Raw genomic sequence first — 72,089 nt, forward strand, 5'->3', positions numbered from 1 at the left:
CAGCTGAAGGAGAGAGGCTGTAGCTGGGACCAGCAACTTGGGAGCGGTGGTCTGGCTTCTGGTGGTCAAGCAGACAGTTTGCTCAGAGCAAGGCAGAGAGTGAAGGTACCATGGCTGGGGAAGTCTAGACTTCTCACTACGCAGTGAAAGTCACAGACAGCTCCTGTCCATGGACAGAGTTCCTGCTTGTTGCCCCGCGGCTTAGCAGCAAACCCTTGGATTGCTCATGAGCAGATCTTGCTTGCAGGCACAAGATTGCTAGGGAGTATCATGGCTGGGGAGTCTTGACTTCTCACTTTGCAGCAGAAGTCATAAACAGTCCCTTCTCCCATGGAAAGAGTTCCTGCCTCTAGCCCCGCGGCTTGGGCAGCAAACTCCTGGATTACTCATGAGCAAGTCTTGCTTGTAGGCAGAAGATTGCTAGCCCTCTGTCCAGTAAGCCTCATTCTTTATAGTTGTATTTTCCTTTGATCCCCATAGAGTCTATTTGAAATCTCCTCACCCTTTCCTGGGTCCCCAAAAAGGTGATGCTGTTACCTTCCGGATAATGTCTTTTAATTAGTCAGGATATTAGCCCAGTTCAGGGAGATCTTAATCTCATCTTCTGTTAGCTGCTATCTTGAGGAGGGGACATTGCCCAAAGCAAATCTGCATCTCTGAGCTGCAAATGGGCCCCTTCTCTTGTCCCCAGATTTGGGCCTGGTCCCAAAAGGTGTTAAAGTGTTAGTAAAGCAAGAATTAAAGTCTATAGGTATTTTCTTTTGTGTGCATTTACCTATGTTGAATTTCTATAGAGAGCAATTGAGTATAGCAGAGCAATCATTGACAAGGATTAACAGACTTCTTGCAACAGGAAAGGGGAGATCAGCCTCTGGCCTCTTCCACAGACATTATCTGATAGTGAGTCACATTTTAGCATTTGGATTGTTGTGGCCTGGCTTTTGTGCTTCCTTGAGTACCCATTTCACAATACAATGCTGTATTGCCTCTTCCTTCACAAAGCAGTTGAGATCTGGGTTTCAGTTCACCCTGAGTCCAGGCATTTAATTGAACTCTTAATATAAAATGAAATCAGACACAGGCCTGAATTCCATATACTTCTGGGCCGGTACCTCTGGGTCTAATATGTTGGGGTGCCCCCAACACCATACAGAACAGGCAGATCAAACTCATCTCCCGAGTTTTGACCCATCACAATAAGTCTCCATCTTATCTGGATTCAGTCTCAGTTTGTTATCCCTCATCCAGCCCATCACCACTAGATTGGCATTTAGGGAGGATATGCCTTCTCCCTATGTGGTTGACATGGAGAAATAGATTTGGGTGTCATCAGGATACTGATAGCACCCTGCACCAAATCTCCTGATGATATCTCCCAGCGGTTTCATGTGGATATTGACAATATGGAGCCCCGAGGGACACCATATGAAAGTTCAGACTTTGAAGAACAGTCTCCATGGTACACCATATGGAACCTGCCTGAAAGGTAGGAGGAGAACCACCGCAAAGCAGTGCACCCCACTTCCAATCCCCTCAGACGTTCCAGAAGGATACTATGGTCGATAGTATCAAAAGCTGTAGAGAGATCCAAAAGGACCAACAGAGTCACACTTCCTCTGTCAATTCCCAATTGGAAATCATCCATCAGGCCAACCAAGGCAGTCTCCACCCCATAGCCTGCCCGAAAGCCAGTCTGAAATGGGTTTAGATAATTGGTTTCCTCCAAGACTGTCTGGAGCTGAGAAGCTACCACCCTCTCAATTACCATTCCCAACCACAGAAGGTTGGAGACAGGCCTGTATTTACCCAACTTTGAGGGATCCAAGGCAGGCTTCTTTAGATGTGGTCTAATGATTGCCTCCTTAAGACAAGGAGGCATCCTTCCCTCCCTCAGAGAAGCATTTATGACCTCTACCGGGCCTCCTATAACAACCCCCCTGCTAGATATTATAAGCCATGTCGGACACAGGTCAAGAGAACAGGTAGTAGGCTGCACCACTCCAAGCAGCTTGTCCACATCCTCAGCAGTCACAAACTAGAACTGATCCAACCTAACCACACAAGAGGAGTTGCTGGACACCTCCACATCAGACACTGAAGTAATTGTGGAGACTGAGTCTAAGTTGGCCCGAATAAGAGAGATTTCCCCCAAAAGAATTCATTAAACATGTCACAGCGGGTAATCGATGGTTCCAGATTCTGATTCAAAGGAGAAGGGGCACATACTAGTCCTCTCACAACCCTGAACAACTCTGCTGGATGTGAACTTGCGGATGCAATATGGGCAGAAAAGAATATCTTCTTTGCCACATGCATCGCCTGAGCATAGATCTTCAAATGTACTCTATGTTGCAATCTGTCAGATTCGAGTAGAATTTTTCTCCACTTGCACTGCAGTTATCTACTTTGCCGCTTCAGCCCCCATAGTTCTCCCATATACCAAGGGGCCAATTTTGCAGCGGGTCGGAGAGGACACTTAGGAGCAATCATGGCTATGGTGAGTTTGCTGTTCCAGTTCTCCACCAGAGCATCAATAGGATCGCTGGCAGAGCCAGCACTAAATCCCTGCAAGGCTTCTTGGAATCCTATTGGATCCAATAACCTTCTCGGGAGGAGCATCCTAATAGGACCTTCAGCCCTGTGAAGGTGGGAAATGATTGTGATTCTAACCTTAACCAGATGGTGGTCTGCCCATGACAATGGGGAAATCTCAGGAGTTCCCACCCATGGAACACCACCCTGATCAGAGTGAAAGACCAAATCAAGCGTGTGACCGGCAATATGAGTTGGGATAGCCCCATAGTTGTCATGGTCACTATGAACTCCTGCGCCACCCTGGACAAATTGGTCCCAAAATGAACTTTGAAGTCCCCCAGCAACACAAGCATGTGGGACTGCAACACCAAGCCTGAGACCAAGTCTGTCCGCTCAGTAAGGGACTTTGCTGAGCAGCAGGGTGATCGGTACACTAACAGAAGTCCCAATCTATCCCTAGTCCCCAAACTTAGGTACACACATTCAATATGGTTTGAAACCTCAACAGGGATCCTGGTAAGGGAGATGTTGTTCTTATACACCACAGCCACTCCACCTCCCCACCCGTAGTCCCTCGCCTGCTCCTCAACAAAATACCCAGGAGGAAGAAGTTGGGACCAAACCGGGCCACCAATCTTCCCCAACCAGGTCTCCGTATTACAAACCAGGTTGGGTCCTGAATCCAGAATCAGATCATGAATGGTTTCTGATTTGTTCTGGCATTAAAAAGGAGCAAGGTGAGATTACGAGAGTGGTTGGCACGGCTCCCCAAGGTCAAAGAGCTGACAGGGCACTCAGAAGGGGGAACAGCTATTAGATTTCTGATCTCCCTTCCACTGTAATGACCTGCTGACCTGCCAATGTTACTTCTTTTGTTCCCCGCCACCACTGGAATTGCCGCCCCATAATCATTGGATACGACCCCTGTTTCCCCATCTCCAGCCAAATCCAGACACATTATAAAAACAATCTCACCCAGGTCTCAACTAAAAACAGAAGCCAAACTATTAAATGCCCCCGCCACATGCGGGTACTTGGGCTAGGAAGTGTGGACCTCACTGGCCCCCGAAGTGGCTCCCTCAAAGGGGCAACCCCCTTTGGTGTCACCCCTTTGGTGGTGGGCTCGCCGCCACTGGCAGCACCCTATATAGCTCTGAGAAGTCAGCTCTAGGCAGATGAAATACAGGAAAATGCCAAGTTACTTGCCTCCCCCTGTGCCCCTGGGGGGCAGATAACAAACAGGGGGACAGAAACTTGCAGGAGACAGAAGGGGAGAGACAACATCTGCTCCTAGGCAGACCCCAGGGTGAAGGACTGGGTGCCTGCCTGTTTGCTTCTCTTTCTGCCCCCCATTTGTTATCCCCCCCCCGGACTGGCTGCTGTGCTGAGGTAAGGCTTTGCAGGATTGTGCCCCAGGGTGTGTGTGTGTTGACAGCTGTTTAGCAAAGTCTTTGGCCTCTTTGACTGTTACATCCAAGAATATCCAGGAATAGCTTCTTTAAGAATAACCAAGAGTAGCTTCTTTCAGAGTTGGCAGCCCTACTCTTTGCCCATGTAGCAGGGTCTTTGTTCTCTTTGCCCATTACATCTATCACTGACCCTTTATATGCTTCACACATGTTTGATGTTCTATCATAGTAACAACATTAAAAAAAAAAAAAAAGTTCCGCATATATGAGGGCGATCCAAAGGGTGGTATCTATGGATATGCCCAAACCATGGTTCAAAGCGTGGTACAAGGACTTTTTAGGAAATTTCACTCAGAACTATAAGAAAAAGGAGAGCAGGTGCTTACCTTTACTCCACCTCTCCATTCAGCTTGCTGCTTCTGGCATAGCATGCGTGCCAATGATAATACCCAGCGTGGCACCAGCATGCATATGGTGACCATGCATGCATGGGTGCTATCTGCATGGTCAGCATGGTGTAACTGACCATCTAAATGGCACTGAAGGGGGCGGGTTATGGGACATGCACTTCAAAGTTCAGGCACATCCCTAGTTGTATTCTAAGGTTTGTTTTTTTCCTGGAGGAATGAGTTCTCTAGAGCAACAACTCCTTTTTTTTTCCTTTCTTTTTTTTTAGAGAGAGAGAGAAAGCAAACCTTAGGATACAGATCAATATATTCTTGCACGTTCATATTCCTGAATCTCCCATGGTGACTCCCTTATTAGTTTGGCTGAAAATTCATTAAGAACAACCCCCAAATCTGGAGGTGCGCTCCCCCCCCAAAGGCAGAAATCCAAAACCAACCCACACATTTGTATAACTGAAATTCCCTTTCCTTCCCCCCATGTGAAATCTGGTGGGACTCAATAGAAGAATGTTGTTCTATTTATTTATAAATTTACATATAAATTATATATATACACACACACACACGTATACTGCCCAAAACACAATATATGTATTATATAATACTAGCTGAACCCGAGTGCCGCCGCCGCGGCCGGGCTGAGTGCCAACGCTGCAGCCAGGCCGAGTGCCGCCGCCACCACCACCGTGCTGCCGGGCCGGGCCGGGCCACCCCCGCCGCCTCACATCTGCGGCCGGGCTGGGGCCCGCCACCACCGCCTGGCCCACCGCCACCTGTCCCGCGCCACAGCTTGGCCCGCCGCCTTGCCTCTACAGCTGCCCAGCCAGGCCATGGCCGCCGCCGCCGCTATTCTCCTGGGTGCGCCTTACCCAATCAAGTGCCCCCGCAGCCCAGCCAATCAGCTGGGCTGCTGGGACACACGTTCTAAAGGCACACCCAGGAGAATTATATATGTAGATATGCAGGGGGGTGGGATGTTTAATCTAATTCAAAGTTCTGGGGTTTCAATCCCCCTCCCCCCAAAAATGGGAATGATATGTGCCAGGCTTTGTCATCCTAACTTGCAGATAGCACTGTCCTCCTCTTCTTATGTTAGAGAAGCATCTATCCATATTATAAATAGTTTAAGTAGTAAGTCAGACCTGTGTCATTGTTCTGTATACAGAAAAAGTCAATACATCAAACAAATAGCAAACTGTGTAAAGTATGTGATTTATCTGGTATCATTTAGGGTATACCTAGACGGGAAATATATACAGCTTTTATCCATTACAGCAAGACTTAAATTGGTTTAAGTCTGTAGTGTAGAAATGTTCATACAGCCAGAGCTTTCAGAATACCATCCACCAGCTACAGACCTATTGATATCTTTCCTACTTTTCTTTGTTTGGAAATGGATTTATCTCTGTTTCCAAAGGCTAATTTTCAATTCTGTTAAAAGTGATTGTATTTTATTAATCACACTAGTATTTTTAAGCCCGTTATGATAACGGGCGCTAGCTTTCTATCCCGTCTTTTCTGTCTCTCTCTCTCTCTTTCTGTCTCTTTTTTCCCCCCTTGTCCCCTCTCTCTCTCTTTTTTTTTTTTTTTTTTTGTTGTTGTCTCTGTTTTTGTTCTTCCTTATTTTGCTTTTACTTTTTTGGGGTGTGTGTGTGTGGATGAATAACGGCCAAAATGGCCCATGAGAAGGTGGCCGCCCCCGCCTATCGCCCTCCTGCGCCCTTGCTGCCGGAGCCCACCTTACCCGCTCCAGCCCGAAGGAAAAGAGAGGAACTCGGGAACAGAGCTACTCTCTGTGTTAAGCTGCTGCCTATACTGTCGCAATGGACGCAATAGGCGTCCTTTGTGTCCATAGCGGCAGTTTGAGCAGTGACTTAGCACAGAGAGGAGCTCTGCTCATGAGCTCCTCTCTTTTCCCTCGGGCTGGAGCGGGTAAGGTGGTCTTCGGCAGCTGGGTGGGCGGGAGGGCGATAGGCGGGGGCGGCGACCTTCTCATGGGCCATTTTGGCCCTTAATCTTTTTTTGGGGGGAGCGGGGAAGGTGATTTTGGGCAGCTGGGAGGGCGGGTGAGCAGGCGGGGGCCTCGTTGGCGGCTTCGCCGCCACCTCGCCCAGCTTCATTTTGGGCAGCTGGGAGGGCGGGTGAGCAGGCGGGGGCGACGGCTGTGAGCGGGCGGGGGCCTCGTTGGCGGCTTTGCCGCCACCTCGCCCAGCTTCCCTGTCCCCCGTCTCGGTCTTCCCCCGCCGCCATTGCCCTCGCCTTTTTCAGGGCGGCCGCTTCTGGTTGCCTCGGCCTCCTCTCGCCGTGCTGCAGCTCATGGCCGAGGTGGCGGCTCTGCCGCCGCCTCCGCCACTTTCCTCCGCCGCCACACACCGGCTAATGGCCGCCCTTGGCTGTGGGACACTGGTGTCTGCGGTCCTGTGTCCCTTGGGCTCTTCTGGGCCTGCGATTTGCGCAGGCCCAGAACATCCCAGGGAGGCAGGGACGCAGATCCCCAACATTCCAAAGCCACGGCCACTCACTTAGCCTTTTATTATATAGGATGTTTTCAAACTGTGAGGCTATACACACGATCCGTGCGTAGAGCATGGGAGGGTTCTGTGGGAAGACTGGGCTTAGCCTGCTCTCCTTGCAGATGAGCAGCTGTTCATTGCTGGGCGGCCGGATCGGCCGTCCACATGACTACCAGCTCCATCACAGAGCTGGTACAGGCTGCAGGGATCGGGGGGCATCTGCCCCCCCGAAGTCCCAGGATGCCCCACATGAGTGTGTGGGGCATCCTGGGGAGACCCCCCAACACTGGGTGGCTCATTTTAGCCTCCCAGCAGAGGTCTCCTCACAAGTTGCCATGGTGCAGAGACACACCATGGTGCAGAGCCGCTCGCTATTGGGAAAACGGGTTAGTAGAGCGCTTGCTCAACTAACCCTGTTTAAGGCGAGAGCTTCTTTGGTAGGCTAGCCGCCAGAGAACCACCAGGCTCGCCCGCGAGCCTGGTGGTTTTCACGATGAGAGAAAGGCTGGGCTCCTTTAGCCCAGTTTTCTCCCATTATTAAAATAGCTTCCTTGTGTTCTATTTCACACGTGGGAAAATCTGAATTAATCCCCAGTATATAGCGAACCAAACAATAAAAATGAGAGCCTCTCCATGAGGAAGATGTGCAACATGGTCATGATCCTATGCACATTTATTCAGAAGTAAGCCCTACTGTGTTCAGTAAAATGTACTCTCGTGTATGATTCCTGCCTAAAATTAAGCCATTTAGGGTACATGAAATAAGTGCATGGGTTGAATAGAGACAGTTATATCTGCTGCCACTGCCTTATATCAAACCAGACCATCACTTCCTCTAGCTTAATATTGTCTACACTGACTGTCAATGGCTCTCCAGATTTCAGATAGGAGTCTTTCCTAGGTCTACCTTGAGATGCCAGGAATTAGACCTGGGGCCTTGTGTATGCAAAGCATATGTTCTACCCCATACCCTGTACCTCTACTTTTGTTTCCTTTGTGATTGCTTTAGATTGTGGGTGTGAAAAACAGGGTCCTGTCTTCCCACTCCTATTAATGCCATGCACAGCAATGTTTATTAAGGCCGCATTTATTACGATCACGGTGATCCTGGTTAAAGAGTTAATTAGGATTGCTGAGCCCTGCAGAGCTGATGGTGCGAACCCAAAATTTCTGGGCAATCCTGGTCAAACCACTGTGATTAAACCACATTTAACCAGGATTGCACAGAAATTCTGGGTTCTCACCATCATCTCCGTGGCTCAGCAGTCCTAGTTAACTCTTTAACCAGGATTGCCATGGTTATGTGAAAACAGCCTACATAAATTAATAAACAAGACTAGAAACAATACATACAGTTGCTCAAAATAATATAATGCCTTCTATAAGATTGACAGAATTATTGGGAGAATATGTAGAATCACTCTACATGGGAAGGTTTTACCAATTCTTACTAGTATAAATGCAGAATTTATTAGGGACATGTTAAAACCAATAAGCAGGGTGTAAACTAAGTTAGTCATTCTTGGAATTTTAGTCAATCAATCAATCTTTATTATAGTCATAGACCAGCATAAAGTATAAGAGGTGATTACATAAGGTAAAGGAGAGGTCTGTCTCCAGTTACCACTCAGAACCGCGCCGTCTCTGTAGCTGCTCCTGGCCTATGGAATGCACTCCTGGCAGATATCTACAGTTTAGGCTCACTGTCAGCCTTTAAGAGAACCCTAAAGACTTACTTGTTTGCCCTGGCCTTCCAAGGTTTTATAATTGTTTTTTAGTATTTTAATTGCCTTTAAATGGTTTTGAATTGTTTTTATATTGTTTTAAGCAGTGTGTTTTTAAATGGTGTTCTTTTAATGTCTTTTTACATTTGTTGTTCCTTTTGGATGGGGCGGGCTATAAATGCAATAATAATAATAATAATAATAATAATAATAATAATAATAGAAAAAATCACAAAATGCAAAGATCTACAAATTGAAATTGAAAGGCTGTGGCAGAAAAAGACCAAAATAATCCCAGTGGTAATTAGCACCCTAGGTGCAATTCCAAAACAACTTGAAGAGCACCTCAACACCAAAGGGGCCACAGAAATCACCATCAGCCAATTACAAAAAGAAACTTTACTGGGAACAGCCTATATTCTGCGACACTATCTATAATAACAGCAACAACAATGATAATAAAATTCAGCCATCCCAGGTCCTTGGGAAGGACTCGATGTCTGGATAAAACAAACCAGTCAATGACACCTGTCTGACTGTGTAAACAAGAAATGATAATAATAACAATAGATAGATAGATAAAGGTGCATATGGGTAATAGAGATTAAAGTCCATTAAAAATACACAGGAAGCATAAGGGCATGAAAAGCCTAAAAAGGCGTAAATGTCATATAAAAGCACAAAATGCACAAAAGGACATAAAAACATGGGGGGGGGGGCATAAAAAAGGAATGTAGAAAGGTTAGAAGACACAAGACAAAAATGCATAAAAGCGTAAGTAATAAAACAGTCAGGCTATAAGGCTACATAGAGCTGTAAGAGAAGAGTCTAGGGCACGCAGTATTGAATGAGTGAAGTGTAGAGCCCACTCTGAGTCACTGGTGGTCAGAGTAAGGCTGTTAGGACCTACTGCCTACCATCTGCCAGTGTATGCTGTTTGCTGCCACACAGAACCTGGCAACGCTCTATGTGATAGCAGGCTTGAAATCAGAAAGCAGGAGAGAGACATAGAATTGGCTCGAGTGTCCCGGATACTTGCATAGCAATGGAAGGATGAGGGAGGCACTGGAATTTTAGCCAAGTCTCATTTATTTTAATGATGCTTAGTCATGACTAATGAAGTCTATATCCTGTCCAGTGCATTTGCCCGACTCATCCACTGTTTCGATCTATTTGGGAAATTTATCCATTAATAAAGGTATAAAAATAAAGATATTAAAAATAAAGGTATAAAAATAGGATGCTACCTTTTCCTTTCTTACTCATATTGCTCATGACATTCATGTAGTTCAAGCCTTGGCTGCATTTTTACCCCTTACTTGCTGTTCCAAGAGGTAAAATGTCACTATCTCATATTGATATCTGCTATATTGAGGTCTAATAGTCTACCTCTAAGCATTTGCAAGATGTGCCTGGGTGTCAGTAGCCTCCCTCTAGGATGACATTGTGACAGATGGCAACTACTCTCAGATAAATGCCTTCAAATCCATTTATTGGTGTGTTATGTGGTATAATGCTTGGAATATTAGACTTGGACTGGGAGATGAGGGTTTAGGTCATAGGAACATAGGAAGCTGCTCCCTCGCCCTTTGTAACAGCTGCTTTCTACTGAGCAGATCATTGGCCCATCTAGCTCAGTATTGCCTACATTGCCTGGCAGCAGCTCTCAAAGGTTTCAAGGCTAGGCTTTATCCCAGCCTTACCGGAGGATACCAGGGAGTGGACCTTCTACATGCAAGCCAGATGCTCTACCACCCTAACCCTAACCCCCTAAGGGGATTATCTTACACAGACAGCACTGACATGTAGTCATCCATCCAAATGCAAACCAGGGCAGACCCTGCTTCGCAAAAGGACAATTAATACTTGCTACCACAAGACCAGCTTTCCTCCCCAATTCCTGTTCAAGCCATGAAGCTCCCTGGTAGCCTTGGGCCAGTCACTCTGTCTCTCAGCCTAATCTCACAGTTACGATAATAAAAAGCGGTAATCATTTCTATATTTACTACCCAGAGCTCCTCGGAGAAAGGGACGTATATAAACATGAGAAAAATAAAATTGTGTGGGCTACTTTGCTGCCATTACAACAGAATTAAAAACACACAGAACATCCTCTACAATATTGAGAAACCATCAGAATTATTAAAAGCAACCTGTTGACTTTTAATATTTCTTCAGTAATGTGAGTAGCATTTGCTTCATAAGTGCAGTCTGAAGTTTAGTAAAAGAATCCAAAAAGCAATATATATTACAGTCTACAAGTGTTTCTCTACCACTGGTAAGTCATTAGCACTTTTGTTGTCACAGGGTCACAAAACTGCCAGTAGTCCTGGCCCACCATTTTTGCCTACATTTTTCACTGAAGGACATTTAACTAAAAAATACCTCAGTGATTCATTCTCCTTCAGTGCATAAGAGCACAGTCTTTCCTCATATGGGCTAAATCATGCACAGTACAATAGGACATACTTCATGCTAAGGGCTACATTTCATAAAATAATAACACAGCATCTCTGTAAGACTGGCAGCACTAGTTACAAGAGAGTTCTAGACTCTGCTACCAAAGGCTACCCTTTCATGAGGTAAGGTGAGGCACTCACTTCAGGCAGCAGATTATTGGGGCACCAAAAAAGGTGACAAGGTGCCCCCCACCATCACCATTGACATTTGATGGCTTCAGTGATTCAGGCTCCTTCAGTACAGAAGGGCACAGTTGCTTACGTGTGTGTGTGTGTGTGTGTGTGTGTGTGTGTGTGTGTGTGTGTAGAAGGGAGAATGTTATCATGAATAGTGACTTCACCTGAAACAGATGAAGACTCATTTGAAGCATTTATTTTATTTTATTTATTTTATTTTAACATTTATATACCACCTAACATAAAAAAGAACATCCCAGGGTGCTTTACAAAAATACTAAACTAGAAAAACAAAAACAAAACACCATTCCAACCCAGTCAGCAGCAGAGAAAGTAATACAGCACAACCCACTAAGGGTCAAGGGCCAAAACCCACTAAGGGTCAAAGGCTTGGGTAAACTAAATAGTTTTAACCTGCCTCTGAAAGATAGTAAGGGAAGAAAAAGAGAGAACATCTCAGGGAAGAATGTTCCAAAGTCTGGGACACACAGGGCAGGACACCCTCAGACAACTTTGATGAGTGGGAAGAAACATTTGGGAATAGATGGTTCTTCAGATATCTATGGGCCAAACCATTAATGGCTTTAAGGGTTATAACCAGTACTTTGAACTGGATCCAGAACAAAATTGGAAGACTGTGCAGCTGTTTTAAAGTAATATGTTTCAGCAATCAGTTCCAGAACGAGCAATGGCTGTTGCATTTTTCACCAACTGAAGTTTCCAGATATTTTTCAAGGGCTACCCCACATGAAGTGCATTGCACTAATCTAAATGCTAGTTGACTAAGGCAAAGCTGACTGAAGCCAGATCTCTCTTCTCAAGGAAGAGGTACAGCTGATGCACAAGCCACACCTTTGCAAAGGCAATTTTGACCAGAGCTGCCATCTAGGCCTCCAGGAGCAAACCCAAGTCTAGCAGTATCCCTGAACAGCACACCTTCTCTTTTAGAGGGACTGCAATCCCATCTAGAACAGGTCAGATCCCCACTTCCTGACTAGCTTTCCTGCTGACCTTTAGCACCTCCATCTTGTTTCTATTAAGTCTTGGTTTGTTAGCCCACATCCAATCCATAACCACTTCCAAACCCTGGTTCAGGATGCTCCCCAATCAGATGACAAACAGTCCATTCTGATGATGCTTTCCCCTTCAGATAATGAAAAAGGGGATACACCAAGACCATGGCCACTGTGACATCTTGCATAGATGTCCTCCCAGCACATCCTTTGATCATGCATGGGGAAAGAATTCATGCAAATTGCCACTCTACAAGGCTCTCCACATGAGCCCTCTCTCCCCGTACATAAGCAGTCAGCTCGGTAACATGATTACCGGCTCTGTCACGGAGCTGGTTAGGGTGGCGGGGATCGGCGGCCTCCTGGCCCCCAGAAGTCCTAGAATGCCCCAAGTGAGTGTGTAGGGCATTTTGGGGAGCTCCCCAACACCAGTCGGGGTCTCCTCATGAGTTACTGTGGCGTGGAGCCATACCATAGCGACACACAATCCAATAAATGGGGTTAGTGGAGCCCTCGCTCTGCTATCCTTGTTTAAGGAGAGGGGTATTTAGAGAGGCTTGCTTCCGGGAACCATGTAGCTCCTGTTGCAGCACATGGCCAGGTGGAACCAGGCTAGGGTCCTTTAGCCCGGTTTCACCTGGTTGTAAGAATAGCCTCTACATGTGACCCAAATAACCATTTAAACTAGTATTGGGGTTGCATGTAGAGCTGCCATTCAGATGAACAAACTCCCAATGTGATAAAGGGACATGTTGGAAAGGCATTAGGATGTCTGAAGATTTCACTACAGGCATGCTCTTGGTTCATTCCCCTTTTAATTGCATGAGGAGCAAAATATTGTTGGAACCCGCCCATAGTGAGATAATGCTGGATGTCATCAGCATATTGGTGATATCAGCCTAAATATGTGGACAACCTCCCTCAGGGGTTTCATGTAGTTGTTAAGCATCATCAACATCACATGCCAAGGGGCCAGACTGAAAGGAGTCCAGATAATCTGGATTAATCCAAGACCCTCTGCAGCTGAGTGGCCACCACATACAACAATTTGTATAACTATTAACGGTAGTTTGTACTACTGATTCTGCTGGTACTTGGCAGTCATTTTCCCCAACCTTCCCCTATAGACAAGCTCTGTATATTTCTTTACCACTTATGTCTACTGCTGTGTTTTTTTGTGCCAGAGGGAAACTGGTTTAGGGGATAATGACAATGTCCACATGAAGTAACCTTCCTGGAAGATTTGAAGATTTGAGCTAAAGTTGCTATATTACTTTGAAAACAGAGTTCTTACAATAACAATTTTAGCCCCCACCCCTCGACTTGCCTGAGATGGGGAGATTGACTGAATGGATGCACAGTTATGATTGCTGCTCTCTCTTGCACAGCAAGAGTGAGTGTGTGGATGACCATCTTTTGGTTACAAATATGAATTACGGTACCCTTCTGCCTCTATTCTACAATTCTGTCCTCAGTGCCTCTGAGGAAAATTAGAACCAGTGAAGGACAAGAACATCCTTTGTGACTACTCCAGACTGAAAGGCATGGTGTAAATTTTAAAAATGCCATTTTCAAAGAACTGAAAAAGAATAGGGAAGGATACATTTCTAGTGGTAGGGGGGAGCTTTGAAAAGTGAATCATAAAGCCACCAACTTCAGCTATGGATGTAAGGTATTCAGTGGGCACTGTACGAGAGGATTTGAAGAGGTGGCCATGGCGTGCATAGTGGCCAACCATTATAGAACAGTAATTTCCTAAAATGTCTGAGGACAGAGGATCTAAATTAAGGGGGCGGGGTGGATAAAGGTATTTGTGTGATATTACAGCATGGTCTATTTTCAGAGATAGAGCAACTGGGTTTTTCTCCTCTCCTAGAAAATTATATGATGTTTGCTACACAAAAGTAAAACTGTGGGGGTGGGTGAGGTGCAGTTTGAAATAGAATCAACAAACAAGACTAATAGGGGAGCCAGTACCAAACAGTTAATAGAAACTGAAAGTTGTTTGCCAAATTTAGACGAGGCTATACATTTGTTAGTAAGACAGAGTGATTATAAAGAAATATTTTAGAATGCAGAGCATGAGGGCCTGCGTCTGCTGCTGGAACAAATTATAACGATTCTCAGTTCAAGTTATTACATCTGAATATAAATGTATCATTAGCTCTGTCATTCTGAAGTCAGCAGTCTAAAGTAAGAAGCACTCAATAATGTGGTCACAACAAGAGCAATGTTTGAAAGATTCAGCCCACTGTACCAGGCAGGATCCCATCTGCTGTTTAAGTGCCCTGCCTAGGAAGAAGATAGCAGTTTTCCCTCTAAAGCCCTGACATATTGTAGTGGTTACAAACAAGGCAACTTGTTGAGAGTGCAGTTAGTACTGATTTTCTTACTACTCCTGCAAGTCATATGAAAAGCTGATTAATGCTGAAACGTTACCATCTGCTGTGTCAAAGCTTACAAAATGCAAATATATTCCCATTTCCATGTATATTTGTGCAATACATAGCAACACAGCTTTACAACCTGATTTAGGTCTCTGTGCATAATGGCAATTCAAATAGACAGAGAACTGAATTCACATTTACATTTCGTACACAGCTGCAGAAGCAAAATATTGATCTACAAACATGATCCCAAGCAAATTTGCATGGCACAAGCAAGATGCACATGCCAGACCAACAGGGCAAGATAATATACCGAATCAGTTTGGTTTGCCAAATGCTAAAGAAATACAAATCTGGTCTCCTTTGCAGTTCCTACTTGGAGATGAATATTTTCCAGATCCCAGCTATTGCCAGACCCCAGCTATATCCTGAGCATCAAAGTCGCTACTATATCATCTCCCTTTAAAAAGGGTATTTGCATAATAGTACCAGAACCATGCATATTTATGTAAATAAAATATGATACCTTTTGTATGTAGTACTACACATTCACATTTCATGAAAAAATTGGTTCTATAGATAAATTTCATGGTCTTGTAGCCACATTCTATTAATATGGAAACAATGGATATTTCCAGCAAGAGGCAACATTGGATGGACAATGGCAAGTGAAGTTTGTGGCAGCACCACAAACATGCATGAAACAAGGTGAATCACACTGAGGGCCAAACACAATAGTGAAGTTCTTCTCACAATCATTGAGAAGAGCCTCTAGGGCAGGGTTTCTCAACATGTTGGTCCCCAGATGTTATTGGACTTCAACTCCCATAATCCCCAGCCCCAGTGGTCTTTGGTTGGGAATTATGGGAGCTGAAGTCCAATTACATCTGGGGACCCACAAGTTGAGAAACCCTGCTCTAGGGGGTTTGCGGGAAGACAGTCTGCTTTGGGCACACACAGTGGCTGCCCACACGACTGCTGGCTCCGTCGTGGAGCTGGCCAGGGCTGGGGAGTTCGGGGGCCACACAGTTTTGCTGGAGAGACCCCCGAGCCGGGAGGCTGCTTTTCAGCCTCCCGGTCAGGGGTCTAATTGTGAGTAGCTGCGGCACAGGGTTGCGCCGTGGCAACTCATGAACAAAAAAAAGGGGGGGTTGCAGAGTGCTCGCTCTTAAAACCCGGTTTAAGGGGAGGGCTACTTTGGTGCGTTAACCTCCTGGAGTCTACCAGGCTCGCCTGCAAGCCTGGTGGTTCTCACGGTCAGGAGAAATCGGGCTAGGCGCTCCTATCCTGATTTCTCCTGATCATGGGAATAGCCTCAGTGTTATATTAACTAATGTATTTACCTGAATCTAAGACTAGGTTTTCTCTAAATTCTTTGATGTTAGAAATCAAGGTATAATCTTAAATTCAGAGTCCTCTTTCTTTTGGGTAAGTATAGGAATAGCCTGTATTTAGCTCAGTTTTTTAGGGGCTCATCTTAACTTCAAAGTCATCTTATATTCGGGAAAATATGGTATGTGTTTTAGCCCTAACATGCTTGTTTATTTCTTAAGTAGCAGCAATAAGAAGAAAAAATCTGCACTGAAGCCAGGGGGAAGTAAAGGCTTCAAGTTCATAGGCCTCCTACAGCTTCTGTCTATGGAATACAAAACAAACATGCCAGAGACAAGCATGTATTTATCATAGCGAGGCTATTCTCATGACCAACCAAAACTGGGCTAAGGGAGCCCAGCCCAATTGCTGCTGGTCGTGTGCTGCAACGGGAGCTGTGCATCTCCTGGTGGCAAGCCTGCTTAAATGCCCCCCCCTTAAGTGCACTCTGCTAACTTAATTTTTCTGATTGTGTATCACTGTGGTGCAGCTCCACGCTGCAGCTACTCATGAGTAGCCTCCTGGCTGGGGTGCTACAAAAAGTCTCCCAGTGTTGGGGGGCTCCCCAGTATGCCCCGTGCACTCGTGTGGGTCATTCTGGGTCTTCCAGGTCCCTGCATCCCACCACTCCAACCAGCTCCATGATGGAGGTGGTAATAATTTGGGCGGCCGATCCAGCCACCCAGGGAGGACTTCCTGCTCATGTGCGGGAAGATCGAGTCAAGCCTGCTCTCCCTGCAAACCCCATTCAGGCTCTCCACACTGCTCATGTGGAGAGCCTTAACATGTTGTTTGGCCTGAATTCATACCAAGGTGATCTTAGTTCAGGTTTTCATCCAGATCATGCTATCTTTAACCTTCCTACCAGTAATCATTCCTAAACTGCAAAGAGAATCCTTTTTGAATACACCCAACAAAGCAGAACAGCAAAGGGCCAAATCCACATGGTCCTTATCAGCCGCATCTTTTTTCCTCCATTTTAACCATCCTTGGGTACTTTAGGAAACTTGCATGAAGCAGCAGGATTCTGAAGTGATTTCAAGGACTGTAGCAGAATGCAATGCTTTCTGTAATCAACAGACTCTCTGGGCTTTCATTTTCTATCAGCAGCAGTTATACGGATCTAGGTTATTCATTGCACCACAGATTCCTGTCCAAGAAGGGCATTCTGGGGAGACCCCTGGAGCTGGGAGGTGGCTTTTTGCCTCCCCTCTGGGTCTCTACTTGTGAGTAGGCGGGGCATGAAGCCACGCCGTGGCTACTCACAATTTTAAAAAACTCATTTGGGTGCAGGGATTCTTGAGTGGGTTACCCGCACCAGAACCACCGGGCTTGCAGCCGAGCCCGGTGGTTCTGATGATCGGGAAAAATTGTGCTAGGCTTTACTAGCCAGATTTTCCCCGATCATGGGAATAGCCCCTCTGAATGATAAAATTCTATCTTTACAAGGGAGGAAACATTTTGATTGTATATGAAAGGAAACAGTGAATGCTATAAAACACATTCAGAGGGAGCATATAGAAAGGTGTCAACTGGTTTTTCATAGTTTAATGGCCTTTATAGGCTAACACTGAGGAACGTCCATTTGTTTAAAAAAAAATCCACAACATAACAAACAGAGTGGTGCTTTTCAACCAGTGGTACACTTTCTACTAGTGGTATTTCAGCTAGGGTTGATGGGGTGCTGATCCCTTCTAATCAATGAGGAATTCCATTCTCATTGTATTGAATTGTCATCCCACCAAACCTAATAACCCACCTCTTCAATCCCCACAACATATTTTTCTTCCCCAAAATATCTTTCTTCTCTCCGCACAAATATTTAAGTAAAGAGTTGCTGCTCAAGCTTTCCTTCTGATTTCACCCTAAAAGTTGGATGGTACTGGGATCAAAAATAAATAATTTGGAGTTATGTTTGGCAAGATGTGCTCTCTGCATTAGCTCCATAACATGGCCATCCTAGTATGAAAATGAAATGCCTTGGCCAGAAGACTTGTGGTTACTGACAGTACAAAAGCAGCAATAGGCCAGCCTTATATTAGTCACATTGCAGTTGTGAGATAGGATGTTTGGCAGGCTACTGAGGTGAGAGATAAACAGCCTAATACAGCCTGGAGAGAGAGACCGGAAACTCCAGTAGAGATTACTGGAAATGCAGCTCCTGATGGCATTGACTCTTAAAACCAGCAATTCTAATGACCACTAGGGGCATTGGGGTAGATACAGAGCCGGGTCTCATGATCAGTTTCTGCAGTAGAGTGGGGAAAGCGGGCTAAGTCCGCTCTCCCCACACAATTGCCAGCTCCGTGACGGAGCCAGCGGGGGCTGGGGAACTCGAAGGCCATGCGGCCCCCGGAAGCTACAGTATGCCCTGCACGAGCATCACTGCCTTTAAGAAAGTGCAAAACCATGGATCATGGTTACAAGAAAGAGAAAAACAACTAAATTTCCTGGGGATGTCAATAGATTGACAGGGGTATTCCCCACCCACCCCCTCCTTTTGTCTCCTGTAGTCCCATGTGGATGACCTGTCCCTGCAATGGCAAAAGTTGTGAACCACTGGCTTAGACATCATGTCCCACCAAATTACATGGTGGCCTAAATTACATTAGACTGCTCAACTTGGGCAACAAAACTTAGACACTACTATAACTCATAAAAATCAGAGGAAAAACAAAATAGCTCTTCAAAAGACCCCTGAACAAGTCAAAAGATTCTTTCTAAACCTTTGGAAAGAAACACCTGTGTAATTTCAGAACTTTCCTAACCAGCTTCTCGAAAAGCTTCTCCACACAATTTATACCATGGCTTTTAGCAAGAGCATTGGAATTGCATTGAGCTCCCAAAGATCTTTGGGCATTTCTGTCTCAAAATGCTGTCTTCCAAATCCCTTTGCAAGGTCAGTTTGCATTTCAATCACACTGAATACAACACATACATAACTAAACCATTCATGCTCAACAGCTTTTTGCATATCTTATCTTCTGCTAATCACTCAGTGATTTCTGGAGTGGAGAGAGTCAGCTGGAGTGGAGAGAGTCAGAGAAGTCAATTTCAATTGCAATGCTTTTCCAAAGAACAATGCATTCTGTCCGAAAGACAGTCATTTCGATTTGGAAACAAAAATCTCTGTTTTTTCATTCTTGATTTTGTTTTGATTTCAAAACCTCCGAAATTGCCATTTTTGGGCACAAAACATTTTGTACCCAAATCGTAATGCACAAGCCTAAAATATGTAGGCTTTATCTATCTTGCTGATGGATTTCCTAAATAAACTACTCTATTTAGAAATTTAACTCCATGTCTCCAGAAAATATCAATTAGCAGTGCTCTCCTTACTGGTGCATTTCTGCTGCAGCTGGATTAGAGAAAGAGTCTTTGGTCGGATGAGCGGGGATGAGCGGTTTGGTGGGATGAGCGGGGAGGGAGCCTTGGGTGGCCAAATCATCTGCCCACATGATTGCCAGCTCTGTGACGGAGCCGGCGGGGGCTGGGGGGAGTGGGGGCTGATTGACCTCCACAAGCTCCAGTATGCCCTGCGCGAGCACACAGGGCATGCTGGTGAGACCCCCGGAGCCAGGAGGTGGCTTTTCACCTCCCCTCCAGGGGTCTCCTCATGAGTAGATGTGGCGCGAAGCCACGCCACGGCTACTCACAATTTTCAAAACCAGGTTTGTGAAGCACTCGCTCTGCAAACCTGGTTTTGGGCCAGGGGTTCTTGAGCAGGTTACCCGCTCTAGAACCACCGGGCTTGCAGCTGAGCCCGGTGGTTCTTACAATCTGCAAAAATTGGGCTATGGTCTCCTAGCCCGATTTTTGCAGATCGTGGGAATAGCCTCAAAGAAATTTCCCTTCCAAGCTCTATAATAGAGTCATTGGCCCAGTGAACCCAGAGGAAGCACCCAGAGGCAAACAAAGCCCAGGGAAAGCAAGAGGCACAGTAAGTAAGAAGAGAGCCTGCTTGATTGAAAGTCATTGAGAGCCTGCCTGTGAAGTGGCAGGGAGTTTTTTTTTTGCCATGGAGACTGCAGAACATGGGCAGCCAGGAATCCTGAGACTGGATGGATTTAATTATGAAATATGGTATTTCAAGATGAAGTCCTTTCTCATGGCTCAGGGACTGGAAAGTGTCCTTGAAGAAGAGAGACCTGAAGCAGCTGGAGAACAAGAAGCATGAGATGCTAAAAATAGAAAAGTCAAGAGATTTATCTGCTTGCACATGAGTGACCCAATCATTGTCCACTTGAGAAAGGCCGAGTAGCTAAGGGAGCTTGGGAGACTTTAAAAGGCTTGTATGGTATCAAGACCTCTAACCCTAGCATTGATCTGATTGTAAGACTGTGTAATATGAGAGAAGGTCAGAATTCATCTGAGAATGTTAATCAAATCCTAGACACTGAAAGGAGATGTGCAGAAGAAAGTGTAAGACTCCCAGATGAAGCAATTGTTGTATTTATTTTGAAGAGTCTGCCTGAGAAATATCAAGTACTATGTTATGCTTTGGAGTCAAAAGTGTGGATTGATTTGGAGTTTCTAGACTTCAGGATGTTATGAGACCAGATGCAATCTCTAGTGAGCTTTCTGACCAAAAGAGTCAGGTTAGAGCATTTCAAACCAAAGAGCAAGGTCTGCTGGCTGTGTAGGAAGCCAGGCCATTTGCAAGTGAATTGTCCTCAGAACAAAGGCCATGATCACAGCAGAGCTGGTGAAAGAAATTCCAAAAGGAATTACTCATCACCCAGAATTTCTTCAAACCCAGAAAAACAGGGTTAACAGGGATTCAAAGAAAAGGACAAGAAAAGGGCTTGGAGCAATTTTTGAATCTGCTGAAAGTGATATTGACAGTAATTGCAAAAGTGACTAAGGCAATCTAGTTCTTGATAATGACACAACTGCAAATCTGATTAAAGACTGTTTAATGAGTTGGACTTGAATTATAAAACCCCAATAAGCCTGGTGGGTGGCAGAAAGATAATTGCAGAGGGCAGATGGAAAGCAAAAATCAGATGTAAGCTGCCAAAGGGAAGGAGCATAACCTTGAGAACTGAGGAAGCTCTGCTAACTGGGCAAAGAGGCATCTTTTAAAGATGGTGATTCTCTTTATTTAGCAGGAGTAGAGTAATGGGCCCTGTCCACCCCCAGCACAATACCTCTAGTGACTGTTGCTGGTGTCTATTATGTTTCTTTTTAGATTGTGAGCCCTTTGTGGACAGGGATCAATCTCATTTATTTCTCTATGTAAACCATTTTGGAACCTTTTGTTGAAAAGTGGTATATAAATATTTTGTTGTTGTTTAGGTCCCTTCACTTGAAAGCAGTTAATTTCAGTCAAATATGCCACATGCAAAGGCAATGAAATAAAATTCAAGAATGATCTCTGTTACATCAAACAGGAATTGTTAATGAGAGGTTCGGTAAGGGAAAGTGGCTTGTTTGAGATTGATTGCATTAATGGGAAAGCCAGTGTTGCAAAAGGATGTTTGCATAAACAATGTGAAAATTTGTGGCACAGAAGATTCCAACCTAGAGAATTTAAAGTAATTTCTCAACTTGAGAAGGGGGATTTAGCAAGAGACTTGAGAGTTCAGCCCTGCAAGAGTAATGAGACTCAATGTTTGTCCTGATTGAAATGCAAAGTGATCAAAAATAGCTTTCACTAGAAAACAGAGAGAGAATCACAGTGCCCTCTGAAGTTGATACATAGTGATGTCTGTGGACGAATGCAAATTGAATCATTAGGAGGAAAGAGATATTTCTTGACTCTAATTAATGACTACTCCAGATTCACTTTTACTTATGCACTAAAAGAGAAAAACCAAGTTCTGGAGAAATTTAAGAAGTATGTTACAATAGTGAGCAACAGGTTTGGCAGAAAACCTCAAAGACTGAGAAGTTATAGTGGGGGTGAGCTTACATCAAAGGAAATGGCCAATTATCTAAAGGAACAAGGCACTGATCATCAGTGAATAATGTCTTACATCCCACAACAGAATGGCATAGCAGAAAGTAAGAATCATTCCCTATTAGAAATGACAAGGTGCATGTTGCAGGATGCAGGATTGGTAAGCACATTTTGAGTAGAAGCAGTCTTGACTGCCAATTACCTACAGAACAGACTGTCAACCAACCAAATCAATGGATGCAGCACCTTTTGAAATATGGCATGGGAACAAACCCAACTTAAGACATATCAGAGTGTTTGGATCAAAAGCTAGCAAATACATATGTTCCTAAAGAAAAAAGAAATAAACTGAACTGCTGATGTGAAGAAGGAATACTATCTGGATACACATTAGGAGGAAAGAATACAAAATCCTTGCTGTGGCCACTGGAACAGTGAGAGTAGGCAATGTAGTATACTTTGATGAAAGTCAAGCTAAAGTGGAAAAACAAAGTTATGATCCTGAGAATGTACCCACCATTTTCAAGGAGAACATCAGGAAACACTTTGAAGTTCTGAATCTCATTGATAGGGAACCAGAGGAATTGTGGAATCAAATCAAAGAAGTTGTTGAGGATGAATGTGAAAAAAGACTGCCAAAGACCAAGAAACAGAGGAAAGCAAAATGGATATCAGAACAGATGGTGGAACTTGCCCAGAAGAGGAGAGAAGCCAAAGTCAAGAAAGACAAAGACCTCAGGAAGGAACTTAATAGGGAATTTCAGAAAGCTGTTAGAAGAGACAAGGAGCAGTACTACAATGACATATGTAAATACGTTGAGGATGGAAATCCACAGAAAAACAAGGAAAGTTTTCCAAAATATCTCTGAACTCAGAAGGAGGTTCCAACCTCGAATTGGTATGTTAAAGGATGCCAAAGAACAGATAGTAACTGACTCAGAAGATCAAACAGAGATGGAAGGAGTATACTGAAAATCTGTACAGCAGGGACACCAGCATCCAAGAAGATATTTCATACTTACAAGAACTTCTAGTATGGAAGATGAAGTTAGATTAGCACTCCAGTCATTATCAAGTCGGAAGGCTACAGGAATTGATGTAATAGCTACAGAAATATGGCAGGCAACAGAAGTATGTCAAGGCTTTAACCAAACCATGTCAGCAAATTTAGAGAATGACACAGTGGCCAACATAATGGACAGTCTACATACCCATTCCAAGGAAAGGAGACTTAAGAGATTGTGCAAACCATTATGCAATATCCTTAATTTCATATGCTAGCAAAATAATGCTCAGGATCATCCATTTAGAGCCCTATGTGGAAAGAGAAATGCTGGATGTTCAAGGTGGTTTCAAAAAAGGCTGAGTCACAAGAGACATAATTGCTGACGCATACCGGATAATTGATAAAGCCAAAGAATACCAAAAAAAAGGTGCTTTATTGATTACAGAAAAGCCTTTCATTGCGTTGACCATGTCGCTGTGGAATATCCTTAGAAAATGGGCATCTCAGAACATCTCATTGTTCTCATGAGAAACCTATACACAGGACAGGAAGCTACAGTCCAGATGGAACATGGTGAAACAGACTGGTTCCAGATCGGCAAAGGAGTAAGACAAGGCTGTATACTTCCTCCTTATTTATTCAACTTATATGCTGAACAGATACTGAGAGAAGTGGGATTGGAATAAGATGAGCATGGCTTTAAAGTTAGAGGAAGAAACATCAATAACCTGCGCTACGCTGATGACACCACTCTGATTGCTGAGAATCTGGATGATCGGCAAGCTCTTGTAATGAAAGTCAAGGAGCACAGTGAAAAAATGGGACTATGACTAATTGTACAGAAGACTAAACAAATGACAATGGGTACAGCAACCAGACTCAAACTTGACAATGAAGACATTGAAGTGGTGGATAGCTTCTGCCTTTTAGGATCAACCATCAACAGTAAAGGATCCAGCAGTAAAAAAATATGCAGCTGACTAGCACTTGGTAGAATTGCAATGAAAGCTTTGGAAAGGATACTTAGATGCCATTTCATGTCTATACCTACAAAGATTAGAATCATTCAGACAATGGCTCCCCCCACCCCCCGTGACACTCTGGAGAAGACTTTTGAGGATACCATGGACACCCAGGAAAACAAACAAATGGATCATCAAACAAATCAATCCAGAGTTTTCACTCGAGGCACAAATGACCAGGCTCAAACTGCCATACTTTGGACACATTATGCAAAAACCCAATGCTCTTGAGAAGTCCATTATGCTGGGAAACGTTGAAGAAAAAGAGAATGACCAGCAGCAAAGTGGATGGACTCAATTATGGCAACAATGAATGCACCACTGAGAGACCTTAAAGGTCAAGTTGAAGACAGATCATCCTAGAGAGAATCTATCTCTGTGGTCACTAAGAGTCGACACCAATTTGATGGCACTTAATCAATCAAAGGCCAATCACACATGAACTGGCAGAAATTAGACCAAAGATTCAGATAGAAAAGGAACCAAAAGTAGATGAAATTCCCATACGCCTGGAGCTAACCAGAACCAGCAGGGGAAGCAGAAATTGAGCCAGAAATGGATTGCTCTCAAAGACCCAACAAAGGGGTTCCACCCAAGAGACTGTCCTACATGACCAGAAAGGAAGAGACCAGGAACCCTGCACATGGGAAGATACTGAAAGACTGCTAACATGTGAAGCTGAAAATTGGAGAAAAGCTGCAGAAGAAAAAAGAGAATCTAGACACAAAAATAAAATTTGGACATTTGTGGAACTACCTGCTGAAAAAAAGTCAATAGGGTACAAATGGGTCTTTAAAACCAAATACAATGCAAAAGGTGATATTGAGCACTACAAAGTCAGATTAGTAGCCAAGGGATACGTTAAAAAATATGGTGGACTATGATGAGACATTTGCACATGTCGTGAAGCATACTTAAATAAGAACACTTCTTAGAATAGCAGCAGTAAGAAAGATGCAAGTTGACCACCTAGATGTGAAAACTGTGTTTCTGCATGGAGAAATAGAGGAAGACCTACATGGAACAGCCACCAGGATTTGAAGAACGTGGAAAAGAGAGGCTTGTACACAAATTCCAGAAAAGCATCTATGGCTTGAAGCAAGCTGCTAGAGGATGGAATAAGAAGCTGAAGCAGATGTTACTCAAGTAGGGGTTCATGCAAAGAAAAGCTGATCCCTGCCTATACTCAAGTTTCAAAGATGTCAGATGGACTTACATATTGACTTATGTTGATGACTTGATTACAGTATTTGCTATGAAAATAAGCAAGACAGGCATGATATTGTGGAGCACATAAACAAAGAAGTAGAAGTGAAAGAGCTAGGAAATATTTCCTATTATCTTGTCTTCTCAACCAGAAACAGAAGACAAAGCATCTCCTAGAATGCCTAAAATGGAAAGAAGCTAAAGAGGTGAGTATACCAGTGGAGACAAACTTCCTGAAGCAAGATCAAGATTGGAGCCATTGCCAGAGAACAGTCTATACAGAAGAGCAATTGGGAAATGTCTGTACATGGCTACAGTCATGCCAGACATAGTTGCAGTGGTAGGAATTCTGAGCAGGATTGTAAGTGCACCAACCAAGAATGACTGGATCACAGTCAAAAGGCTGGGAAGATACCTGAAGGGTACAGCAAACTCATGACACCAACAAGCAGCAACCCCAGACGACTGAGATATATGGATGCAGATTGGGTTGAAGACATAACTGATCGCAAGTCCACAAACAGGCACCTGTTTTCCTATGGAAGTTGAGCCATCAGTTGGACTAGCTGGAAGCATTCAATTGTTGTGGTTTCATCCATAGAAGCAGAGTATATATCAGCTGGCCAAGCATGTCAAGAAGCCACATGGCTACACAAGTTAGTGTTTGACTTTGGAATTGATGAGCCAAGCCAAATAAGATGTTTGCGGACAACCAATGGTGCATCCAGCGCTCCCTGATGGAAAGGACAGTGGGGCTATTCTTACGAACACAAAAATCGGGCTAGGAAAATCCTAGCCCGATTTTTGTGATAGTAAGAACCACTGGGCTTGCAGCCGAGCCCAGTGTTTCTGGAGCGGCTAACCCACTCCTGTAGCCCACCCCTTAGCCCCGGTTTGCGGAGCGAGCACCCTGCAAACCCGGGCTATCTGCTCGTGAGTAGCCGTGGCGCGGCTCTGCGCCATAGCTACTCATGAGTAGACCCCCGGCCGGGAGGCTTAAAAGCAGCCTCCCAGCTCGGGGGTCTCCCCAGTATGCCCTGTGCGCTCGCGCAGGGCATACTGGGGCTTCTGGGGGCCGCGCAGCCCCCAAGCTCCCCAGCCAACTCAAGAAATAACTGGAAGTTATAGTTTCAAAAGAAAAAGAAAAAATTGTAGGAGGGGGTACAAAAAGGAAGAAATATGTGATTAAAGCAATTAAAAATACGCTTCTAGGTAAACCAACTGCAATAAGGCATTTTAGCTTAAAATCTAATAAAATACATGTCCAAGTAAACCAACTGCAATGAGGCATTTTAGCTTGAAGTTCTAATTGTGTAACTTCCCAGGAAGGCAAGAGAAAGAGGCTTAAGAGATGGGGATAGCTTGGATTCAAGAAAAAGATAGGTGGGGGGCCAAGAGTGGGGCAAGCATTCACCTTCACCTGATCTAGACGACAGGGCCTCAGGACTTTAGGAGGGCTGCAAAATCTCATCCTCTGAGGCAGCATGGTTGAAAGCAGGATGGTTGCAAGGATTAGTAGAGGGAGAATTGCCCACAAGAAGAGTACTTCTGTGGGGCCAGCTTTCTATGGGTGCAAGGCAAGTTGGGTGGATCGGCAAAAGAATCATTCTGGGAAGTGGCACAATAAACTCAGCTCAGCCTGGCATGGCCTGTGAACAGTGAATTGCCCAAGCAGCTAGTGATTTCAAGCTCTTTGTAAGTTGCAAGAGAGCATATGGAATGCTCAACAGAGTCCCAAGTATAGCATACGAGGGAGTACGAAGGTTGCTGGATGGAATCCTGAGTGGAGCGCAAGGGAGTGCTTGTTGCAATGGAGTCCCAAGTAAAAGGCATGGGGGAACACACTGGGTCATGGAATTGGGATACTTCTATCCCAAAACATGCATTGGAGGCACATTCCTACTGTTATACTTTGCTTGATTAGAAGTGCTAGGATGGAACAGCACGGAATGCATTGTTACTTATTGTTCTTTCCTGGTTGTAACAATGTTGGGATCACCATCTCTATGCAATTGTGATGGCATAGAGAGTATGTGATGACAATCAGAGTATGCAGGTGTGCCAGAGAGTATCTGTGCCTGAACCGGCTTTTTAGTAATCCTATCAATAATTTCAAAAGGTACACCTCTAGGCCTACGTCACTGACTCATCTTCTCTCTGATGGGGAAACCATTGCTTCACTGCCTTATCTACTTTTCTTCCTGCTTGGCATAATCAGCTCATTAGTGTGTCATTATCTCTTGCGAGAGGATGAGTGGAGTTAAGATTGTTCACTTTGCTCTTCATAGTGGCCTTGGATGCCAGTTAACTTGCTATAATTAATTCTGGAGTTTACTTAGATGAGACTCCCACCTAGGGAGAGGGGGTGCATCTGATCCCCATTCCAATTTGCTTTGTTTGTAGCCAAATCTAGGGGTGACTAGCCCACTACCAACTAAGTGACCTGTCCCCATGTGTACCATAAAGTGAGAGCTCACGTTGCTGTGGAGTTCCTGAGCATATCCAAAGTGCAATCTCCAAGCCTGGAGATGCAACTGCAAAAAAGGAGGCTCCTGGGAGCCGGTCAGAATAAGCACAGATGGAAACAGCACATAGATGCAAAGCACCACTATGTTGGAGAGGCACAAAAGAATGGGTTAGTTAAGCTGAAGTGCAGCCCATCTCAAGACATGATAGCACATGGGCTGACCAAGAGACCAGTTCCAGATTGTTCAAGAGAAAATGGATCGGTACACAAGATGATGAGAAGGGGTTTTGGAAATGCAGCTCCTGATGGCATCAACACTTAGCACCAGCAATCCTATTGACCACTAGTGGCATTAGGGGTAGAGACAGCCAGTAAGGGCATTCTCTCTTTGACCATGCTTTCTCTGCTCTCCTTTGTTAGACTGATAGTCTCAGGTTTCATTCTCTCACCTGGAGACAGAGAGAGACTTCCTCCTTCTCTCCTCCTTTGTCCTGATTGTAGCTAGCAGCAAGGCATGTAGGATTTACCTATCTCCTTGATGGATTTCCCAGATAAACTAGTTTATTTAGAATGTTAACTATATGACTGCAGACAATACCAATTAGCAGTGCTCTCCTTTCCTGTGCACTTCTGTTGCAGCTGGGGTAGATAAAGAAATCTCCCCTCCAAGTTCTCTAACAGAGGTAAGGGACCAAATGGTCCAACACAGAAGTAATGGGGTAAGATGCCTCAATGACTCCTTGCATGAGCTTGACTTCTTGCAAGAGGGCGGAGGAAAGCTTTCCAAGGTGAGGGAGGCAGTGGCCCAGCACAGGTGCACTAGAGCCATGGAGAACGGCTGAGAGGCAATGTCTCTGCACACGCATATTTCAGCCATGGAGCCAATAGCACAAAATCCTGGAGAGGAAAGCAGGGAAACAACACAATGTGAATATGTTGTGTTCACATTGGTAGGGAAGAAGATAAATACCAATGGGGCGAACATATGCCCTACCACACTAAATGAAGTAATAGGCCAAATGGCTGTCCTAACACTCTCTGCTGTGTCTGTGGGTTTCCTCCTCTCACCTCATCACCACTCACCTGTGCCACGGAGAAAGCTGCGATACTCACTTTTAAAATTCCTACATATCTGGACCTTAAAAAGCATGAGGCCTTCTCCAAGTTACCAACCATCAGTTCTAAATTTAACGATCTGGTCCGGTTGCTGAGGCTGTGATCTTATATGCACTTCTTGTATAATTACTCCTTCAGAGTAAATCTCAATATATAGAATTAAGCTGCTAGTATTCAGGACTATCCCGATACTATCGCCTGCTTAGAGGCAGATAGGAACACAATTATAAGTTCTAATCTCTAGTAGAGGGAAAAATTTACTGCTTGGAAAAATAATGGCCTTTTTCTGGACTCATGCCTAAATGTCATTGTCAATATTTGTTTAAAATTACACAGCTAAATTAGCTTGCTAAATGAATTGGTGTAATTTACCTGCCTTATAAAACATGCTTCATAAATCACATGCTTCTAATGCAGAGATGCTCAGTGCAAAACAGAGTATTAACTATCATTAAAGGGTTTTCAGATTGTCATTCCTCAAAACCACACTTTACATTTTAGGTGGTGTTCGGCAGTATAGAATACAATTTGGTGTTTGAGTTTTCATGGAATGAGGATTAATAACCAACCATAATCCTGTGTCAGGAGAAGGAAATGTTAGCAGTCCTGCCACTCTTTTAAAAAAAAAAAAGTCTCTGTACCTTTTAACATTCATGTGATGGGCAAAAGTTAAACAGGTACAGCCCAATTCTACATTTCTCTTAGCTTGGAAAATGCCAGTTATAAATTCTTTAAGGTACAGGCGCTATTTCAGTGAAACAATCAGGAAGCTGGGATTTTAGCAGCTTTGACAAGTTTGAGACTTTAGGTATAGGAATGAAAGGCAAGTTTACAAGCAAGCCAAAGTCCTGGCAGTACTGAAGTCTGAAGAGGCAATTTGCAGGGGAGGGAAAAGCAAGCAATGGGGAGAAGTAGAAGCGGGTGATGAAAGCACACAGAAGGGCTGTTCTCACAAGCATCACTTTCAGGGTGAGAGAGAGTAAACCTAGCTATTCAGGCTCAAGTGGAGCCACAGGGATCTCTCCAATACAACTTTTTCAAACCTGGATAACTTTTTCAAACCTGGAGTCTTACCCTGATCTTAACTGATGTTGGAGGCAAAGAGTCCTCTCCTATCTCCCCCTCTGGTCATGTGAGCACATGCAGCCTTTTCACTCAACAAAACACCATGCCACCCGCCCCACATAACACAGAGGTCATTCACACAATCAACCTGGGTAGTTTTTCCTCCAACCTTGCTTCCAAACAATTACTTCTACCCAGGTTTTCCTCTTTCCTTGCTTATACACAACTGAAAATTGGCAGCATACACAGCTCCCAAACCCCAGGTCGGACACAGTTTTTGATTGTGTGAATGACCTCTTAGAGTTCTGTGGTCAGAGCATTAAGCAGGAAGCAGATGCCACCATCCTGAGGTTTTTCCAGGCTTCTGGGAAGGCAGGGGACCATCCATAGTGGAGATGTCCTATAGTCTGGAGAGCTCTAGGTAAGAGCTAGCCATGGGCAAAAGGACACACAAGAGAAAGCAAATGGTGAAGATACAGCAAGGAACTGCACCTGGGTACAGAGCAGAACAGTTTCAGGAAAGGCAGGATTTCAGTATACAAAACCTTCCCTGGCATATACGTAGAGCAGTGAGGAAAGTTTGACCTGCTGAATTTCATTCAATAATGTAGCTGTTAAAGACAAAGGAATTCTGCCAGACAAAAAGTTGGCTACCCTCCACTGGTGGCATAGATGAGGGCATTTCAGCAGGTGCAGCTTGTCATGCCACTGTGCTGCAGGGCTTGAAAAACTATTTGCCAGACGTTCCTCATCTATGTCACTCAAGGTAAAGGAACTCTAATGTTGGCAGGTTGCCCATTCTTGATATAAGGTTGATACCTTCTACCCCACCACCCTCAACCCCTGCTGATAGCAGCTTCATCAAAAGCAGAAATTCAGTAGGTACTGCTTTTGGTGTAATGCGGGGGAAATGTCTCCTGTCTGGCTTTTTCCTGGTGCCTAGCAGTTAGCAACACAGGAGACCTGCCAGGAAAAAGGAGCCAGTCTTCACTCATAATGAATTGCATATGGCATTCTCTTTGCAATTATGTGTAAAGGTAAAGTGTGCTGTCAAGTCAGTTTCGACTCCTGGTGCCCACAGAGCCCTGTGGTTTTCTTTGGTAGAATACAGGAGGGGTTTACCATTGCCTCCTCCCGCACAGTATGAGATGATGCCTTTTGTAGGATAACTCATTTGCTCTGCATGAGACTCACAATTATTAAGGCTATGCACATGAGCAGCCCTATCCAGATTAGGGAGGGCCTACCTGTGTAGGGCTGCTTGTGTACAGCACTGGGATCAAGACCGATCACGGTGCTGCTTTCCCCCCAAAGACCTAGTCTTGTACCCGGGCTTTTACGAGAGTTAAAAGACATGAGCATCTACAGGGTTGTGTGTATACACGCAACCCAAGCATACACAGAACCAGGCACCTAGAGCTCCCAGGGGTATCCCCGAATGCACCGCACCCATTGCACAGTACATTTTAGGGTTCCTGGAGTCCTGACCTCCAGAGATTCATGTGGCTCCATGCAGTCCAGATTGGGTGGGCATGCAGTAGCTCACCAACTGGAATGTCAAGGATCATCGGGGGGGGGGGGAGAGATAGGTCTATCCCTGCACCCCCTGCACCCCACCCAATAGCCTTTTTAAAAAAATACTTCTGAAAATGGTCCTGATCGTATGAATGTTAAATCTTCACCCAGGACTACTGGGGTTCCAGCTAAAATGTGTCTACATTTAATTGCAGTGTCCTTGAAAACAGCAGTTGCATGAGGTCCCAATTTGGATTGGGATTTCAACATGGAGATAATTCTTTACCTCTGTGCAATTTTCCTGCTAAAAGTTGCCCCCAAACACCGCAAAGTACCATTTAACATCACATCTAGAGCCAGGTCTCATGATCAGTGACACCTGGTTTGCAAGAGTGAACGGGGAGAGCAGGCTAAGGTTAGGGAGGGCTAAGCCAGCTCTCCCCGCACACAAGCAGGGTGGGAGCCCTGGGCAGCTGGATCGGTCGCCCATACAACTGCTGGCTCTGTGATGGAGCTGGCGGGGGCTGGGGATTTCTGGGGTTGCACGGTCCCTGGAAGCTCTAGCATGCCCTGCGTGAGCACTCAGGGCATACTGGGGAGACCCCCGAGCCAGGAGGCTGCTTTTCAGCCTTCCACCGTGGGTCTACTCATGAGTAACCATGGCACGGAGCCACACCACAGCTATTCATGATTTTTAAAAACGAGTTTGCGGAGCACTCTCTCTGCAAACACAGTTTAAGGGGCGGGCTAGTTGAGCGGGTTACCCGCTAGACTGATTTTCTACAATCATGTGAATAGCCTTCTAGTTTGATTCTGATCTGGAAAGTTTAAGAGCGGCATGATTAAAGGTATAGAATAAGATAAAAATGTTTGACTCCAGAAACCTCATCATGGATGGCAATGGCATGTCATATTAATCCAGAGATGAAAACAGTGGCTGACATCCAGACTAACAGAATACTGGTGCTACAGGGGAAGCACAGTGTATTACAAGAACTTTTGAAGAGTTCCAGGTTCATGCTGCAGTGGTGCTTGAGCAGGGTGTGTATATGTGTATGTGTACCGATGACCTGGCCTTCCCCCTGGAGAACGTTGTGAAAATATGTCCATGAAAATATGTCCATAAGGTCTGTGCACCCTTCAGGGACATATTTTTGGCAGCACAGAACACTTCCGTGGGAAGGGGAGGGTGTTGAAATCCCACCTCCATCTCTGCATGAGCAGTGGAGCTGAATTAATTGAGCTCTTTAGAAGCAATGCCATTTCTCCCATAGCACCACTACTCATTAGTCTGGATGTCAGCCAGTAAATAGAAGAAGGATCAAATTTCAATTAGTGGAGCAGAATGAAATACTTTCATATCAGAGATTGGTGGAGATGAGGAACAATGCTATCTTTATCATGTTATAGTGCTTTCTGTTATATAATTGGGTTCAGGACAAGCTTAGAAGAGGAAGTTTGACAAAGGAAATAGCATTTGAGAAGGTGATTTTATTTATTTATTTATTTATTCAATTTTTTTATACCGCCCTTCTGAAATGGCTCAGGGCGGTTTACAATTAAAACAGAAACCATTAAAACCAATAACAATTAAAACAAATATAAATATGAACACCAATTAATTAAAACATCTTAAAAACAATTAAACAATCAGAACAATTAAAACCCTGAAAACCAGGTTAGCATTAAAACAATTAAAACTAATTAAAAACCCTGAAAGACCAGGCCAAACAGATGTGTTTTAAGGGCTCTCTTGAAGGTCAGTAAAGAATTAAGATAGCTAATTTCTGCTGGGAGTGCATTCCACAGCCCAGCAACAGCTACAGAGAAGGCCCGCCTCTGAATCACCACCAAACAAACCGGTGGTAACTGGAGACGGACCTCCTCAGATGACCTTAACATGCAGTGGGGATCACGTAGAAGAAGGCGCTCTCTAAGATATCTCAGACCCAAGCCATTCAGGGCTTTAAAGGTAATAACCAGCACTTTGTATTTTGCCCAGAAACATATAGGCAGCCAGTGTAACTGTTTCAAAACAGGAAAAATATGGTCTCTCTGGGTTGCCCCAGAGACCAATCTGGCTGCCGTATTCTGAACTAACTGAAATTTCCGGACTATGTTAGATAAAAGCAAAGTGCTACTAGCAAAATTATAGCAAATATTATTAGAAATAATGGTAAAGAAAGAAAACCCATATTGGACAAAGTTTACTAATGACCTCAGTGAGGCAATTCCAAGGACAATCTGGAAATACAAATGGGAACCAGGGATAAGATTATAACTTTGGGCAGCTTAATGGAGATTTATATTAAGATCTATGCTAGATGGCATCTGACACCATAGAGGATTAAACAAGTGTTTCCTATTGTAAGTGCTAGAATATTAATTTAATTTTTATTAAGAATATATTCATATACTGCTTTTTAATTTAAAAAAAATCTTTCAAAGGAGTTTATTTAGCCAAAGGCATGAGAAATTGTTGCCTTCCCCAAAAGGGGCTACAGTTTAAAAAGAGATACCAGAAACAGCCACTGGGACCAGGGACGCTATGCTGGGATGAAGAGGGAAAATTTCTGTCCCCTTGCTAAATATAAGAGCCACCATACAAATATGCAAATATTTATATATACCACTGTTCCAGGACTTTGAACCAGGTTGGGCTCACCCAAATATTGGGATAAGATGGGAAGAAAATAATCACCACTGACTCATCCCAAAAGGCAGGTTTACTGGCAGTGGAAGGATTATTTGCATAATAAATATGCAAAGAATTAAATATTACACAGTATATTTGGTTAATAAAGTTGTGGCATTTGTGTATCATTACCTATTCTTGGGTCTTCTTGCCTTTACCAGATATTCTTCCAGGTATATCAAGGCAAAAATCCCCAGCACACTAAATGGAAAGCAGGTGCTCTTAGGCTCAGTAGCTCTATAACCTTCATAATGGAATAATATATTATTTTTATCAGACCATTTGCTTTGAACAATGGCAATGGGCCATACTAACAAAAATCAGTAAAACTAATTAGTTATAGCACCAGCAGGAATAATCACTGCTAAAGAAAAGGGGGGCGAGCCCCCTACAGCTGTGTTGAGTTTTTCATGAACTAGTTCAGCAGAATTTTCTTTCATTCCCTTTATCAACTCAATTATGAAACAAGTTTGATAAAAAGTTCATGAATCCAGCCCAAAGGTACTACTTTAATGTTAGCTCCTCAAAAGCATCTAGCGTATCTAACCCTTCCTGACATTTTATACCATAACCTGCAGTATATGACAAGACCTTCAAACGAGATACAATGATATATCTTTGAACTCTGTCTAGATTTTACACAAGAATAGGGTAACTCTGATTAACTATGAAACATTGCTGACAGATCCCTCTAAAGTAGTAAAGAAGAGAGAAAAGAAGAAGCATCAGGGTTGGTGAAGAGTAACTATGAAGAAGAAACTGATTTAGAAGACTGCATAATCTATGACAACCTTCATTGGTAGGCACGATTGCAATTTCAAATACTCATAATATAATTCAATATAAAACCAAATCTTGTCCAATTTCCCTCTAGTGGGATGGTGCATCACTTGAATAGCTCATGTCCCTATGAATATCAAAAAGCAGATTAAAATAAGTTTGTTTGAGTCATCTTCAGTTCTTGGCTCTGCTGATACCTGACTGGCACACTTACAGCACCCTGTGGTCTACAGGTAGATTGCATGATCTGTGGAAGACTGGCTTGTGGCTAGGCACACTTAGCAGCATAAGCTATATTCATACTATTTTCATCCCTTCCAACTGACCACTGTAAAGATCATCTGGAGATTGATGGGCTACAACGATCCCCATAATGATATGAAGCCCTGGCACAGTACACAACAAGGCTTATCATGGTGAACTGGTGGTTCAGGTGAACTGCCGGAGCCCCAGGAACGTGTGCACTTCCCAATGCTTCCAAGTGTTGGGGAGAATATGCCAACACTTGGCATGATATGTGAACCTTTATGTGTGGACATATTCTACCCTATGTATGGTCCAGAACCCATCTATCCGAATCTTAGATATAGATATATTAGGTTCTGTATTGCAAGTAAAGTAGAATATGCCAACACTGGTGGGTTTTCATGTCACACCTGATCTTGGCATATCCTTCCGGGCAGTGAAAATTGGGTGTGCGTGCATTCTCGGGTTCTGGCAGCTTGGATGAACTGCTGGTTCACCATGATGTGTGAAGCTGGCCTCTGTATGGGATGGGACTGCCAGGCTACAGTCCTGAGCACATTTACAAGAATGTAAGGCCCTTTAAAATGAAGAAGACTTGCTTCTAAGTATATACACAAACTTGGGCAGTGAGGATATAATCCTGCACACATAATAATTAAATCCCATTGCTGTCTGTGGAATTTAAGTTGCCTAACAATACGAGGCTATTCACACGATGGGAGGAAATTGGGCTAGCGGAGGCTAGCCCAATTTCCTCCCATCGTGAGAACCACTGGGCTCGGCTGTGAACCCGACGGTTCTTAAGTGAGTCACCCGCTTAAGTAGCCCGGCAGTTAAACCGGCTTTGCAGACCGAGCGCTCCGCAAACCCGATTTTTCTGCTCGTGAGTTGCTGCAGTGCAGCTCTGCACCACGGCTACTCACAAGGAGACCCCTGACCAGGAGGCTGAAAAGCAGCCTCCCCTCTCAGGGGTCTCTCCAGCATGTCCTGCACACTCGTGCAGGGCATGCTGGAACTTCCGGGGGCCACATGGCCCCTGATCCCCGCAGCCCTCGCCGGCTCTGTGACAGAGCCGGCAGTCATGCAGGCAGCTGCTGCAGCTGCCCAGAGCAGACTGCCTGCTTGTGTGCGGGGAAAGCGGGCTAAGCCTGCTCTCCCCGCTCACCATGCCCAGGCGGCTCCCACTGATCATGGGAACCACCTCAATAAATTTAAGCTTAATAATATTGTTTGGGCAATTATCAATGGGGAGGAAGCTAAATGACTAAATGAAAAAAAGAGTAACATTACTAATAATGTTATCTGAATGTAAATTCAGATCACACAGTTTCGTGTTGTCACACACAGGATATGAATCTAATTAAAAGATTAATCAATCAATGTAATCAATAAAACTTTGGGGTTTTTTTCTCTCTACCCTTTTCAGAGAAAGGCTGCTTGTAGAGCCCCTTGGTTTGGATCTATGATACCTGCACTGAGTATAAGTTCAATGACTATTACTACTAACAATTTAGCAAACGATCACAGGCTTGCAGCATGATCCTATGTATGTTTATACAGAAGTCCCACTGGGTTTATTGTAGTTTATCCTCAAGGTAAAGGAATGCAGTGTTAGGCAGACTGAAACCTGTCTCTGTGTAAGGTTGCATTTGGGAGTAAGCCTCATTGAACTTGGTTGGTATTACTTCTGAATAAACAAACATAGGCTCAGGATGCAATTTGTCATTTAAAACCTTTTGCATGTTTACTCAGTTAACAGTGAGTCTCACTGATTTCAAAGATTCCTTCCAAGTAAAGGTGAAGCTAGATGTGATGGAGGAGATGCATGAACAGGATTTCACATATTAATAGTACCCATGAAGAGGGGACCAGATCCCTATGGTTTTTAAAAAGCACAGGTGACTCTGTTAATGGAGCTAGCATGTCAAAACTAATTTAGATCTAAGTGTGCATAGGAGTGCTACCCAGGACTATTTGTAAATGCAATCATACACTGAACTTGGACAACTTGGCATGAAGTCTCATTAACCAAACTGGGCCTTCTATATAAGCATGCATAGCATTTAGCAGCTAGAGAAGGTTTATGAGGTAGACTTTTGTTTTGATGCTTTTAAAAAGCAGAGCTTTGTTTACTAGAACATCAGCAACTGAAAAGAAGCAGGGATGCCATAGACAGGAGAATTGACCCCATACTTCAGACAACATGCGCTTATTCCTTAGGATGGGTTCTGAAACTTGCGACCCCAGATGTTGTTGGACTGCAATTCCCTTCATCCCCCGACACAATGGCCTTCAACCATTGGAAACTGGGAATTGTAGTCAAATATCATCTGGAGACCCAAGCAGTGTTCCCTCTAACAGGGAACACCAAATATTTTTGACTACAACTCTCATAATTCCCAGCCAAAGGCCATTGTAGCTGGGGTTGCTGGGAATTATAGTCAACCACATCTGGAATTCTCTGTTAGAGGGAAAGCTGGACCCAAGGCAGAAAATCCAAAAGAACATAAGAACAGCCCTGCTGTATCAGGACCAGGGCCTATCTAGTCCAGCATCCTGTTTCCCACAGTGGCCCACCAGATGAGTCTGAGAAGCCTATAGGCAAGAGGCAAGGGCATGCCCTCTCTCCTGCTGTTGCTCCCCTGCAACTGGTATTTAGAGCCATCTTGCCTCTGAGGTTGGAGATGGCCTATAGCCACCAAACTAGTAGCCATTGATAGACATGGGTTTTTCTGCCCCACTATGCATCACTTTACACATGCTTACATTGAACTGCATGTGCCGTTTTGTCACCCACTCTCCCAGTCTGGAGAGATTCTTTTGGGGTTCCTCACAATCTGTAGTGGATTTCACTACCCTAAATGGTTTAGTGTCATCTGTATGGCCACTTCACTGCTTATTCCAGTTTCCAGTTTACAATTGAACCTGTCCCCTTATCCTATGCCTGCTAAGTTTACTCAAGAGTCTTTGGTGAGGAACTTTTTCAAAAGCTTTTTCGAAGTACAGTGCAACGTTTGCATGTAACAGGAAACCGGAGTTAAATGGGGCAGAGTTTGGATTTATTGTACATCTAAATGCATGGAACCTCTGTTTTGTTCAAAAAGCAACCCAAGGTTTCCCTCACCATACTCTAATTTGAGTACTCCAGTTGTTGTGATTTTCTCTGCTCCAACCTGAGGTTTGAGTTTGGTGTTGTTACATCTGAACACTGAACTGGAGGCAGCCTTCTTTGAGATCCGAGTTGAGGGAAGGAAGCACCTCTCTCTCTGTGTTCTGATTGGCTGCCATGGCTGTCCTTCATATGTAGGAGGAACCCTGACATCATGTTCCCCCACCTGAACAGCAATTTCACCTCCTCTCTGCAGGCTCCCTGAATGCAGTTTGGGTTCTGGTGGTTACGACCAAATGTGGACAAGATAGCATGGGGGGTGAGGGTGGAACCACACGTCCATTGGACCCGCGGTTCTGCATTGTGCAAATGTGGCCCAAGTATACTATGTCGACTGGATAACCTTTATCCACATGACCCCTGCCTTAGGAGCTCTTTCACTGGCTTATATGAGGTTTAAAAACTAACTGCTATAGATGCTCCTAAAAGCATCTCTCTCTCTCTCACTCACTCACTCTCACTCTCACTCACACACACTTCTAACACCTACTTTTCATAAATCAAAAATTAGTGTTATATGTATGCTCTGCCCCAACCTAAAATGCTAACCCTGGACATGAATCTATGAACACTGAATGGGTCAATAGCAGTATCTGATCCTTCAATTATTTGTACAAAGTTTTCAAGTAATCTCTTTGGGACTATCATCTGAAAGGGAGGTTTATCATGACTGTATAGCAACCTGCAATTTATGAAGTTTTCTGAATGGGATTTACAGGGAAATTGGGTATCATTAAGAAGCAGCTGTTTTTACTAGGTCTATCTGAGGCCAGAGTGGCTATATAGTGTATAAATGGCTATGCTTGCCCATCTCCAGTAAATTGGTTGTGAATGACTTTGTAAAGCAGAATTGCTTTAAAACAGACAGTTGCAATTGCTTTCCTAGAGTTGTAAGCTGTTAGCAAACCACAGAGGTTATGTAATGCATGTAAAGCAATTCCTGAGTGAACAGACATAAATTCTTGCAGTACCTTTGCAGAACACTCAACTGTATTTCATACTTATTGTAATGCTTTATGGAAACCAGCAGGAAAAGAGAAATCAGCATTATAGTCTTAAGGTGCGGATTGATCCAACATATGCATATATTTATTTAGGTTACATTTGTTTTGCAAAGAAGAAAAAAACCCAAACCTCTATGTGTGCATCTTTGCAATTGACACTGGTGGATTCCTTACAGGATTAAGATGCTAGGCTTTTAAAATAAAATGAAATAAAAGGAGCAATTATCTCACAGTTTTCTTCCACTGCTAACACAAGACTAATGTTAATGTTTTTTGGTTCAGCGAAAGAAAATCTTAGTCCATTGCCACTACCTTATCAACACTGGAGTGGGATCCTAACCTAACCAAGTTACTTCCCCACTGCACCATTAGGTGGCTTGTCTTTCAAAGAGTAGGGTCTGTCAGATCTGTTTCCGTTCAAAGAAGGCATGAAGCCATGAAGCACCACAACAAAAAATGAGAGAGAGAGAGAGAGAGAGAATGAATACCATTGAAACTCACAATCTAGTCCAATGTTCATTCAGAAGTAAGTCCCTGTAACCTGGGTCAGGAATTGGATATGCCTGACGAATGGCTCCAGAAGCAGGAGAAGCTCCCTAGGCAAGCTACTGAGCTTCCTGACAGGAGCCAGCCCCTAGGCATGCTGGGAAGATGAGTAGGAGTTGGGACTAATCTATCCCAGCTGCAGAGGTTTCCATGGAAGACCCCACCCCTGGAGGACGCGGAAGGTTTATTTAGATAGATAGATAGACAGACAGACAGACTTTACTATGGTCTTTGACTAGCACAGAAGCAAACAGAAAAAACATAATATCAAATACATACAGTATAGCAATAGCATATCTTTACAAATATATAGTGGCATGATAAATTATTCCACTACAGTGGCCATTAGTTGTTGTATATTCATTGCTATTAAACAAGATTTAGCCCCATTATGAGCAACGTGGGCTTTGATAAAAGAAATAAAACGTATGTTTCATCTCCTCTGACTGGTAAATCCTTAATCGAGGGTAAAATTAATTATTCACGCAAATCCCTGTAAAAATTACAATATAATAAAACATGACCCACGTCCTCTATGACCTGTGTACTACAGGGCCAGTAGCGTTCAGAGTAGGGAGTCCCACCATATCTGCCATATAGCACTGCTGAGGGCAACACATCAAAGCAGGCCAACGCAAATGCTCTACGATATTTAGAATCTATTAGGGCTTGACAGTAATCAGCTGGCTTGGTGCTAAAGGCATGTCTCCATAATTTAAGTCGTTCTGGAGCCTTGCTGAACTCCAATATTCTTTGTTTAACAGCCTTTTTTGCTTGCTCATGGCCCATGGACTGCAGCACTTCAGGAGAAAAGCCACAAGAGGTGAGCTTTTCTTTAACAGCTGACTTCCACTGCGTCTGATAACTGTCTTCAACCATCAGTGTCTTCAACCATCAGTGGAGCCAGGCCCATTGGTGCAAATACCACCTTCAGCCAGTAGTTAAGGGTGGTAATCTACACTCAGGATTCCATTTCCATGACTCCCAATTCCAGTCTTAATGCTATATTGGAGATGCATTTTGGGACTTGCATAATTGATCTTAGAAACTTAGATTGTATTGTGTCTCTATCCGGGTAAGGTTGGAGTAAGGGCCCAGGTTTATTAAGAGAAGAGGAAGAACAAGGAGAAATCAGAAAAAGGAGGAAGACCATTTAATATTGTAAGTGGTTATAAATCAACATCTCTGGAACTCCGGCACCTGAGGAAGACCAAGAGGGAGGGAGAAGGGCCTCCTGTTGAGGGTAACCAGTGGTATCCTAAAGAGAAGAGACAGCCTCGGGGATTGACAAAACCCATTGAGAAAGAGCTACCTAGTCAAATTGAAGAGTAATTGAGGGGACCTTGGAGACTGAGGAACAGAGGGCAGTGAGCTTAACTTGCCCCCCATTTGCTGTAATCACCAAAATAAAAGGAAGTGAGTTGCCTTAACACTTGTTGTCTCATGGTTCTATTAAGCTACCCTTGTGTTGTCCCATGATCCCTGGTGATGACTTGAATTTGTTTGATGTCTCATTTCCCTCTGATGGGCTGTGTGATGTCACAATCTCACTGATTTGAAGGTGGCTGTCTCTCAAGTAGGTGTGTTTTGGGTTGTAGCTGTGCAGACTGTGTATGTCTACTTGAAAAGAAACACCATTTTGAGCAAATAAGCATGAATAAGATTATAGCCTAACAGCTGGATCCCATAGAGATTTATGTATGCCTAAACCCATTGAAATGCATAGGTTACAGTATACTTAGGACAGGGTTTTTAATCATTTAATGCTGCAATTCTATGCACACTTACCTGTGATTTAGCACACTGGGACATTTTCCACAGAAATTCAGGCTGAATGGGTGCTGAATTCAGGCTGAATGGGTGCAAATAAGCACAGCTGGTCATCCCTAAATATCTGAGCCAGAGTTCTGAAGACTGCAAGGCTGGTAGATTCCATTTCCTTTCATCACAGGTTGGGATGCATCACTGAAATCCATTTATTCAGATGTATATGGTATCTTATGTACTTAATTTGTCATATGCTATAGTGATACCAGTTATCCTGTTTCCACATTGTAGTCAATATCTGCATGGCAAGCATGATTTTAGAGACAGTCCTAGGAATAAGTTTCTCTCCAAAGCTATTTCCCCCCCTTCCTGCTTTAATGCCTCCTTTTGCTTTGACACAGAGTAGTGAACAGTAAATCAAGCTTTCCAAGCACCCAATTTCTTTCCTAGCCTATTTGACTTCCAGAGCCAGTAAGAACTAATAACTTTCTGAGGATCATGTCTGTATATTAGGAAATAAGCTCATACAGAGCTTCCAAATATTTCGTGCACTCTTGCTGCAGCAATGCCATGTTTTTGCTTTGTGCAGTGGTTGCTGAATCTACTTCATTTGGTGTTGATTGTTTTAAAAGGCAAGATGAACAGTCTCCCCTCCCTCCATTCCAATGCTTCCATTCTAGCTTGTGGCTGATTTTTCATGCAATGTCTTTTGTCAAGCACAATGAAATGGGCTGAAAACAGATAGATAAAATTCTGTTTTCAACAAACGTATTGCAGCAATGTATGTGAAAGATGGATACTTTTCAAAACCAAAGTATTTAATCAGGCTTATGTGCTTATAAATTATTATCATATATATTTCCCAATCCTGTTTATATCCTTATCATTCAAGCCAATGTAGACATCAAGGAGATATCTGCATGCTGATTTTGAACAGAAATGGATGAGCATCAACTCCGTATCTACATGCATATTCAAAAACATACCCAAATTTATGGCACCTTGCTCTTGCAATCTATGCAGCAGCTGCCATGCTTTCAGCACAGAAAAAGATCCCTGATTGTTTTGTCCAGTTTGTTTTGAGATATCAGTTTTTGCCCATGTGCTCTGTAAGGGGAAGAAGAAAGAATGTGGGTGTACTCATGGTCCAATGTCTAAACCTGCAGTTCCTCTTGAACCAAGCATAATTACTGTTGCAGCAATGCATTATCAGGCAGAACTGAGGTTCAGATATATGTATGTGTTTGGCTGAAGGAGTAGTGGAGTAAAGCCACCATCTCTGGGTTTGTAATTGAATAGTCAAAAGCCAGAATCCCTCCTCAGCAAAACAGCAGGCCAACTTTACTCTGCTGATGCGTTGATGTGGCCATGGAAACACCACAGTCTTTCCTTTATCCCACATGTGAAGAAAGGTGTATGCACAATTTTCCATTATTATGTTATGTGGACATTTTTTTCAGTGGGGTGTGTGTAAAAAATAAAATTAAACTCACTTTGTATCAGAGGACTATGCATTTCAGTTTGGACCATGGAGTCATACCCTCCATGCTGAAAAAGGACCACCCAACCTGTAATACCTTCTGAACTCCCTGGCATTTCCAAGATAGGGCTGAGAGAGATTCCTGCCTGCACTGCAACCTTGGAGAAGCTGCTGCCAATCTGTGTAGACAATACTGAGCTAGAGCGACCAATGGTCTGACTGGGTGAGGCTATCCACACGAAAGCGGAAAACTGGGCTAAGGGTGCCCAGTCTGGTTTTACTTCATCATGAGAACCACTGGGCTTGCGGGCGAGCCCAGTGGTTCAACGGTGGCTAGCCCACCAAACTAGCTCTCCCCTTAAATGAGGTTAATGGAGCAAGCACTCCGCTAACCCTGTTTTTGATCGTGAATCGCTGCAGCGTGGCTGCACACCGCAGTGACTTGTGAGGAGACCCCTGACCGGGAGGCTACAACAAGCCTCCTGGCCTCATGGGTCTCCCCAGAATGCCCCACACACTCACGTGGGGCATTCTGGGATTTCCAGGTGCCAGGTGGTTATCGTGTGGGCAGCCGATCCGGCTGCCCAGGGCTCGACTACTGCTTGTGTGCGGGGAGAGCGGGCTTGACCCACTCTCCCTGCCAAATCCCTCCCGGCACTACACACCGATCATGTCTAGAGCCTTGGTATTTGGCAGCTTCCTATGAATTTTTATTTTACTTACTTTACATATTTTTATACCGCCCAAAACCTACATCTCTGGGCGGTTTACAACAAAATGAAAGCAACATTAAAACATTAGTTAAAAACAAAACCAAGAAATTTAAAACACAACAATTTAATTTTTAAAGAACAATATTCTAAAACAACATTTAAAGCAATCAAAAATGTGTCATGATCATCCAGCTGACATAGCAAAATACCAGCTAGAGCAGAATAATTGGGAAGTTTAGGCAATGCGTTCAAAGCAATGCATACTATTGCCTAGACTTTGAACTGCTTGCTAGAAATGCACTGTTACCTCCTGCCACTCATTCAGCCTGTAAAACAAAGGCCCAAGGAAAACGTGTGGCATTGAAAGTTGTCTGATTTCAATCACAATTTGTTTGGGGTTGAGTAATTTATTTGTCAATATTCCTCAATTCCTGCTTTGAAAGGCACATCAAATGGCAGTTTGTCTCTTACAGCTCTTATCATCATCAGTGATGCAGTTTGTCAGGAGAAGCCACACCTGCTAAATTATTCTCTGTCAGGCAATTATTGAAGGAAGCTCCTTTATGTGTCTACAGTTGTCAGCTCTAAAGATCTGCCGCAGACCCTACTGCACATAAGGCAGAATGAGGTAGAAGTTAAGCGGTAGAATGGTCTGGAGCAGGAGTTCCTCATCTTGGATTCCCAATGTTCCTCAGTGACTCTCATCATCCCCAACCACAATGGTCTTCAGTTCAGCAAATCTGATTTATTTTTAAGATTCTGGGATATGTATTCAAGAAGTATTTCTTTCAAATACATAGACACTTGAATTTAATTCAATTAGTTATTCATTTTCTTGTAATCAGTGGCTTCCTCTATCATATCCACCCTAGCTTCTACTCGATTTAAGTAATTTCTTTTGAGAGTAAAGTGCTGAAGAACTATAGTGGAAGGTCTATAGTTATATGTATGTCTGTATTGTCATGCAAAGTTGCAGATTTTCCACCATAAACCAGAGTTCCTTGGCATTTTCAGAATGAGTCAGATGCTAAATTCAATTAAAACAAAACTATTGCTCTGTAATGTAATCTGTTTTCTAATCTAGTTTCTAATCTGATCAGATGCAGCTTCATATAGTGTAGCCATTGGCAAAATACACTGCCAGGAACCTTTATGTTCACTGTCTGTTGTTTATAAGGCACCAGATTATGATATAATTACAAGCAAGCAGACGATCATTGGGAAGTCATTCATGATTTTTGTTTGTTTGCAATAAGGCTCAGTAATTGTAGCAGAATCTGATCAGTTTTCAGTTGCACCAGACCCGAGGCTGTGAATCCTAGTCATTACCTGAAACAGGGAGAAAGTGAGATGGCCCCAGCTGAAATGCACCAAGATTCTGACTCAGTGTCAGCTCCAAGTTTCATAGGGCCCTTCATCGAGTGCCACCAGCACAGCTTTCATGAAGTATTCAGGGCTGTCCCTCTCATGGTCCAGATAAGACCCAATGGGAAGGATTTTCCAGGTGCTAACCTTCAAAGCCTTCTGAGTCATCACAGAAGCCTCTGGAGAAAGCCCATTCATTGATGGAAGGGACACCTGGAAGATATGACAATGGAGTTGTTTGCTCAGCTAAGCAATTTGTTCTGTGATCCTCTGTTCCCTTCCTCCCCATCTGAGAATGGGAGCTTTCCTCCAGAGATCCTTGAGTCATTTCTACCTTTAGCAGATGAAGTCAGCAGTGATGAAGTGACTCATTCAGCAGAGAGAGTTACACTGTGGTGGCCACTTGGGAAAGAGGACACTAGGCAGGGCCTCAATGGTTTAATATCCAGCTCTTTGATATCAGACTCTTGTGGCTATAAACCTCTAGCCAAAACTCAACTTGGCCAATCACTGCTTTTGAATCGGTTCCCAGTCTTTGAATTAGGCACTGCAAGCCATGGGTGACCCACTTTTGCCTTTTTCTCCACAGTCACACAATAATCAATAAGAGAGAAAGCTTTTATTTTTGTTTTGAGGAAAACCACAGTTCTGCTTTCTATCTGAACTTCACCTGTAGTTGTCTTAAGCTATATTATGACATTATACTGTATATGTGTACTGATGTCTATACACATGTTCATGTTTTTGTATGAATAACTGTACATGCATTCATGTTAAGAGTTAACCTGGGTACAGGACTCCTCAGATGCATTATACTGATAGGAAGTGAACTGCTGTATGTGTGTGAATATCTGTACATTTGTATATCATATATAGTTTGTATGTGCATAGAATGTAATGTATGACTAGAGCTCAGGAGATTTGGGTTTGTTTCTTTGTACCCACACCCAAGAAGACATGAATTGCAGGATAGGGTGTATAAAGGGCCACAATTTTTTTTAACAACTTTAATGAAACAGGGATTGACTTACCACCCCCACAGTGTGGTAGCTAGAAGCATGCCAAAGCAACAAAAAGAAACAGACTTAGGAGGGTCCATTGAAAACTCTGTATTGCACCACAAGAACTCACCCACACAAAACCTTTTGCTTAATGAAGTATTAATCTGTAAAAAGGCATTAAGGGGACACATTCAACTGCAAGCTAATATTGTAAGGATCTTTCTCAAAACATACCAAAGGATGAAAACTACTGGAGATTTAATATATACTATTTTAAAATTACTCACATATATACTCAAATTAATACATAAATCCTTGAATCATCAAAATTCACATATACATACAAATACATTAAAATCAAAATAACCAATAATTTTAATACCCAGTCGGTCAATATCTCATATGGGCTCCAGGCAGTCCATTGCCCTAAGCCGAAAGCTGCACACCTCAACTGACTTAAGGTCAGCTCTCTGTCCACAGTGTCACCCTCCCTGAAGCTGCAAAGTCTTTCAAGGAGGTGTTGGTTGACAGTAGAGTGGGCCAAGTCAGAATTTCCTGAGCCACCAAGCTTCTAGGGATTGACGATGCCCCTCTGTCACCCACAGCTACCTGATGGTGCTCACCATTCCTAGCATCTTAATTCCCACTGCACTGTACCTGCCCTTGTGACCAAGGACATTTATGTATGTATGTATGTATGTATTTATTTATTTGCAAACCATCAACTAACTAAATAAGAAGTACAGTAAGGGGCAGGCAAAAAAGGATGCACACCAAATGCCAATCAGGTGAGTGCCCAAAAAATCCCTATCAAATTGGTCCCAGACAATGGACCAGATTCCAAAGCTATTCTTGTGGCATAAACATGCGCAAAGATTTCTGCATGTTTCACAGTGTCTAATGCATCTCAGCTTACTAGTTTAATCAGAGGCAAAGAAAGCAGGATAGAAGTCACAGAATAATATGCTGCCCTTGGCACTGCAAATGACCAAATAGCTAAAGGCTCTGCTCTGCAATATCTTTTGGTGTGCCTTATTAGAGCTGCTTATTATGCACTGAAATGCATTCAACTCTAACATCATGAAGCAAGCTGGGTCTCCTCATAAAATGAGCAGGACAGAACTATGATGACCTTGATGGAACAGTTTCAGAACCTAATTTAAAAAAGAGGCCTTGAGGAATTTCACAAACATGCCAAGTATGCCCTTCTGGTACCAAAGTGTTCCTAAGAGAATTCTTCACTGACTGCTTCAGTAAGTTAAAGAAAATTCATTGCCAATCCTCAGTGGAATGACACTAATTAAAATGCATACTCTTTTGCAGATGGAAAAAATGGATCAAAATTTGGCTTTCACTTACACACATTTAGTTCATTATAGGTCAGTGGAGACATATGAACCAGACCCTGATGTACCTGAGAGGAGAACTTTGACCTTTTCATGTCTACCGTGCTTAGCATCTTAAAGGTATAGTGGGAAGCTACATACATCCACATAGCAACAGGACGAGTAATATGATAGCTATATGCCGAGCACTGATATCACCTTAAGAAGTAAAATGGATCTTTGTTTCTGTTTTTTCCAGACAGCAGGAAGCTGAATAAGGGAGGCAGAACCATTCCCACTTTTATTTTTTGTCAAGGGAAGGGATGTCTATATATTTTATATTCAGCTATAGATGTGTGAACCCTACTCACCCCACAAAGAAATTTGACAAATGCTATTGATACTATTTTAGGTTGACTCAAACTTGCCTGAGCAGATTCCTCCAAATTTTCCACACATGTTACCACAATAGAATAAATGCATTGTCAACTGTACACTGAAATTTGTTCAAAAAGGAATATTAATATATCCCCTGAAAAGATTATTTCATCTTGTCCCCACTTTCTATCTAAAAAAAGAGTTTTATAGTTAAATATGGGGTGGGATGACATAATGATATTGTTGGACTATGACTTCCATCATCCACAGCCTGTGTGGCTGGTATGCACAGTAGGGATGTGTGAATCGATTTGGGTACAAATAGGTTTGTACCCAAATCTGGCTGATTCGGACAATTTGGAGACAAAGCAAATCACCCCTGTGGTCCATTGGCTAGATTCAGGTCCAAATCTAATCATGCCAGATTCTATTGAATTTGAGATTTGGTTCCCTCCTGTTAATTTCCCCAGTTTCCCAGTTTTCTTTTTCTTTTTTTCTTTTAAAAGCAAAAAGCTAAGCTCTGGCCTTTAGAGAAGTGGAGTTATGGAGCAAAATGTGTGGACACTATTTTTCAGCTATCTGGATTATTTGGTGTATAATAACTTTTCCTCAATGAATCCCTATGAGGATTCATTACAAACCTTCATTTCTTCTATTCATTTTGACTGTCGTTTCAACAGTGCCAGCTGTCAACAGCAATGTGTAAAATACACCCCTCCTCCCACCGGAAAAGCAGTGTGGTAATATTCAGTTTATGTTCTAGGAATTTTTTTTCAAGTGTTTAAACTCTATGAAGAAAGGTTATTATACACCGAAGAATCCAAACACTTGAAAAATAGTGGTGGCACATTTTGCTTCGTAACTCCACTTCTACAAGGCTTAGAGCTTAGTTTTTTAAAAAAGAAGAAGCTGCAGATCCATGTTAGGGCTAGGATAGGGCAACTTTGAATCCCCATTATTTCCTATGGCAGAAATATACAAAATCAATAAAAACTAAATAAAGTCATTAAAAATCAACCAAGTGCCCCACTGCCTTGAAATTTGGGTGGTAGGTGGCAGCCAATGACACCTACAGTATCAACCACACAAATTTGGTACCCCCAGGACCTTTATAAGTGGTCAAAATCAAATCAAATCAAATCAAATCCAAATGGAATCTGGGGTGATTCAGGGGGACAGATTTGGGCACAAAACAAATCAGGAGTGATTCGATTCAGGCATATATCGATTCATGCACATCCCTAATGCACAGAGAAGAAGGGAGAAGGCATGGGTACACAGAGCAGGTTCTGACATGAAAAAACACTGCTATAACCTCTGTGGAAGACAGAAAGCTGGACTAGATAGGCCTTGAGCCTGATCCAGCAAGACTCTTCTTAAGTTATAACTCCTGGTCTCTTTCCATTTAAATAGACATGCATACCCCCACACCCCAAATCTTCTGTTTTAAGGCTTCTTTGCTTTCATTTAATATAAAATACTGCTATCCATGATGCTATGGTGTATTTTTTAAAGGGTGATACTTCATAAAAGGGTTAGACATAATCAGTTTGTTTACAGTTTTTTAATAATGGTAATGCGGTTGCCACAGGGAACTTGAGACACATGGATACCCCTCACATTGTTTGACATTTGTATGAAGTAGTGTCCAATTTTGACAGTAACAAGGTCACTTTGCCTCGAGTGGATAAAATTGCCAGGATCAAAGGGGTACTGCATCATACAACTAGCTGGGGATTGATGTCATGGTGATGATGATGTCATGATGATAACATGTGTCATGGTGATGATGATGTCATGATGATAACATTCTAGGATATGGTTCCTATTTTTTCTGGTTGTTTGGCATATCAAATAATGGGTTCAGTTTTAGTTCATACATTCTTTTGGGGAATGATGTAATACTAACTTGTATGAAGAAATGCTTGGGGATTCTTCTAAAGCTACTTAAATTCACATTCTTAAGAAGAAAGAGATCTAATGTTGAACATAACATGTTATATTCAGCATTAGATGTGCTGGAAATGTGCCTTCAATTTATGTACATAGATAGAAAATACAGAATGAGCTAGTTCAGGTGATTCAGTTCTGAGTGATTGCCTATTGGGTGAACAGGAAGAAAGGGTGCCCCATTACTCCCCATCTGGCACACGGTTCCCACCCCTTTCTGGTCATGTAGGAATGGGACTTCTTTTCAAACTGGACCGTAACTGAACAGGCTTGATACAGCTAGGAGACATTGCCCCTATGTGACGGTGTGGGAAGTAGGGACAGTGTACCAGGGGAGTAGGAAGTAATAACAAGCTCTCACTCCTTTCTCTGCAATGAGTGGCTATATGGATCAGCCTGATAAGACTGGTGTAGCAGACCGAAAAGATAACAGGTTGTATTAGAAGTCCAGGATGTCACTGCTGAGGTATGCATGAGACACAGCTGATGGACTCTTTAGAACAAAATTGACCTTACCATTTATGCACAAGTACTTGTGACTATCGTGCCTATTAAAAAACCGTTCATTAAAAGGGGGCTCAATGTAAAAAAAGCTGGTGCTTAATGTGGTAGCCTGAGGGCTATAGAAATGTTTGGAGCACTTCTCTTGTAAAAAGATAAAGTGTGACTTGGAGTCAATTTTGACTCCTGGTGACCACAGAGCCCTGTAGTTTTCTTTGGTAGGGTACAGGAGGGGTTTACCATTGCCTCCTCCCATGCAGTATGGGATGATGACTTTCAGCATCTTCCTGTATCGCTTCTGCCCGATATAGGTTTTTCCCATAATCTGGGAAACATACCAGCGGGGATTCTCTTGTAGCCTTTAGGAAAAGGAAAAGGCTTTCTATTTCTGGAAGCAGCTGGTAATAAGTTATAGTTCTGTGGGAACAGCAGAATAATCTGAGGCACTCCAGTGCTTAACTAGAAACTATTTATTGTTATAAACTGTCTAGAAAATCCAGGGTAATTTAGAATGGTGCAATCAAATGCTAAATACTTATTTTATTCCAGCATGTCTTTCAGCCTAGTTCAATCACTCTGTGTTTGAGAAGATGAAAGCAGGACTGGCTACTGTCTGAAAGCAGTGTGTACTTTCAGTATTGAATCACAGTGCTGTGAAATTGCTGTAAAGCTTCTTGGAGAACCTAGTAATGCTGACATAAAGAATCCTGCCATATAGCACTACCACTGCTGCAAAACATAGGAAGACCCAACATACAATGATTCATGACAGCTAGAATATTTACCTAATAATATCAGAATTGGTTAACTCATAACATATCAGGACACTAATATGTTTGTGGACCACTAATTATGTCCTAAAAATTATACAATTCAAAAGAGTTAGAAAAGAGAAGAACTATTGCTCAGGGGTTTTATGTATTCATTTTCTTCTCTTTTCTGTAATGAGACTGTATGATTTACAAGTTTCCTTTTTGTTTAATTTGTTTTGGCCCCATTGCAGCAAAGGGATTTCATTGCTAGTGAAGAAGGATACACATTTTTAAAAGGCTATTTTTAAAGACAGCCTGAGGATTGGGGCGGGCGGAGAAGGCTTATCATCATCATGCACACAAAAGAAGGCAGAAGGCTCTGCCAGATGTGACATTGGCTGAAGGTAGTTAGGCAGATATAAAAAATGAAGTTAAAAACATGCTCAGAATATGTGAAAAGTGCACTTAATACTGTTGTGTAGAGGATGTCTTCTTTTGAAACCTTCTCTGTGGACTCTCAGAAGAGAATTAGATGTTGCAAGAGACAACACAGTGCTGCTGCTCCGTGGCTCTGTTCAGATATAACAGGAAACGTTTCCTGCTACATAAACAGGCTTCTGTGAGCGGTGGGCTTACATGCTCCACCTCCCTTCTCTTTCCCTTTCACATACAAGAAGACTGGGGAAAGGAAGAGGGCTCCGATTTCAGATGTTTCTAGTATTAAGAATGAGTTGAATTACAGGTAGACTAGATTGAGGTTTCCTGTGATAGTACACTGTCTCTCTAAGAGTTGTTTAGTTTGGTTATTGATTATAACTGCCTGAGTCTGGGACAGCAGAAGCTTGCGGGAGTTTGTAAATAAGGCAAGCAAGCAGTGCTCCCTCCTAAAAGAGATCTTCAATAAAAAAGAACTGTGTTTGTTTACACACCTAGAAGTCTCTAAAAACCTACATGGTACCAGGAGTGGGGTACACAAGGAAAACAAAACACTAAGGATATGAAAGATTTAAGAATTCCAAAGGATCTAAAACTCTCAGGTAAAATGGCTGAATCCTGAAACAAAATATCAGGGTTTTGATACATACAGTATATACTGGCAACAGGCTACACAGATAAGGAAGATAAATAGAAAAATAGCAGTGTTCTTAAAAATAGCTGACAGAGAGTCTGGGGACATCTTTAATAATATGAAGCTAACTCAGGAAGAGAGAGAGAAAATAATGTTACTGTGTTACAAAAGTTTTCAGACTATTGAATACCAAAAGCTATTGACCAAGTATAAAGCAAGCAAAAGGTCAAGCAAGAAGAGGACTGAGGAAAGCAGGAGTTTGCGCAAAACACCCAAAGGCTGACTGGGCTGTGAAAAGAGCACCAAAGTATAGAAAATGTGGATAAGGATTAGGCTTGTGCATTTCGATTTGGGTACAAAATGTTTTGTGCCCGAAAATGGCAATTTCGGAGGTTTTGTAACAAAAACAATATCAAGAATTAAAAAACAGAGATTTTTGTTTCCAAATCAAAATGACCGTCTTTCGGACAGAATGCTTTGTTCTTCAGAAGAGCATTGCAATTGAAATTGACTTCTCTAACTCTCTCCACTCCAGCTGAGGCACTACGTGATTAGCAGAAGATAAGATATGCAAAAAGATTTTGAGCTTGAATGGTTTAGTTAAGTATGTGTTGTATTCAGTATGATTGAATGCAAACTGACCTTGCAAAGGGATTTGGAAGACAGCATTTTGAGACAGAAATACTCAAAGATCTTTGGGAGCTCAATGCAATTCCAATGCTCTTGCTAAAAGCCATGGTATAAATTGTGTGGAGAAGCTTTTTGAGAAGCTGGTTAGGAAAGTTCTGAAATTACACAGGTGTTTCTTTCCAAAGGTTTATAAAGAATCTCTTGACTTGTTCAGGGGTCTTTTGAAGAGCTATTTTGTTTTTCCTCTGATTTCTATGAGTTATAGTAGTATCTAAGTTTTGTTGCCCAAGTTGAGCAGTCTAATGTAATTTAGGCCACCATGTAATTTGGTGGGACATGATGTCTAACCCAGTGGTTCACAACTTTTGCCATTGCAGGGACAGGTCATCCACATGGGACTACAGGAGACAAAAGGAGGGGGTGGGTGGGGAATATCCCTGTCAATTTATCAATATCCCCAGGAATCTTAGTTGCTTCTCTCTTTGTTGTAACCATGATCCATGGTTTTGCACTTTCTTAAATGCAGTGATGCTAAATCTCAACAATTCTGAACAGTAGGCTTATTTGTTTGGTCTATGGCTCACTCCACTTAAATGAACATTTGAAGCTGTTCCATAGTATCAAGGTAGTTTTATTTTATTTTTATTTTTATTTTTACATTTCATATCCCGCTGTTCCTCCAAGGAGCCCAGAGCGGTGTACTACATACTTAGGTTTCTCCTCACAACAACCCTGTGAAGTAGGTTAGGCTGAGAGAGAAGTGACTGGCCCAGAGTCACCCAGCTAGTATCATGGCTGAATGGGGATTTGAACTTGGGTCTCCCCGGTCCTAGTCCAGCACTCTAACCACTACACCACACTGGCTCATTGGTCTATCTTGCTATCTCAAATGACCTATGGTCACTGTTCCATGGGGGGAGTGTTTTTATTGAAAGATTGCTTGAATCCTCAAATGGGTTGTGCTGCTGTGCTAGTGCCACAGGGACAGGCTCCCGCCCGCTGCAAAATTCTCAAATAACTATGCCCCAAAATTAAGTGTTGTTGTTGTTGTTCATCATTCTCTTCACTCTTTCAACTTGTTTATGTGGGGCTTCAGGGGCAAAACAGTGGGTTGGGTGGCAATGCCCCAAGGGTGGTGCACCCAGATTCTAAATAGGGCAAAGGGCTGATTTCTTAGACATTTTTGAGGTTTATGCGTCTTTAAGATTTTTCCCCCATAGGGAATAATGGAGGCTTCAGCAGCCCCACAACTCCACCTGGGGGGCACTGGGATGGCCCGAAGCGAGTGGTGGTGTAGTGCACAGAGGGTGCCAACCATCCCCCTGGATTGCTAACCCATTGGGGTACTGGGCTTTGTTGTTTCTGAGGTGTTGAGTTTAGATTCTCTGGAAGCAACTGAGAATTTTAATGAAAAACCATGAATCCACTCTCATATGCTACCAGAGAATCTACACTCAGAACACCTCTAGAACAACAAAATCCTGTACTTCATGGGTTGGCAACCCATGTGGGTGGTTGGCACCCCCTATGTGCACTACACCACCACTTGCTCTGGGCCACCCCAGTGCCCCTCAAGTGGAGTTATGGGACTGCAGAAACCTCCATTATACCCTATGAGGAAAATCTGAAAGACGCGTAACTTCATTAATTCTTTAAAAATCAGCCCTTTGCCAAATTCCTCTGAAAAAATTATGGTAGTTTTCTTGTATCAACTGGGCACTACCACCAACCACACTCCACTCTGGGACACCCTCCCCGCCACATGAAAATGTACTTTCCCTGAAACCTCCATCTTACCCTATGGGGAAAATCTGAAAGATGCGTAAACTTCAAAAATTCACCAAAAACCAGCAGTTTGCCCAATTCCTTTGAAATTTTTGTGGTAGCTTCCACTCATTGGGCACTATAACTCCCACCCACTCTTTTGACCATGTGATCCATTTATTAATCTGAATTAATTTGGATTCAGATTTGGATTAATTCAGATACAAAACAAAACTGGGGTGATTCACAAGGCTTAATTTCAGACAAAATACCAAATGGGGTTGATTTGGATTTGGTACAAATTGAAACAGAAAAAATACAAAACACGCAACCCTAATAAGGATATATGACTTGAAGACCAATATAGTGATTTTTTTAATGGCATTGGTAAACTGGGAACTCACTACAAGATAGAATTAACAGAATCCAATTGTCCAGTGATCCATGCTCCTCAGAACATTTCACCAGCTATAACAGGGAGACTGAAAAAAGAGCTGAATACATTGGTGGCTTTAACAAGAATTCAAAAGGTTGAGGAACCCAAATAACTGAAAAGGTTGAGGTTGAGGAGGTGCATTCATTAATAATAGTGTGTGTGGCGGGGGGGGGGGGGGAGATGGGGCTCTAAGTCTCTATCTGGATTTCAAGGAGCTCAACAAATATATAAAGAAACAGCACTTGGCACTGCCAAGAGAGAGGACATCTTGTGTGAAATGACTGTAGCAGAATATTATTCTGTTTTAGATGCCTCTGGGCTTTTACCAAATTCCATTAGATACAAAAGGTTTTAGACTATGTGCTCTTAATACAGTACACCTTTTTGAAGGTATTGCTTTTGTAGGCTCCCATTTGGTCTTAAATCAGCCTCTGAAATATTTCATAGGACAGTCCAGCAAATCTTTGATGGGCAGCTGGTGTCAAGCTGGTGGTATCTTGATGACATTCTCATGCAGGGCCGAACTGAAATGGAACATGATAGACATTACTAGTGATGTGCGGTTCGGTCCGGATCCGGACCGGTTCGTCCTGAACCGGTCCGGATCCGGCGGTTTGATCCCGGACCAAATCGGGCCCTTCTGGGACCGAGCCGGACCGAATCCGAGCCGGTTCGGTACCGAACCGGCTCAGGTTTCCCGAACTGGTCCGGGAGTGCAATTGAGTCTCTGGAGTGTCTCCTAAAGTTTCAAGTGTGTCCTCCATTTTGTGTCTCCTTCCCGAAACTTTTGCTCCTCCTTGCATCCATTTTGTGATGCTATTTCCAGGCATTGTATTGGCTGCGCTATTGATCCTTGATTGGCCAGAATGAGTCCTTTGGTCTGGTAGGCTGCTTGGCTGTTGCACTGTTGAGAGCTGGCACCCTGTTGGCCGTGGGGGGAGTGCAAAGGTGGGGGCTCCCAAAGGAGGGAATTTCAAACCTATATAAACCCAAGCCTCTTCTCTGGAAACTTCTCTTGGCTGCAGTTGTGGGATCATCTCTGAGACCTTGCTTGCTCTTTTGCTGCTGGTGTCTGCTGTGAGTCCCTGACTGTGTGTCACATTAGTGCGTGTCTGTCTCTCTGCTCTCTCTGTGTGTTGTTGTGTGCCACCTTGTCCATCTGCCCTCTGTCTGTCTCTGTCCAAACCTCTTTAATACTTTCCCCTCAACTTTTTCCAAATTTTCCTGTTGTGTTTTCTGTTCTCTTCACCCTTTCTCTCTCAACCCTTCTCCCAAAGTTTTGGCTTGCCCTCCTCCCCCCCCCACCCCCCACCCCCATCTTCTGCATTGCTTTCCTGTTTTTGTGCCTTGCCTGACTTTTGTTCCACTTTTTGAGTTTCATTCAATTATTGCTTCTGTGTAAATTTATATATTTGCTGATTTTGGTTTTTAATTAATAACTTCTGCTATTGTTATTGCTGGCTGCCTGTCTGAGTTGTGTTCCTGAGGATTTAGTTTATATTATTGCTGCAATTCGATTCCTTGTGTTCTGATTTTGATTGTTAATTTGTTCCCCTCTGGCCCTGCTCCTAGCTTCCCCCCTCCCTCCCTCCCTCCCTCCCACCCAGATAAGATTGTTTCCCTCCTGTGCTGCTGCCTGTTGAGTCTTGCATTCTTTGGATTTCTTTGTGGAATTAGGTTCTGGTTTTGGTTTTGCTTGCTGTGTGTGTCCCACCCACTCCCCCAGCCCCTCCCCCTGGTAGTTGTTACCCCCCCCCCCCCCGCCCTGAGACTTTCTGGCTGGCCTTTGGTTTCCTTTTTTTTTAACTTTGTGTATAGATTCTTTTGATTCAAATTTGATTGTTCCCCTGTGTGGCCCTCTGCTCCCAGCTTCCCCCTCCCTCCCCTCCAGAAACCCACTCCGCCCACTGCCACCTCCTCCTCCTCCACTCCTGCCCTGCCTGCCCCCTCCCACCCAGACTGAGTGTTGTTCCCCATCCTCCCTGGTGCTGCTGCTGCCTGTTGAGTCCTGTCTTAGTTACTTGGGTTTTTTGTGTGAAATCAATTAGCTTCTTTTGGTTCTGGTTTTGCTCTGTGTGTGTGTGTGTGTCCCATTCCTCCCTGCTGGTTGTTGTTGGTTCTTCCCCCCCCCGCCCCAAACTTTCTGCCCATTGGTCCCAGGTGTTGTTTTTTTTTGGACTTTTTTTCATATTGTTTGGTTTGCTTTGATTGATTCATTGATTGTTCCCCTCTCTGTGTGGCCCTCTGCTCTGCTCCCAGCTTCCCCCCTCCCTCCCCTCCAGAAACCCACTCCCCCCACTGCCACCTCCTCCTCCTCCTCCTCCACTCCTGCCCTGCCTGCCCCCTCCCACCCAGATTCATCCCCCTTTACGCATACTAATCCCCCCAAACACACCCTGCCCTCTGGTCTCTCCCCCTCTTGCCCCCCAACTCCCTGCTACATACCCCAGACCCCCTGAAACACACTTCACCTCCCAAACACCCTCTGGTCTCTCCCCCTCTTGCCCCCCTGACTCCCCGCTACATACCCCAGACCCCCTGAAACACACTCTACCTCCAAACACCCTCTGGTCTCTCCCCCTCTTGCCCCCCTGACTCCCCGCTACATACCCCAGACCCCCTGAAACACACTCCACCTCCCAAACACCCTCTGGTCTCTCCCCCTCTTGCCCCCCTGACTCCCCGCTACATACCCCAGACCCCCTGAAACACACTCCACCTCCCAAACACCCTCTGTTGCTCTCTCCCCCTCTTTCCCCCCTGACTCCCCGCTACATACCCCAGACCCCCTGAAACACACTCCACCTCCCAAACACCCTCTGTTGCTCTCTCCCCCTCTTTCCCCCCTGACTCCCCGCTACATACCCCAGACCCCCTGAAACACACTCCACCTCCCAAACACCCTCTGTTGCTCTCTCCCCCTCTTTCCCCCCTGACTCCCCGCTACATACCCCAGACCCCCTGAAACACACTCCACCTCCCAAAAACCCTCTGTTGGTCTCTCCCCCTCTTTCCCCCCTGACTCCCCGCTACATACCCCAGACCCCCTGAAACACACTCCACCTCCCAAACACCCTCTGGTCTCTCCCCCTCTTGCCCCCCTGACTCCCCGCTACATACCCCAGACCCCCTGAAACACACTCCACCTCCCAAACACCCTCTGGTCTCTCCCCCTTTTGCCCCCCTGACTCCCCGCTACATACCCCAGACCCCCTGAAACACACTCCACCCCCCAAACACCCTCTGTTGGTCTCTCCCCCTCTTGGGACCGTCACTGCTGCTGCTGCTGCTGTCCTCCTCCCACACCCGAATCCCCCTCCCTGCTGCTACATTACAGCTCCTCCTCTCTTCTTCCTCTCTCTCTCTCTCCTCATCCCTTCACTTCTTCTTCTTCCAACAGCTGCAGCCACACAGTATATCCTACCTCCGACCTCACCTGGAGGTCCCCGCCATCGGGTTTTTTTTCTTTTGAAAGTTGTTTTATTTCATTTGTCTCTGCTTGGGGGTGAGTTGAGCAACAACACATAAATAGTGTTGTCTCCTCACTTCTGCCCCTCCATCGTTGAACTACCCCGGTTGCCTGTGCCTCGTGCGGCCGCCCTGTTGTGTCCCAGCCCAGGGGGTTGGCTGGCGGCGGCGCATCCGTGACCAGCAGTGAGCGGCAGGAGAAGGACCGGAAGAAGAGGGGTTAGTGCGTGTGCAATTGTGCACCTTTTGTTGCCCCCTTTCTCTCCCTAGCTGGCGGTTTTAAATAGGGACACCCCTATCTTGAAATGCATTTGGGTGTGGGGAGGAGGGAGAGGAGATGTACCGTTGCAACTTGTGTCTTCATGCCCAATAAAGAAATTGCTGCTGTGTGTTGCGTTGCATTGCATGCGTCTTGCAGGTGGTTTTTGAACAGGTGCCTTCTTCCAGAGTGTTTCCTTGCCTCTGGGGCAGTCTGAGTGGGGTCAGGGGATCGGATGCTGCCACTACATGCTGGGCCAATGCCACGCCAGAGTGCTTCCTTGCCTCTGGGGCAGTCATAGTGGGGTCAGGGGATCGGATGCTGCCACTACATGCTGGGCCAATGCCACGCCAGAGTGCTTCCTTGCCTCTGGGGAAGTCTGAGTGGGGTCCTGGGTTCTGATGCTGCCACTACATGCTGGGCCCATGCTATGCCAGAGTGCTTCCTTGCCTCTGGGGAAGTCTGAGTGGGGTCCTGGGCTCTGATGCTGCCACTACATGCTGGGCCCATGCCATGCCAGAGTGCTTCCTTGCCTCTGGGGAAGTCTGAGTGGGGTCCTGGGCTCTGATGCTGCCACTACATGCTGGGCCAATACACACATATGATGATGATCATGATGTTCAATCCATGAGGCTGCCATCAAGTGTTTGCTGCTGCTTGCTTGCCATGGCATTGGGCGGGCAGAGTCACAGAGTGGGTGGGTTCAACCTCTGTGTAGGTGTGACTGGGTTCTGGTTTTGGTTGTGTGCAATTTAGAGTCACTAAATAGGCTGCATTGAGTTTGATGCTCCCCCCACAGGAGCATTACTTGAGAACCACCCCCCAGAACCCACACTTTGTGTTCCAGTTCACTAAATAAGGGTTTCCTCCTTTGATCTGCAGGTTACCAAGCATTGACTGCGTCCCTCCCCCACCCCCGGTAGGTGCTGTGCCCTCCCCCCATCCACTCTCCCCCCCAGAAAAAGTTAAAAACTTGCCACCCACACCACAACTACTCCACCCAACTGCCCGTGCCACCCTCCCACACCGGGGGTCCACCCTTTAACCCCCTATTTTTTTAAAAAAAAACCCTCCCAGACCCATCTCTCCAATTGGCTTGGTGGTTGACTCCCAAATTCTAAAAGGACACCCTCCCCCTCACTTCAATTGGCTTCCCCCCCCCATATCAAAAAGTCTTCCTTTCCCCCCAATTGGCTTCCTTTTTAAAAAACAAACTCCCCCCCCCCGCCGCCTCCAAATCAGCTGCCTTTTTTTTGGCCCCTAAGCCCCTCCAAATTATTTTTTTGACCCTGTCTGGCCTTCCTCTTAAAGTCTCCCTCCTTCTGACCTAGCAGCATGTCTGAGCGCCGTGTGGCGGGCAGGGCTCGCTCAAGGCTGGCAGGCAGAGGTGGGAGAGGCCAGGTGTGGGGTGCGCCTGTGGCACGGGGAGGGAGAGGGCGCGGGGAGCCTGAGGACACCCCAGTTCTCCCCATTGGAGAATTCTTTGCTCCGGCCCCATCTTTGGTGCGAAGGATTCAGTTCCCCACGCCTGCTGCTGCCAATCGCGGAAGAGGCAGAGGCACCGTTAGGGCTGTGGCGGGTCCCTCCTCGCCGGCGGCACCAGGTGCTGCTGAGCTACCGCCAGTTGTTGAGGTGGAGGAGACTGTGGAGTTGGAAGAGCAGGTAGAGGGCGGTGAGGACCGTGCGGCTGGCAGCGATGCAGCCAGGTTCTCCCTCCCTCTGGGGCCCCTTCCCCCTATCCTTTCGCCGCTCAGTGGGCCCCCCCCTCGTGAAGCCCGACACTCTGGTGGGGAGCGGTCTGGCGAGGTGGTGGAGGAGAGGCCTGCCTCTCCGATGCCAATTGAGCCGGGCCCTTCCTCCGCTGTGGAGGGCGGAAGGGGCGGGTTGGGTGGCAGCAGTGGGCAGGCAGCGGCGGCCGCCCCCCCCCTAGGACTGCAGCCACCCTGCGAGAAACGGCCTAGGACGGCGCCCAGGGCGCAGGAGCCCAAGGGCAGTGGTGCATGGGACCGGGGTGGTTCGGTTTTGGTTTTGCCGGACCACCCCCCGGTCCGGTTCGGTTTCGAACCGGTTTGGATCCGAACTGAACCGGTTCAGATCACAAATAGTGGCTGGTTTTGAAGGGGACATTGTGTTCTACCTGCCACCCAAATTTCAAGTCGATTGGACCTTCCTCTGATTTTTTTACAATTTTTTTTTTAAAAATTAATTTTTGCCCATAACTCACAATGTGGAGCCCTTAGGGGCAAAAAAGCTGGGGTGGGTGGTAGCCACCCATGGGTGTCCTCCACCCCAAAAATCCCAAGGCAATTGGTGGCTCCTAGTATTATTGGTGAATTTTTGAAGAAAAATTTTTTTCCATTGGCTAGAATGGGGGTTTAGGGCTGCACCAGACCCACCTCTGTGGGGTGGCAGCACCCCCAAAGTGGGTCCGGGGCCATGGCAAAAATGCCCTCAGTCCCTCCCAGCAATCCCCGTAGAGATAGGAGTGATGTTTCTGTTGTTTTTCTGAGGTGTTCTGAGTGTAGATTCTATGATAGCTAATGAGATTTCCAATGAGACCCCATGAATCCACTCTCATTTGCTATCACAGAATCCACACTCACTCAGAACACCTCAGAAAAACAACAGAACCATCACTCCTATCTCTCCGGGGATTGCTGGGAGGGACTGAGGGCATTTTTGCCATGGCCCCGGACCCACTTTGGGGGTGCTGCCACCCCACAGAGGTGGGTCTGGGGCAGCCCCAAACCCCCATTCTAGCCAATGGAAATTTTTTCTTCTTCAAAAATTCACCAATAATACTAGGAGCAACCCAACAATTGCCACCCCATCTTTTTTGCCCCTCTCTCTGAGCGCCCTAACACGTAACACCTAGTCAGTCCATCTTAATGCCTACCTACTACCACCACTCCTATCCAAGCAAGTAAGAGGAGGACACTCAGAGAGACAACACCCACTCTCTGATCTTACAAAAAGGCCACTGCTGTGCTGCCTGCCAGCACAGCAGCAGCAGCGGAGCAGCACACTAAGCACAAGAGCAGCACACACAGAGAAGAAGCAGGAGGCGGAGCAGCAGAGCAGCAGACCTGCCGCTCTGCATGATGGGTGATGTGATGCCCAAAGAAACCACCGCCTCACTCAGTGCCTGCCACTGACTAGGCCCGACAGACAGAAGCCAGCCAACCTGCTCTGCTCTGCTCTGCTGCTCCCCATGGATGATGCACACACACCCTACATCTGCATCCAAATTACCAGACCAGACCAAGTGCGCAGAGTCAGCACAGGCCAGCAGCCACCAGCCCAGCAACAGCAACAGCTACTACTGCTACCACCACAACCAGTGTTGCCGCTACAATAACATTCCCAGTCCAGTCACGCGTGCCACAGCCTGAGCCTAGCACACAGCCAACAGCTGCTGCCAGCCAGTGCCTGGCAAGCCCAGCCAACATGAGGAGGAGAGAGCTAAGTAGACGGCGCACGCACATCACCAACCCATCACGACGGCGCAACTGCAAGGGGAGAGGGCACAATTACGGGCTGGAGGAGGAGGAGGCGAGGCAATCCTAGCACAGATTTGAAAGTTTAAAATCCACCAGGACATCTTCTAGAATCTAGACTTCTGTTTTTTCTACCACCAGCTGTAGTGTCTAGTTAGTCAGTGTGCTGTGCAGCTGAGCTGAGCTGAGCTGCGTGTGAGGAAGGATGATTGTAGCTAGTTCTTTAGTTTCAGCAGACTGAGCATTGAGCATGGGCAGTGGCCTTGGGAAGCAACACAATTACACGACACTCACCTGCTGCTGCTGGTTCTAGAAGTTGCCTCTTCTCGTCTTTTCACCTCTTCGTGTGTGTGTGTGTGTGTGTGTGTGTGTGCAGTGAGTGCATGCCTTTTGCCTTGCTGGAAAGAAATGCTTCTCTGGTCCACCACCACATATCTGCTCAAGGACACAGAGGCCCAAGGCAGAGGTGGTGGCACCAGTGTGAGTGCATGTGTGCTGGTGGTGTTTGCCACCACAGGTGTTTTGTGTGTGTATGTGTGCGCTGCTAGCTAGGAGGGGGGAGGGAGGCAGGGAGGGAGGCAGGGAGGCAGGGGGGAGGTAAGGGGAGGGGGAGAGGGATGTAGAGGGGATTGAAGGGGGGAGGGTCCGGCTCAGAGTTGGTCAGCCACATATTTGTGCACACACGTGCTCACGTGTGTGCTTCGGTGGGAGAGACCAGACTCTCATCATCTGCCAGACCGGGGTTGGGGGCAGGTGAGGCGGTGGTGGGCTGGAAGGGAGGGAGGATGGAAGGTGGTGAAGAGGAAGGGGAGAGGATGAGAGGGGAAGGATGGAGGGAGGCATGGGGGGGAGGGAGTTGGGGGGGAGGAAAAAAAACATGTAGACTGACACACACCACACTACACACAGAAAGCATCCACACACAGAGACAGTGCTAGGCATCCATTCACACAGACAGACAGACAGACAGACACACAACAGGAAGAGACAGACTGAGCCTGCACCACACACACACACACACACACACACACACACACACACACACAGACCCAATTCCCCCCCTGCACAGTTATCAATCAATATGTTGTGTTGGCAGCCAGTTCATTGCTATTCTGATGGTTTTGGGTTTTTTGCCATCAGCCAACATCAACAGTGACCACAATCAAGATGAACATAAGATGATAATAATTCATTCGTTTCATTAGAAAAAATCACCCAATCATTTTCTCCATGTAAACCAAGCCCCACACACATGATTTCTGGCAACATTTTCAATAAAATCAATTCATTTGGCATTCATCATTTTGTTCTCCCTTTGTCACCTTTTTTTCTTTCTTTTGCATAATTTTGAGGCTTGATTTTAACATGGGGTTTTTAAAGAAAAAATTATTTACATGTTTATTTACATACAGTATTTACATATCTACACTGCATTTTAGAATGTATACCCGCCGCTGCCGCTAAGTCTAGTACTCTGTGGGCTGTGCTACTTTGGGGGGGTGTGCCGTGCCCACGCCAGGTCCCCAAATGCTGACAGGTGGATAGATAAAGGGCCTGTGCTGGTCAGCATTGGGTTTCTTTTTAGGTGGGCGTGGGCATTGTAAACATCTGGCCAGTCGCAGCACTACAACTACTACTACAACTGCATCTCTGTGTGGGCACACTACACGCTGCGACTGGCTGGCACGGCTCAGCATCTGTCACGTCAGCTCAGCTAGAGGTGGAAGGGGGGAGGGTAGGGATAAGCACAGAGGTCGAGCCAGGCAGGTGACCAACCATGGGGCAACCCACGGTAATCACTCGCCCGGCTCAAACTCCAGCTTGGGGTAGCCCAACAGGGGGAGGTTCACCTTAAGGAAGACCAGCTGCTCCACCAGACCAGGGTCCAAGCGGGAGCGAGAGGGTGTCACCACGTCCCCGGCACGTGAAAACACCCGCTCGCTCTGGACACTGGTTGGGGGGCAGGAGAGGAGGCGCACAGCCACCACCGCCAGGTCCGGCCAGACTTGGCGGCGGCTCGCCCAGAACTGTGCGGAGTCCACGCCGGCTCCCTCCACAGGCTCCTCCAAGTACTGCGCAACGCATTGCTCAGCACTGGAGGGGGGCCTGGCAGGTCGAGCCTCCCGCATACCAGGCATGGCGCCATAGCAGAACCGCTGAAACCACTGGGCGGATCTTGAGTCGGTAGCAAGTGGCTGCTGCGATGGCGCCGCCTGGGATGCTGCGCTGCTGGACTGGGAAGAGGGAGGGGAAGGGGAAGCTGAAGCCGGCTGGCCGCCCATGCTGCTGCTGGGTGCGGGTTGGGCCACGAGGGCTGCCCCCGCACCACTACCAACACCCTGGTCTCTGCGGGCCCTAGCGGCCTCCTCCTCCCTAACCTTCTCGACCAGGATGCCCTTCCACCTGGGCAAGTCGTCGGCACTCACGGCATTGCCCTTGAGGGCTGGGTGACAGAGACAAGCGAGGACATACTCCTCCCTGTCTCCCAGCACATCAACGAGCCGCTTGTCAACCCCAGACCTCAGCCTCCCAGCCAGAGCACGACCCTCTGGCGTGGTCAGAGAGATATGGAGTCCACCCATCAGCTTCTCGAGACCAACAGCTGTGGGCAGCGCCTGGCTCAAGGGAGTGGTGTCGCCACACAAGCCCTTCGTGGCAAGCTGGAAGGGCTCGAGTGCCGACACCGCCTCGGACATCTGCTTCCACTCTGCGTTCGAGAAGTCGCAGACATCCAAGGACTCGTCCCTCGCCAGGGCGACAAGGGCTCTCTCCTGCTCCAACAGGCGCTGGAACAGGAGGAAGGTGGAGTTCCACCACATCTCCACATCCGTAGGGATGAGATGGCGAGGAAGGCCAAGGTCATCCTGCTTCTGGCGAAGCAGTCTCCTGGACTTCTCGCTGCGGTGGAAGTGGGCGGCCAGCTTGCGAGACTTATCCACAAGCGTGGCCGTGGCAGCAACAGCAGCTGGGATGGGGCGTGCCCCCTTCTCCTGGGACGCCTTCAGCTCCTTAAGGCCAAGGGCGTCCCTGACGGTCAGATGGAGCGTGTGTGCCATACACCGTATGTTCACACAGTCCATGACTGTCTCGACAGCGGCGGTAACGTTGGCTCCATTGTCGGTGACAATGAAGCCGCGGGAGAGGTGTGGACACCCGCCAATCCACTCCTCTATCTGGCGGTCGAGTACGGCCGCCACCTCCTCCGCGGTGTGCCTCGTGTCCATTGTCTCCACGTGCAGGACGGCCCACCTGTGCCGTAGTGCAGCGGGAGCCGCGCCGGACCCGGAAGCATCGCCCGCGGAGGTCCCCTCACTCTCCGGTCCCCACCAGTGGGCAGTGAGGGCCAGGAAAGAAGCGTGCATCCCACTGACACTGGTCCAGAGGTCAGTCGTGAAATGCACGCTTGTCCTGGCCGGAGCTGCACGCAGCTCGGCCGACACGAGCTCCCTGCACCGGCGGTACAGGGAGGGGACCATGTTCCGGCTGACCGTGGTCCTTGAGGGGATGACGTATTCGGGAGCCAGGTATTGGAGAATCCGGCGGAAGTTGTTGTTCTCGACCACCTGAAACGGCTGGTCATCGGTGGAAATCATCTCCCCTACGAGGCGGGTGAGGTGATGATGGTCCACGCGAACAATACGCTGGCTGCCCGAGGACTGCGTCCACCGCTGGACGGGCAGTGTAGCCTGCCTGCTGGCTGGCACACTGCCGCTGCCCGCCCTAGTGGCAGATGCACAAGGCGCACTAGCGCTGCCAGCCTGTCCCCTGAGACCTGGGTGGTGACGCTCTAGGTGTCTCCACATAGGCGTCGTACCCAGGTGCGCAGGGTCCCTTCCACGGCTGACAAGCATCCTGCAGTGGACACAGCGGGCGTGGAATGGGGCATCTTGAGGGACCTCAAAATGCACCCATGCACCACTGCCCTTGGCCTCCTGCGCCCTGGGCGCCGTCCTAGGCCGTTTCTCGCAGGGTGGCTGCAGTCCTAGGGGGGGGGGCGGCCGTCGCTGCCTGCCCACTGCTGCCACCCAACCCGCCCCTTCCGCCCTCCACAGCGGAGGAAGGGCCCGGCTCAATTCGCATCGGAGAGGCAGGCCTCTCCTCCACCACCTCGCCAGACCGCTCCCCACCAGAGTGTCGGGCTTCACGAGGGGGGGCCCCACTGAGCGGCGAAAGGATAGGGGGAAGGGGCCCCAGAGGGAGGGAGAACCTGGCTGCATCGCTGCCAGCCGCACGGTCCTCACCGCCCTCTACCTGCTCTTCCAACTCCACAGTCTCCTCCACCTCAACAACTGGCGGTAGCTCAGCAGCACCTGGTGCCGCCGGCGAGGAGGGACCCGCCACAGCCCTAACGGTGCCTCTGCCTCTTCCGCGATTGGCAGCAGCAGGCGTGGGGAACTGAATCCTTCGCACCAAAGATGGGGCCGGAGCAAAGAATTCTCCAATGGGGAGAACTGGGGTGTCCTCAGGCTCCCCGCGCCCTCTCCCTCCCCGTGCCACAGGCGCACCCCACACCTGGCCTCTCCCACCTCTGCCTGCCAGCCTTGAGCGAGCCCTGCCCGCCACACGGCGCTCAGACATGCTGCTAGGTCAGAAGGAGGGAGACTTTAGGAGGAAGGCCAGACAGGGTCAAAAAAATAATTTGGAGGGGCTTAGGGGCCAAAAAAAAGGCAGCTGATTTGGAGGCGGCGGGGGGGAAGTTTGTTTTCAAAAAAGGAAGCCAATTGGGGGGAAAGGAAGACTTTTTGATATGGGGGGGAAGCCAATCGAAGTGAGGGGGAGGGTGTCCTTTTAGAATTTGGGAGTCAACCACCAAGCCAATTGGAGAGATGGGTCTGGGAGGGTTTTTTTAAAAAAATAGGGGGTTAAAGGGTGGACCCCCGGTGTGGGAGGGTGGCACGGGCAGTTGGGTGGAGTAGTTGTGGTGTGGGTGGCAAGTTTTTAACTTTTGGGGGGGGGTGGATGGGGGGAGGGCACAGCACCTATCGGGGGTGGGGGAGGGACGCAGTCAATGCTTGGGAACCTGCAGATCAAAGGAGGAAACCCTTATTTAGTGAACTGGAACACAAAGTGTGGGTTCTGGGGGGTGGTTCTCAAGTAATGCTCCTGTGGGGGGAGCATCAAACTCAATGCAGCCTATTTAGTGACTCTAAATTGCACACAACCAAAACCAGAATCCAGTCACACCTACACAGAGGTTGAACACACCCACTCTGTGATTCTGCCCACCCAATGCCATGGCAAGCAAGCAGCAGCAAACACTTGATGGCAGCCTCATGGATTGAACATCATGATCATCATCATATGTGTGTATTGGCCCAGCATGTAGTGGCAGCATCAGAGCCCAGGACCCCACTCAGACTGCCCCAGAGGCAAGGAAGCACTCTGGCGTGGCATGGGCCCAGCATGTAGTGGCAGCATCAGAACCCAGGACCCCACTCAGACTGCCCCAGAGGCAAGGAAGCACTCTGGCGTGGCATGGGCCCAGCATGTAGTGGCAGCATCCGATCCCCTGACCCCACTCAGACTGCCCCAGAGGCAAGGAAATACTCTGGAAGAAGGCACCTGTTCAAAAACCACCTGCAAGACGCATGCAATGCAATGCAACACACAGCAGCAATTTCTTTATTGGGCATGAAGACACAAGTTGCAATGATACATCTCCTCTCCCTCCTCCCCACACCCAAATGCATTTCAAGATAGGGGTGTCCCTATTTAAAACCGCCAGCTAGGGAGAGAAACGGGGCAACAAAAGGTGCACAATTGCACACGCACTAACCCCTCTTCTTCCGGTCCTTCTCCTGCCGCTCACTGCTGGTCACGGATGCGCCGCCGCCAGCCAACCCCCTGGGCTGGGACACAACAGGGCGGCCGCACGAGGCACAGGCAACCGGGGTAGTTCAACGATGGAGGGGCAGAAGTGAGGAGACAACACTATTTATGTGTTGTTGCTCAACTCACCCCCAAGCAGAGACAAATGAAATAAAACAACTTTCAAAAGAAAAAAAAACCCGATGGCGGGGACCTCCCGGTGAGGTCGGAGGTAGGATACTGTGTGGCTGCAGCTGTGGGAGGAAGAAAAGTGAAGGGATGAGGAGAGAGAAAGAGAGAGAGAGAGGAAGAAGAGAGGAGGAGCTGTAATGTAGCAGCAGGGAGGGGGATTCGGGTGTGGGAGGAGAGCAGCAGCAGCAGCGGTGACGGTCCCAAGAGGGGGAGAGACCAACAGAGGGTGTTTGGGGGGTGGAGTGTGTTTCAGGGGGTCTGGGGTATGTAGCGGGGAGTCAGGGGGGCAAGAGGGGGAGAGACCAAGAGAGGGTGTTTGGGAGGTGGAGTGTGTTTCAGGGGGTCGGGGTATGTAGCGGGGAGTCAGGGGGGAAAGAGGGGGAGAGACCAGAGGGTGTTTGGAAGGTGGAGTGTGTTTCAGGGGGTCTGGGGTATGTAGCGGGGAGTCAGGGGGGAAAGAGGGGGAAAGACCAACAGAGGGTGTTTGGGAGGTGGAGTGTGTTTCAGGGGGTCTGGGGTATGTAGCGGGGAGTCAGGGGGGAAAGAGGGGGAGAGACCAGAGGGTGTTTGGGAGGTGGAGTGTGTTTCAGGGGGTCTGGGGTATGTAGCGGGGAGTCAGGGGGGAAAGAGGGGGAGAGACCAACAGAGGGTGTTTGGGAGGTGGAGTGTGTTTCAGGGGGTCTGGGGTATGTAGCGGGGAGTCAGGGGGGAAAGAGGGGGAGAGACCAGAGGGTGTTTGGAAGGTGGAGTGTGTTTCAGGGGGTCTGGGGTATGTAGCGGGGAGTCAGGGGGGAAAGAGGGGGAGAGACAAACAGAGGGTGCTTGGGAGGTGGAGTGTGTTTCAGGGGGTCTGGGGTATGTAGCGGGGAGTCAGGGGGGCAAGAGGGGGAGAGACCAGAGGGTGTTTGGGAGGTGGAGTGTGTTTCAGGGGGTCTGGGATATGTAGCGGGGAGTCAGGGGGGAAAGAGGGGGAGAGACCAGAGGGTGTTTGGGAGGTGGAGTGTGTTTCAGGGGGTCTGGGGTATGTAGCGGGGAGTCAGGGGGGCAAGAGGGGGAGAGACCAACAGAGGGTGTTTGGGAGGTGGAGTGTGTTTCAGGGGGTCTGGGGTATGTAGCGGGGAGTCAGGGGGGCAAGAGGGGGAGAGACCAGAGGGTGTTTGGGAGGTGGAGTGTGTTTCAGGGGGTCTGGGGTATGTAGCGGGGAGTCAGGGGGGAAAGAGGGGGAGAGACCAGAGGGTGTTTGGGAGGTGAAGTGTGTTTCAGGGGGTCTGGGGTATGTAGCGGGGAGTCAGGGGGGAAAGAGGGGGAGAGACCAGAGGGTGTTTGGGAGGTGGAGTGTGTTTCAGGGGGTCTGGGGTATGTAGCGGGGAGTCAGGTGGGAAAGAGGGGGAGAGACCAACAGAGGGTGTTGGGGAGGTGGAGTGTGTTTCAGGGGGTCTGGGGTATGTAGCGGGGAGTCAGGGGGGAAAGAGGGGGAGAGACCAACAGAGGGTGTTTGGGAGGTGGAGTGTGTTTCAGGGGGTCTGGGGTATGTAGCGGGGAGTCAGGGGGGCAAGAGGGGGAGAGACCAGAGGGTGTTTGGGAGGTGGAGTGTGTTTCAGGGGGTCTGGGATATGTAGCGGGGAGTCAGGGGGGAAAGAGGGGGAGAGACCAGAGGGTGTTTGGGAGGTGGAGTGTGTTTCAGGGGGTCTGGGGTATGTAGCGGGGAGTCAGGGGTGAAAGAGGGGGAGAGAGCAACAGAGGGTGTTTGGGAGGTGGAGTGTGTTTCAGGGGGTCTGGGGTATGTAGCGGGGAGTCAGGGGGGCAAGAGGGGAAGAGACCAGAGGGTGTTTGGGAGGTGGAGTGTGTTTCAGGGGGTCTGGGATATGTAGCGGGGAGTCAGGGGGGAAAGAGGGGGAGAGACCAGAGGGTGTTTGGGAGGTGGAGTGTGTTTCAGGGCGTCTGGGGTATGTAGCGGGGAGTCAGGGGGGAAAGAGGGGGAGAGACCAGAGGGTGTTTGGGAGGTGGAGTGTGTTTCAGGGGGTCTGGTGTATGTAGCGGGGAGTCAGGGGGGAAAGAGGGGGAGAGACCAGAGGGTGTTTGGGAGGTGGAGTGTGTTTCAGGGGGTCTGGGTTATGTAGCGGGGAGTCAGGTGGGAAAGAGGGGGAGAGACCAACAGAGGGTGTTTGGGAGGTGGAGTGTGTTTCAGGGGGTCTGGGGTATGTAGCGGGGAGTCAGGGGGGAAAGAGGGGGAGAGACCAACAGAGGGTGTTTGGGAGGTGGAGTGTGTTTCAGGGGGTCTGGGGTATGTAGCGGGGAGTCAGGGGGGAAAGAGGGGGAGAGACCAACAGAGGGTGTTTGGGAGGTGGAGTGTGTTTCAGGGGGTCTGGGTTATGTAGCGGGGATTCAGGGGGGAAAGAGGGGGAGAGACCAACAGAGGGTGTTTGGGAGGTGGAGTGTGTTTCAGGGGGTCTGGGGTATTTAGCAGGGAGTTGGGGGGCAAGAGGGGGAGAGACCAGAGGGCAGGTTGTGTTTTGGGGGGATTAGTATGCGTAAAGGGGGATGAATCTGGGTGGGAGGGGGCAGGCAGGGCAGGAGTGGTGGAGGAGGAGGTGGCAGTGGGGGGAGTGGGTTTCTGGAGGGGAGGGAGGGGGGAAGCTGGGAGCAGAGCAGAGGGCCACACAGAGAGGGGAACAATCAATGAATCAATCAAAGCAAACCAAACAATATGAAAAAAAGTCCAAAAAAAAACAAAACCTGGGACCAATGGGCAGAAAGTCTGGGGAGGGGGGGAGGAACCAACAACAACCAGCAGGGAGGAATGGCACACACACACACACACACACACACACACACAGCAAAACCAGAACCAAAAGAAGCTAATTGATTTCACACAAAAAACCCAAGTAACTAAGACAGGACTCAACAGGCAGCAGCAGCACCAGGGAGGATGGGGAACAACACTCAGTCTGGGTGGGAGGGGGCAGGCAGGGCAGGAGTGGAGGAGGAGGAGGTGGCAGTGGGGGGAGTGGGTTTCTGGAGGGGAGGGAGGGGGGAAGCTGGGAGCAGAGGGCCACACAGAGAGGGGAACAATCAATGAATCAATCAAAGCAAACCAAACAATATGAAAAAAAGTCCAAAAAAAAAAACCTGGGACCAATGGGCAGAAAGTCTGGGGGAGGGGGGAGGAACCAACAACAACCAGCAGGGAGGAATGGGACACACACACACACACAGCAAAACCAGAACCAAAAGAAGCTAATTGATTTCACACAAAAAACCCAAGTAACTAAGACAGGACTCAACAGGCAGCAGCAGCACCAGGGAGGATGGGGAACAACACTCAGTCTGGGTGGGAGGGGGCAGGCAGGGCAGGAGTGGAGGAGGAGGAGGTGGCAGTGGGGGGAATGGGTTTCTGGAGGGGAGGGAGGGGGAAGCTGGGAGCAGAGGGCCACACAGGGGAACAATCAAATTTGAATCAAAAGAATCTATACACAAAGTAAAAAAAAAGGAAACCAAAGGGCAGCCAGAAAGTCTCAGGGCGGGGGGGGGGTAAGAACTACCAGGGGGAGGGACTGGGGGAGTGGGTGGGACACACACAGGGAGCAAAACCAAAACCAGAACCTAATTCCACAAAGAAATCCAAAGAATGCAAGACTCAACAGGCAGCAGCACAGGAGGGAAACAATCTTATCTGGGTGGGAGGGAGGGAGGGAGGGAGGGAGGGGGGAAGCTAGGAGCAGGGCCAGAGGGGAACAAATTAACAATCAAAATCAGAACACAAGGAATCGAATTGCAGCAATAATATAAACTAAATCCTCAGGAACACAACTCAGACAGGCAGCCAGCAATAACAATAGCAGAAGTTATTAATTAAAAACCAAAATCAACAAATATATAAATTTACACAGAAGCAATAATTGAATGAAACTCAAAAAGTGGAACAAAAGTCAGGCAAGGCACAAAAACAGGAAAGCAATGCAGAAGATGGGGGGGGTTGGGGGGGGGGGAGGAGGGCAAG

Source organism: Hemicordylus capensis, chromosome 3 (assembly GCF_027244095.1).
Source record: "Hemicordylus capensis ecotype Gifberg chromosome 3, rHemCap1.1.pri, whole genome shotgun sequence".
Classification (NCBI taxonomy): Eukaryota; Metazoa; Chordata; class Lepidosauria; order Squamata; family Cordylidae; genus Hemicordylus; species Hemicordylus capensis.